Raw genomic sequence first — 72,089 nt, 5'->3', positions numbered from 1 at the left:
TATATATTTAAATTTACCTTTTATTAAATTTTGTATCATAATTATTAATTCGTTCAAATTAGGTGGGCGGAAATGTTGGCACCTAGCATCGTGCTACCTACCTTCTATCCCTTGTAAAATTATTGTGGCCTATCTACCCAACTCCTCTCCTCTCCTATGCCGACTTTAGTTGAGTTAAAATATTCGTCCTGTCAACATCGTTTGATTACGGAGCCCCCTTTATCGACCGTGTCGAAAATCAAAGCCATCGTGAGCTCGCGCATCGCGAAATTTGTGATTTGTTGTGAACCAGCGCAAAGAAGGATTGAAAACCGTGGAAGAATAGAAAAAGGTAAGTCAGCATTCCGAACCTTTCCATTCCTATTATTCCGCGTTGCGACGGTTCTATATCCGTCCCCAACATTGGTCATTCGAGCCTGATAATTTATATTAATTGAAAAAATTGTGGTTAATTTAATTATTTCATGGTTAAATTGTTCATAAAAGTTGATCTATGTGTAAAATTCGCGTCAGCCGTGCTGTTAGCGAAAATTGCCTGTAGGTAGTAAAAAATACTTCACTGGTGACAAATTTGTTAATATTTAAAATAAATTGTTGTATTCACTCGGCATTTTTGTACAGATTAATTTCTCAATACAATGGCTGAGAAAAAAGTACTTTTGTTGCAATCCCGACATGAGCGAATAGTATCTCGTATTCGTATCACGCAAGAGCTCATAGCGAGCATTTATGATGTTAGTTAGAAAAAAGATACAGTTTTTGCTAGATATGAAAAGTTAAAAGATTGGTTACAAGAATTTGAATCAGTTCAGAACGAGATTGAGGAACAATTACTGTCATTAGACAAGATTACAGAAATGTCGGAACTAGGAAACATTGCGAATAATGTTGATTCAATGTATTTCGAGATCATGCAAATGAAAAGCGTTATCACTAGTAATAATGAAAATTCAATTCCTAAAACGGCAAGTAATTCGGTGATTCGTGCACCGCATTTGTGATTTGTTGTGAACCAGCGCAAAGAAGGATTGAAAACCGTGGAAGAATAGAAAAAGGTAAGTCGGCATTCCGAACCTTTCCATTCCTATTATTCCGCGTTGCGACGGTGCTATATCCGTCCCCAACAAACTTCAATGCTTAAAGTAAGAGGTTAATTCAAATCCCTTCTGGAAAAATCATTCTCCTCCCCCTCTCTATGATTACTACAATTCTCTTCTGGATTTATCTTCACACACCTCAATGAATCTCTTTCCTTATACTTATGTCCCTATGAAAGCCTTACTTTCTATCCCAAGTTTAATCAGTTTATAGGAATAAATAAATAAATAAACATTCAAAACTCACCGCATTCAAATAATGCAGAATTTAAAAATATTTTGAAAAACTTGCCAAAAAAGCCAAATTGTATAATTTTTTTCACAGATGGTTCCAAACTCTGTCAGGACTCCCATTGCAGGGCCTATGTATCTATGTCTATGTTTATGTGTTTGTAAGTGTAATATTCCTCCTATGTTTGTGACTAAAGTATCCGTACTTCATGGAAACGGCTGCATTGTGGTGACCTCGATGTCGAGTAAAGTAAATATAAATCACGTTCATCGAGATCTCCTGGTCACTGGTACAATTTGTGATATTCTCTTCTCTAACTAACCTATTTGAATAATCCGTGGTCTCCGGCCTGTGTCCGTTGATTTTTTCCTAAGCTAGTTGTACCTACCGTCAGGTGGCATACCTACATACCCTAACTAGCTAGTGGTACCTACCGTTGGGTGGCATACCTACATATCCTAACTAGCTAGTGGTACCTACCTTCGGGTGGCATACCTACATACCCTAACTAGCTAGTGGTACCTACAGTCGGGTGGCATACCTACATACCCTAACTAGCTAGTGGTACCTACCTTCGGGTGGCATACCTACATACCCTAACTAGCTAGTGGTACCTATAGTCGGGTGGCATACCTACATACCCTAACTAGCTAGTGGTACCTACCGTTGGGTGGCATACCTACATACCCTAACTAGCTAGTGGTACCTACCTTCGGGTGGCATACCTACATACCCTAACTAGCTAGTGGTACCTACAGTCGGGTGGCATACCTACATACCCTAACTAGCTAGTGGTACCTACCGTTGGGTGGCATACCTACATACCCTAACTAGCTAGTGGTACCTACCGTCGGGTGGCATACCTACATACCCTAACTAGCTAGTGGTACCTACCGTTGGGTGGCATACCTACATATCCTAACTAGCTAGTGGTACCTACCTTCGGGTGGCATACCAACATACCCTAACTAGCTAGTGGTACCTACAGTCGGGTGGCATACCTACATACCCTAACTAGCTAGTGGTACCTACCGTTGGGTGGCATACCTACATACCCTAACTAGCTAGTGGTACCTACCTTCGGGTGGCATACCTACATACCCTAACTAGCTAGTGGTACCTACAGTCGGGTGGCATACCTACATACCAAACTTAGTTAGTGGTACCTACCGTCGGGTGGCATACCTATTTAGAGTATACAGTGTCTTGAGAATTATTTCGCAATAATGCTCATATTTCAGCGTTGCGTATTTTTTTATTTATTTTGAAATTCATATGGAGAGGACTTCCCCTATATGAACGATCTATTAATGCATATGTTTTGTGGTACCGATTAAATAGAGTCGGTGACCTCTTTACTAATGAATTTTTTTAAACTTTTCTCATAAAACCGTGCGTCATATTTTTCCCTACAAAACACCTAACCCTAATCTTGTAGTCTGTACTCGTATGTTTTGATTTTTTTTTTAATTTTTCCGCAATATATTCTGGGAACATGAAATAGTTTTGTTTTTGCATAAATTGGTAAAGTATTGAATCGATAAGCATAGGGTATCGGGTTTCGATGATTTCTTGCCACCTCTCTTTGGGGTCGTCATCGCCTCCGTTTTTATCCATGTATCCATGATACCGTATCGCGCACGTACCCCGGCCGAGCGGTACGATGTTTTTGTATGCAAATTTTACCTACTAACAAATTATAATTTACAAAATGTTAATAATACCTGTTTTAACTTGTACATCTCCTCAGCGGTAGTTAAATAAAAACTATTTGCGATATGCTACCACTGAGGAGATATTTAAAATGCCATTTTTTAATGATTTAATGTAAGAATTTTTTTAAATTATTTTACATATTTGTCTCTTCACAAATCAGGAACCTCTGACCATAATGAATCTTTCCTCTTTTCGATTGCTATGTTACGGGGGACCTGCGAAAAATACTTCCATAACCCTTTTACAAATTTGATCGCTTCAAGATCATTTTTACAATTTTATTTTACAAACATTTCTTGTTTTTTGTCGTATCTTGACAAACTAAAAATCTTGTTGTCAAGATACACATTGTTATAACTACCGTGTAATAAAACTTAAAGTCATCGTAAACCTTTTTCTCAAATTAAAATTTTGTTTCAACGCTTTCTTGTGACGTACGTACCAACGCTTGAGATTCAAAAGATTGTGAATCCCTGAAAATGTCAAGTTAATCAACCTTGATTTTTTAATGGCTCTAGGAAGTACTTCACCCGAAAATTCCACGGGAATATTCTCAAGGTTAACGTCGTATAAATAACTACGTATCTCCACCCCTTTTCTGGCATCTTATTTGTACTGTCACCGTTGACCACGCCTTCTCCCGTTCCCGTTTAGCTATTGGTCAAACGCACCCTCTGGCCAGGGGGGTATAACTCCGCTTCAAAACGTCAACACAAACTGTAGCCATTTTGAAAATCTATGTTTTTGACGTAGGCGATGCTTATTTTTTTTGTTTCTCGCTCACTTTACCATAAGACTCGTGCGCCAGAAAGAGAGAGTTTGCAAACGGTGTAATGCGTGTTATCGCCGCTAGGTGGCCGACTCATGCTTCCCGCCATTTCACTTCCTCTAAAAAACTGTAAGAAAAGTTTGACAGACGCCGTTGTTTGTCATCATAACATTGTCAAACATTTTTAAATATCTGGTTGTGTGAAATTTGATTTATGTGTGAAAATGCCTACCGATAAAGTCCTTAAAACGTGTTGTGTGAAAGGATGTACGGATAGAGACTATTCGACACAAGTTTCCAACCATAACCTCTGAGAGTCCATTTCGAGAATGGTGTTCAGCACGTATCATGACTACATCCTAAAAGGTATTCTATAATGCATCAGCCTATAATAATAATAATATGTTTTGTTAATTCGGTTAATGTAATAATTATATTTATTTCAGAGCGTAACATCTCAACCAGCAGCGTACCCGTTGCTGCACAGGGGATGCTAGTAGAAAATGAAGGTACATATCTGTTTTATATTACTTAAAAGGGAATAGTTTTGTTCCTCTAATATGTCAATCTTTACTTCAATTTCTCAAGAACTATGATATATTTTTTCCCAAAATAAGTGCAGGACCCAGTCATGTCTTCTTTGCAACCAGCAGTGTTGCTCTTGCTGCACAGAGGATGGCAGTAGGACATGGAGGTACATATCTGTTTGATATTACTAAAAAGGGAATAGTATTGTTAGTTTTGTTCCTCTAATATGTCAATCTTTACTTCAATTTCTTCAAGAACTATGATAAATATATATATATATATATTTTTTTAACATTTACTCCACACAGGAGGCCCTGAAGAAAATAATTTCCCCCAGGGCCTATGTCATCTTTGGGGATGCTGTGTGGAGGGTCTTTTTGTGGAGAGGAAGGAGTGAACATGGGTCTTGAAGAGTCACATGTTGTAGGAGGGAGGAAACACAGAGGCCGGCAGTTCGTTCCACAGCCGAGCTGTTGAACTTAAGAACGAATCGTAGAAGCGACCCGTTCTCATGTGACAAATGTCAACCGTGTACAAATGTTGGGCGCGCGTTTGGCGTGTATCCCGACTACGCACCGGTGCCGAAGGGATCAATGACGCTAGTTCCTCAGAGCATCTTCCATTGTAATACCGATAGAACAAGGACAAATACATACCTACCTGACGCCTGTGCTCTAAAGATTGCAGTCCGCTTGTTAAGATTGGGGAATCTATCAAACGGACCGCCCGTTTTTGCACAGATATATTTTTTCCCAGAAATGAGTGCAGGACCCAGTCATGTCTTCTCTGCAACCAGCAGCGTTGCTCTTGCTGCACAGGGGATGGCAGAACATAGATGTAAAATATCTTGCATAGGTGACCCATATGATCCCATAAATTTTTCAATTCTAGCAAGCGAGTACCGTCCCACAGAGAGGTTTTGCTTAAATTATCCCACTGAGAAATTTGCTATCAACGCTCTTGAAATTCATTATGTCGTCGAGTATGTACTGAATTATAATTGCAAAAATTTATATCTTGTGCCCGTTATTGAAGAAACCATTGCCAAATATATATCTTTTGATTGGCTTAATTGAAACGAACATAAAAAAAATATTCAATTCATTATCAAAATTACTGTACCATTTATAATCAATGCATGGTGTACCGATGTCAATAGAAAATTAATTGGCAAGGATACACTACCATACAATATACCTGACTCCATGAAGAAAATGGCAGTACTGCGACATTTAAAATATGCTAAATATAGGAAGAAATGGTTGTCATAACTAATTTATTTTAATAATTTAAAACCAATTAGGACCACAATTTGTTCCTATAAGCGTCTTTTAAATATCGTAGTACTGCCATGCTCCTCATTAAATCAGGTCCATTGTATGGTTGTGGTGTATCCTTGCCAATTCATTTTCTATTGACATCTCTATATGAGTAGTAGAATAATAACGAAAAAATAAATATACAAGTCAAATATTGTTATCGTTTGTAATGTTAAGCCAAATATTCTCTGATGCGGCGTTTACATTATTCAGTTTGGCTGTATTAGTCTGTAGCCCATTTTCAGTCACCGACTAGTGTTAATAAAAAAAATAGTCGAATTAGTTTATTTTATATGTCTAGTTTATATATAGTTCTACTTTTTTATTACATACTTGACATCATAATGAATATTCTCTCAACACCTTCTTTAAATTTTACTGTTGTATTTGGTGTTTTTATTTGTTATTATTATACCCTATTTATTTATCAGGTGCCAATATGTATTGTTAAAACAATAACCTATTGTTAAATTTACTTTTCCGTTTACACTGTTAAATTCTTTATGTTGTGTACTATTCCTAAGTTAAAAATATCTAAAAGGCACATAAAGTTATTAAAACTAAAAAGTATTATATACTTACTATTTATATATGAAAGGTATAAATATTTAAGTAATAAGTAAGTAGGAGGGAAACAAAAATAATGTAATTAGACGCCAATACAGCTAAAACAGTAGGTTGAATCGTTGACTGCCTTATTGACAATATTTTTTCAATAGCCGTTGGATGTTGAAAGAAAATTACTATCATTTCCAACAGCTAGTTTTATATTGATACAGTAATTTCACCTTCTAAATGTGTTTTGTGCTTATATTATTGTATTTCATGTTTATATTTAAAAAATAAAATTATTGTACATGTTATTATGAGTTTGTTTTTCAGCTTCCTTCTGATAAAACGCTGTCCTGAGAAAATAGTAAAGGAAGATACTTTAAAGGTCATTTCTTTCTTAGGACAGGGCAGGGGCATTTCTCTCAGTTTTGGCCTTGAAACTCATTTGAAACCGCCACGCCCACCTCAAAATTCTTATAGAAAACGAATAATATGGCTAAAAGCTCAGATCTCATTGGTGAGAGCAGAATGATTGGTTTGATCTCTCGCTCTCTATCATAATGACTCGTGTAACAGAAAGAGATGACGAAATTTTGCCGTTCGACAGTTTCAAATCATTCAAACAAAATGAGAATGGTTTATTTGTACACGCGGGTTGTCATTTGCTGCCGAAATACTATCATTTCCGTCGAAAATATTTCGTATTAAAGTTGTTCGTGATAAAAATACAATATAAGCCAGTATAGTGTTAGCGAGTTACAAACATATATTCAACCTACCTACGTAAGTTCAAGTTTAAAGTGAATTGACAGTTTTTAGGTTATTCGTTCGGTTTTTTAAACAATGCTAAGAACGTATAAATGTTATTTATTATATCGATAAACTTATTCATGTTATTGATTAGTGTTATCCTGTATTATCTTATCGTTTTGGTGAAATTAAAGATTTTTAAACATATGTAACCATGAGTTCATGAGGCTGAAAAATGTCGGAATTCTTCGTCGTACTGTCGGACAATCATGTTTTGGAAATTTTCTTCAGTGTTTTTGCAAATTTCTTGTCATTTTGGGTTTCTTCTTCTCAGATTAACAAGTTTCATCTTAAGGAAATGCACTGTAAAAGTTTATTTTCTTAGTCAGATGAACCTTGCCCTTGGAAAACATTTCGACATTTTTCTGCTTCAAGGACATTTTTATTTTTATAATAGTTTTTTTGGGCTAGTGAATGAATAGAGTAGGCTGAGAGCAATTATGTTGTCTATGGTCGCATCTTTTTTTAAATGGCCGTGAGTTTCCTCTACCTTGTCTACTGCTCTGCTCCGCACGCTAGGTACTGATTGTATTTCTGTGGTTAAGTACTGTATAATTCCGTTACATACAAAAAGCCCGAAGATATCGATCTAGAGAGAGGTATATTTATGGGACAGGGCTTTGTCAGATGGGACCTTGTGGTCTTGGGTGACATTTTACTTATGTTTTAGGCTAATGAATTGGGTTTTAGGTAGGTTCCGAAGCAGAATTAAATTGTCTATGGTTGCGCTTTTTTTTAAAATTTCCTCTATCCTTTGTCGATGGTGTGGTGTGACGTCGGAGATGCGTGGTGTATTCAAATTTGCCAGATCTATGGTTAAAACTTGACCAAAGCAAACGTATGGAAAGAGGGCGGAGTTATCAATCTATAGATAGTTGATTTATGCCTCTGGCTCCTTCTGCTTCCGTCATCTACCTTCCGAGTAGGAAATCCTTTACCTAAAACTTATAGTTCCCTGCAATTTGAAGATTTTTCCGACAGATGTCTCTGCCATGCTGGTATCGCGCTATCTTCTATCTGATGTGACCTCAGTCCATCACAGAACGGCTATGGCTTTACTCATTATTCAAGAATGGTTTCCTTAAATAATTTAACTTCATGATACGGATTCAGTATTCTTATCACTAGGGCACGAGCGCAGCCATTTAGCATTATGTAACGAATCAAATTTTTTACCTTGGTCATCGTTCGCTCTGTTTTATAAATTTAACAACGCTTGATGCGTAGTTTGGCGCCCTTCACACGATAATTCAGGTCAGATAATTTATGTCACCACACTATTGTCACACTTCAATGAAATTATAAATTCCACCTGTGCGCTCAGTTCTTCGGACTGGCCGCTCACCCCTGAGATATATTTTCATAATGTTTAATAGAGTTCTCTTGTTCTACAAGTTGTAGGAATAAATGTTATTTTGGAAACCTTTTATCCTTTTTATTCTTACAAACTTAGCAAATCCCCGATGTTGGTTCCTCTAGCCTTGTCAATGGCGGCCCACACGCGGCTGGTTTAGAGATATTATTTGAGAATTAACTCATTACTTGTAAGTATTTCTACAGTGGTTTAATTCCTTTCGTTTCAATGGCGCTCCGACGTGGCTGTCCCGGATGGTCTTTAATATTTTTCGATTATGTTAGCATTGAGGATTGACCTTTTATTTTTCGTGTGTGTGACATTGTTATCTGGCGTGGTTAACGTTTTATTATTATGTTGACTGGGTGTGTCTTCCTCGATTGCGACGTCCCTGGCTGTGTTTCTTTTTAAAAATTGTTTTCAATTTTAAAATTGCTTTTAATTTTTTTAAATATATTTAATGTCCGTTGGTACACTGCGAGATTGGTGGGTATCTCGTATATTTTTTTTGTATTGTTGCAATGTTGGTCCAGATTCCCACATCTGATTTATAGTAGTGGTGCATGTCCTTTATTAACTTTTGTCCAATAGATGTTTAGGTACGAATAACTTTTACACCTGTTTTTCCTGCTTTGGGAATTTTTCTATTTTTATTTTACAGTTGGAACCAGGTACCTACATGTACACCACCTACCTAACCTTTAAATTTTTATTACTTTAAAAGTTTTATTACTTTTATGGAGCTCGGCTTGACCAATTATTTTGAACAGTGTTTTCGAAAAATTGTTTAGTTTGATTATTTTAGTTTATGGTTGGTAATGTTTAATAAACTGTTTGTTCTGTGTTATATTTGGTTTAATTCCATTCTATAGATCCTAGTAAAGACTACCCGACAAGTATTTTGTACTAGAATTAATATGGTGGAAGATGGGGGCTAAAAACATATGGGTGGCCTCTCAGGCCGGGTGCGCCTAATTTCGGTTCGCCCATAGGTGCGCCTGACGGAGGGTTAAATATGTATGTGTTGGTATGTATATATATATATATGTTATCGTTTAAGTTTTCACGGGTGTAAGATGTGGAATAATGTTCTCGGTTTACCCGTATTCAAGATACAAGTGGGTGCTTATCAATTCTTATGTCTTGGACGAAGTATGCGTGTTGATAGTGATTTGACGGTAGAAGGGTGGGGGGTGGGGTTAGCAATATCAAGCAGTATGCGTGTAGCGACCTGATTGGGTTGCTTTGAACTTGTTGGAAGTGCTTTTGAGAATTTTGGAAATGCCGGTTTTGGGTTATTTTGGTCAATTATAAGTTTCCAGGTGTTGGGAATTCTAATTGAGTCATTTCTGGTATTCATATTATTTTCATGTTTATGAATTTCAATTGCTTCGCGGTAAATTCTTTTTGGCTCATTGTAGGTATATGCTAGCTATTGTTGTGGTATTATTAAAGTCCATCTTATGACCTTCATTAAGGACATGTTGCACTATGGATGAAGTTAAGCGTTTATTGGTGACATCCACCTTGTGTTCTGCAATTCTACATGATATTTTTCTATTACACCTTCCAATATACACCTTTTATTTATTTATTTATTTATTTATTTATATATAATTTGTACATTTATTTATAACAATTACAGGTAATAAAGCCTAAGACGTTATAATTGTACCATTTATGCAGTGTATATGCAATGCCAAAAATCTCGCAAATGCGCTATAGGACACAAAAAAAAAATCTAATTTTTTATCTACCGCATTCAAAAAGTACGTAGCTCTCCCTACAGGTGAGTTCATTAATAAATTAGTGCGGCTTGCTCTACTATATAGAAGATTGTGATGACGTCCTCGAGAGTGAGACTCTGGTACAAAAAAATTTAATTGGGCCAGTATCTCATTATTAGATAAGTGACCGTTTATTAGTTGGAAAAAATATTTAAGCAAAGCAATACCTCTACGTGTCTCTAGGGAGTGGTAATTGGTCATGCCTAATATATAAATCGATGGGTAAAGCCAAGGGTAACGTCCATAGAGCCGCGAGAATAAAAACCTTAAAAATTTTTTATGGACTCTTTCAATGCGTAAAGTGTATGTTAATTCATGTGGAGCCCAGATGATCGAGTTTGATTCAAGTACACTTAGGACTAGTGTGTTATATAATAACGTCAGTGTTTTTGTGTTACGAAACGGATATGAGTTTCTAATTACGAAGCCGAGAAGCCTGTATGCTCTGCTTATTAAATCATCGATGTGTTGGTGAAAAGTTAGTTTGCTGTCGTAAATAACTCCTAGGTCTTTGATTTGGTTTAGGTGTTGGAGAATAATTTCATTGATTGTATATTCAAATACATGCGGTTTCTTTGATCTTGTATACGAGACGATATTGCACTTGGGTGTACTGAAGTTCAAGCCATTTATTTTGGCCCAGTTTGAGACGCAGTCAATATCACATTGAAGGAGAATACAGTCAAGATGATTTTTTATTGAGCGATATAGTTTCAAGTCATCTGCAAATAGTAAATACAGCGAATGTGTGATGACTGAACCAATATCGTTAATAAAAATCAGAAACAGAAGTGGTCCAAGGATGGACCCCTGAGGAACTCCAGAAAAAACTATGAATTCCAAAGAACTGGAACCATTATAATAAACAAACTGTCTACGATTTCGAAAATATGAAGCAAAAAAACAGAGTAGTCTTTTGGAAAAACCAAATGAAGCTAGCTTATTTAGAAGAATGTCGATGTCAACCTTGTCGAATGCTTTTTCCAGGTCGAAATAAGCAACATCCACCTGTCCCCGATTGTCGAGAGTTTGTGATAAGAAATCTGAGATGCATAAGAGGTTTGATGTTACTGACATCTGGGGTCTAAAACCATATTGACGGTCATCAAGAATTGGATTAACGTGATTAAGTATATATTTATGTAGGATTTTCTCGAATATTTTCATGATGGAACATAGAACGGCAACTGGTCGATAATTCCGGATATCGCGTTTGTCTCCCTTCTTGTAGATAGGGGTTATTTTAGTTAATCTCCAGATGTCTGGGAGAATCCCGTTTTTTAGGCATACATTGAAGAGATGACATAATGGTGGTATTAAAAGGTCGGAACAACCCTTTAGTATAAATGTTGGAATATTGTCAGGACCGATGGAGTGAGGTTTCTTTAAATTTGAGAGTGCCTCCTTAACATCTTTTTCTGAAATACTGACCAGGTCGAATGAGGGCCCAATCTGTACAGTGTGAAGGGTAGAGTCAATATTGAGAGTTGGTTTTCACATGCCCCACAAGGTATTTTATAAATACCATGAGACTCAAGTGGAATGTGGTCTTTCGGACTTCTTAATAGACATGAGATTTTATTTTCCGATTTATAAATTGTTTTGATTTTATTGCTTTTGAGGATACGACTAATTTTATCTGTTGAGCCTTTGATGTATGGGAGAATCGCTATAGAAAGGGTGGGTTCTTCTTCCGTTTCAGGATCTGTTTTTTTGCTTCTATTTATGGATTTGTCTATAAAATATTTGGAGAAGCCATTTGCCTGAAGAGCGCTACTAAGAAGATCTAGTTCTTCGTGAATATGATCTTTGTCCGCTAGTCGTTGTGATCGGGTAATTAAGGTAAATATTTACCTGTTGGTTTGAAAAACTTGTATTACTACGACAAGTATCGATTTAAAAGGTTACAGGGTTTCTTGTGGATTTCGGTCTTATATTAAGGTTAATTTGATTAATTAAAGATAAATCATACACATTGTTAATGATTTTAAACAGAGAGATTATATCTGACATGTTTATTCTTTTGGCGAGTAAGACTTATTTAAAGTGAGTAAGTCTTTCAGCATAGTTACCGAGATTCCGATTTACTCCAGATTTGTAAGCTAGTATTCTTTAGTATTTTTTTGAACGGATTCCACTTTCCTGCAATAAATTGCATAATGTCGTGACCAAATCACATAGCCGCACTCTAAGATGCTTCTTACATATGAGTAGTACAAGATTCTGAAGCTACTGATGTCCTTAAATAATTAAGTGATTCTAGTGATGAAACCGAGCATTCTATTGGCCTGATTGACAATGTTTTGGTAATGGTTTCTGAAGGTTAGCTTCGACTCAAGTAAGATTCTCAGATCTTTAATGGAATCTACTCGGTTTAGGATTTCATCACAGATCGTGTAAGGGAAATCAATTTTACATACATTTCTCGTGAACGAGATGATATTACATTTGCTATTATTTAATTCCATTGCATAATCTATACACCATTGAGACAATGTGAGGAGGTCTTTTTGCAAAGTTTCGCAGTCTTCTTGTGAATTCACGGGATGAACATTTTTTAAGTCATCCGCATATAATAAACGTTTACAAAAAAGTTTTGCCGTTAGATCGTTTATGAATATAATAAATAGTAGTGGTCCTAAATGGGATCCTTGAGGGACACCAGACATGACAAGTTTGGGAGAGGACTCATAACGATTAACTTGTATATATTGACTCCTGTGAGTGATATAAGATATAATCCATCTCAGGGGGTTGCCGTGGAAACGTGTTCTTTTTAGGTTTTGGATCAGAAGAGGATGACTGACTTTATCTAATGCCTTCCGTAAATCAGTACAGACTTCACCTAATTGTGTTCTAATGTCAAAATTGGAACTTAAAAAATCTACATATTCCATAAAATTTGTGGTAGTGGATCTTTTGAATAAGAATCTATTCTGAACAAAACCTAAAATATGTTTAAAATGAGAAAAAATGCTTTCAAAATTTTTCCCAAAACATGAAAGTATACTTCCTGGGAGATCATTTAATAGATGTCGCCTTTAATCCCAGATTTGAAGAGAAGATTGATTCGTGATATTTTCCAAACATCATGAAAAACACCTTCTTTAAGAGATTTACGAAATATAACATGAAGAGGATAAACAAGAGATTGCACAGTTTGATAACAATAATGGTGGAATGGAATCTGTACCTGGACCTTTGTTTAAGTTTAGTGATTTCATAGTTTTGAATATTTCAGTCCTTGAAATTTAGACATGACTGAGCGAGTAGGTACTTTCTTGAGAATCGCTATTTACATGTTGATTTGACACATCATTTGTATAAAAAACAGAGCAGAGTAAATTGAGAAAAGTTCACTAATTTCATGACCATTGTTTGCTACAGTTTCATTTATTTAACGCCTATTGAGGCTTTTACATATACATATATAAAATTATAAAGGAAATTATGCACGTAAAAAGTACAGGAATTAACTATTCAAAACACTAGCAAAAAAAAAATAAAGTTAAAATGTTATTGAATTTGATCCCCACAGCATGTAGATACAAAATATACAAATTTTAAAAAATATAAGAAATCCAAAATATTTTGTTTTTTTTCATCCGACAAATGTCAAAGTGTTAGTCAAATTAAATACCTTTCATAAAATACTCCCTTACCTGATGAAAAACAATTCAATAAGGTATGCTTACGCATTGAAAATGATGTGTTAAATATATCAATAACATCGTAGTATTTGTTTCCTAGCTGTTGAATCCGTTCGTATGAGTGTATTATTGGGACATTGATGTAGAATTACTACAATAATATGGTAGGTACTGTCTTGTAAATGACCTGCTTGGAGTATAAAAAGAGATTACATACAAGCAATCAGGGGTTCAAAATAATGAATTAATGATTTTATACAAACAGGTTAAATCGGAAAGAAAATTATAATATAGAGAAGTAGAATATACGATCGGATAATTTTATTAAATTTAATGAACAAAGTACGTTATCTTTATATAGGCATTCTCTAGGAATGCGTAACTAAGGAATTCTCTAGGATGGAACAATAATATTGTCAGTTAAAAAATTAAAAAGGTTTATCTCCACTGTGAGTCAGCATGTGTCTCGTCAAAACTCCCTTTTGAGAAGATGAATAAGTGCAAACGGAACATGAAAAAGGTCTCTCTCCATTGTGATTCAGTATGTGTCTCGTCAAAGATCCCTTTCGAGAACATGAATATTTGCAGTCAGAACAAGAAAAAGGTTTTTCTCCACTGTGAGTCAGCACGTGTCTCTTCAACTGATCCCTTCGAGAACAAGAATAGTTGCAAGAGAAACAAGAAAAAGGTTTTTCTCCACTGTGAGTTAGCATGTGATTCGTCAAATCTCCCTTTCGAGAACATGAATAAGTGCAAGCAGTACACGAAAAAAGTTTTTCTCTACTGTGAGTTAGCATGTGTATCGTCAAATCTCTTTTTCGTGAACTTGAATAAGCACAAACGGAACATGAAAAAGGTTTTTCTCCACTGTGAGTCAGCATGTGTGTCGTCAAATTTCCCTTTTGTGAACAAGAATAGTTGCAGTTAGAACAAGAAAAAGGTTTTTCTCCACTGTGAGTCAGCATGTGTCTAGTCAAATCTCCCATTTGAGAACATGAATATTTGCAGTCAAGACAAGAAAAAGGTTTTTCTCCACTATGAGTCCGCAAGTGACAATCTAACTTTGACATTGACTTGCAGGAGTACTTACAATGGGAACAAGAGAATGGTTTTTCTAAAGAACGTGTATTTTGATCGGTCAATGAGTCTGAAAAACATTACGAATAAGTATAAGTATAAGCATCATTAATTCTATAAATGTAAAAAAAAACACGAATCTTTATTTACCTGTTGTCTGTGTTTTACTTTGAAGGCGTTTAAGGCATTCGTTTTTAACATCCGGAAGGTCTATGTCAATTTCCATAAAAGGGATTCCCCCTCCATCTTCTTCTTGAGGTCCTGGTTCTACCTTGAAGCTAACAGTCTCCACTTTAATGCCACCTAAAAACCAATCAATAATACTCAATTGATAAGTCCAGACGAAGTGCATTATAAAATAGTACAATTAAAGTCGTCCATCTCCTGGAGAGTACTACAAAAAAACTGTTATTTTTTTTAAAAAATTTTATTTTAAAAATGTATGAAAACTGGTACGATCGATGGTTCATTTAGGAAATAAGAAGGACCGCAGATGTTCGTTTCCGGGAGGATATACTATTTACTCTTGAGCACATTCTATACACAGGTTTGTATTGTTAGAGAAATGATGATCGAATCAATATTACATGTGTTTTAATGCGCTCTAATGTAACTTGTGGCAGTTTCCCGTAAATATAATATTTAATGTAAATACCAAAGTACGGCAAGAACAACAAGAACAAGTACTTCTTAGCAAAAATTATGGCCTGTCTGGGCAACTCAAAACTGACATGGATTACTAGCATCGAAATTTAACGCAAAACAGTTTTTGACATAAGCTTAGCAAACTTACGGGTTTTCCGAGTGCTCTCCGCATGGTGTAAGGATTCCTTCTTTACATCTGAAAAGTCAAAATCCATATCCCCATACAGCATTTCACAACCGCCTTCTTCCTGTGGCCCTGGTTCCTTCTTGATGGAGAGACGCTCTGGATTTAGTAGATCTATTGTAAGACTGTGGTAGGATTATGGGTTGGTTCTAGCCCAAAAATAAAACTGAAACCTACAGAAATAGAACGTTACATTAAGAACGAAAATCTTATTTGGAAGAGATTTGAATATTTTATTTAAGTTGGAATATTTTGTAAGAACAATGAGGTGTATGCAAACATATGGACGCGCTGTAGAAATCTCAAAGTGGCAAGATAAAAACGAAACTGTATTTCTTTCAATTTTGTAGCTTTAGTACTAAACTGCTACGGGTCACGTAAGGTCGTGTGCAAGCTCTGAGTAAATAGAGTAACAAAGTGCCAAAATGCCCTCGTGCGTGATGAGAACATATTTTTATTACCCGACAAACACTAAAAAGCCTTCGTGCGTGATGAGAAGGTGTTTTTACTACCCGACAAGCACTATAGTAAGCCAAAAGAAAAAAATTCTTTCGAAAAACACAAAAATTATTTTATTATTTTGAAAAAATATATGTAACGATGATTTTCAGATATAAACATCTTGTGAGATAGTGAAAGAAGCAACACATAATTGTAATAAGGACAAAAGCCTTATAGCAGTAGATTTCATACAGTATTGCGTGTTCATCTTATGGTGTAAGCGAGTAAGCGTATATTAGACACGCCCGTGACGTAGAATGTAGTGTCCGATGCAAAATCGATTTAAATTGTACATATTCTTTAAATGTCCATCTTAACCCCACATGAACAGCATTAGAACTGAAAAAATTACTTAAGAAATAAGAGTGTTTTTACTTGCCACATTTTATCTTGAGTTTGTCAGACAATAATGAGTCTAGATGTATTGTGACGTTATTGGGTGGATTCAGAGTAAATATTTGGAAAAGATTAAATAATTTTGATTGAATAGAACATAAAGTTTAGATAATTGATAACGGTTTGCAGAATCTAATGCTGTCATCCTCTGTATATCTATTTAAATTAGCCTGATCGCATATTCTATCTACTCTCTGACAAAATATCGGTAAACCCAGATATAAGTAAGGTTAGGTCGCGGTAAACAGCGACTCAGCGCAGTTATACATTTAACCATTCAAAATACTCGGGAGGGAAATATCGGCATTAGAACTTACCAATAACTTATTATAATGAAGTAACATCTCAATCTGAACGATCTTGCAAATTACAGTGACAGAGGCGGTCATGATAGTGATCTATTGTTATGTTCAAGGTGTTGCCATTTTTTACGATTTAGTACCGTCCCAAAATATTATTTCGATTATAATGAAAACTCTGTGAATGAAATCGTTAAGGCGATCCAATACCAAGTAATGCTAAATCAGGTGTTATTGGTTTGAACATTTGATTGCTTAGAAATACTACAGATGCTTTAATTAAATACTGCAAGTAGAACACATCTTGACCTTGTCAGCGGAAGATCATTTTTTGAAAACTTTTTATAAGCCTAGAAAAAAATAAGTATCAGCGTAAAAAAAAACTGTCTTGTGCAAAATATCCTATTTACAAATCTATTTTCGGCCTATGTTTTTATTGTATAGCTTGGCAAATTCAATTTTTTATTCGATTATCGGAGGAATTTTTTATATATGTACCAGAACTTCACAAAATATGCATTTTCACGTTTTTTTACACGAATATTGATCGATTGTCGGGGAGGTGAACATTGAAGTTGCAATTACATATTGGAAAACAATATAAAAAAGCTGGAAGAAGCAATAAAATGTGAACAATTAAAACTACAAAATAAAATAATTCAATTGCAAGACAAATTAATTGAACGTAACGACCTACTGGTAGAAAAAATCGAAAAAATTATAGATAAAAATACTAAAGCACCATCCTATGCCCAGATGACCAAAGAAAAAAAACATTGGACAAACGAACCTAATTATGCCATTCTTATATCGGCAGAAGACAAAAAAACTTCGGAAGAAATTGAAAAATGCATTTCTGAATCCATATCAGCCTCAAAATTAGGGATTGGAATAAACAGCTTAAAAAAAACAACAAAAAACCGGATTTTGATTACTTGTCCGAAGAAAACGGACGCCGAAACATTGAGAGACGAAATTAATAAAACTGAATTTGGCATAATCGCCAAAAATATTGAAAAAAAGAAACCATGCATGATAATTAAAGGCGTAAGTGCTGAATACAACGAAGAATGCGAAGAAAATTTCATGAATGACATTATTAGTCAAAATCAAGATATCAAAAATTTGAATCAAATTAAGCTGATGAAATTTAAAAAAAACAAGAAGAGTGACAAACTGTGTAATGTTATTATCGAAACAAGTGCCCAAATTCGTAAAGAACTAATTGAGAAACAGCGAATAAATATAGGCTTCATAAGAGCCCATATCGAGGACTGCAACCCACTGATGCATTGTTACCATTGTCTTGGTTTTGGACACACCTCTATCCCTGTGCCTAAATGCCTTAACAAAATAAATAAACCAAGATGCATGTATTGCAGCGAAGAACATACATTCAAGGATTGCGTGAAGAAGGACAAAACCCCAAAGTGTTTCAACTGTACCAAAACAAATACGATATACAAAACAAATGTAACTACGGACCATAAAGCAAATGATGTTAAATGTACCTACCGAAAAAGAATGATGAATATGGAAATTCAAAAAATTGAATACCAGTAATAAGAAGAAAAAAAAATAACATTAATTAATACATTCGACAAAATGGATGACTTTATTAACATACAACTGGAAAACAACTTCAAAATCAGTGAATTCAAGAGTCATAGTGCAAAAGAGTGTAACGATATCATCACAGACAAATTCCTTGGTATAGAAATAATCCACCTTAATATACGTAGCCTTCAAAAAAACATTGAAGAATTTATTCTCAATATAAATAATCTTCAAGTAAAGCCGGGAGTAATTGTGTTAACGGAAACGTTCACAAATAGTGATTCACCACATTACAATCTACACGAATATACTTACATACAAACAAACACAAATATTAATAAAAAATAGTGGAATAGTGGTATGGGTACATAATAAATTTAACATTGTAACATTTTTGGAACACAATATGGACTCAACAAACTGCATAGAAATTCAACTTAGCAACAACAAAACGAATTATTCTTTAATAGCAATATACAGAACCCATGAATCTAATGCTAACGTATTTATTGAACAAATACGGCATATAATATCAAAATTCAAAAGTAAGAAATGCATAATAACGGGAGATTTCAATATCAACATTAACAAAAATAATGATAGTAAAATTAAACATGAATACTTAAATTGTATGACTGAAAATAATTTTAAATCGTGTACTAATGAAAACACGCGTGAAATTCAAGGTCAAAAACCATCCTGTCTAGATCATTTCTGGACAAATATTAACTTAAAGGATCTTCATAAAATTAAAACCATTGTATGGAAAAATAACATTACAGACCATCATACATGTATATTTTTGTACGAAGATGGAAAAGTAATTCACACAAAAAACATGTCAATAAAAAAATCATATACCAAATTAAACATAGAGAAATTAATTGAAAATTTGAAAACGGAAAATTGGAAACAAGTAATCGAATGTCAAGAGGTTGAATCATGCTCAAATAACTTTGAAAACATTTTAGCGACACATATAGAAAATTCTAAAACGGAAATTCCAAATCGAAATTTAGCTAAAAATAAATTCTTGAAACCGTGGATCACACAGGGATTATTAAATTCAATTAGAGAAAAAAGTAAACTTTACAAAAAAACAGTTAATTTCCCAAATGACAAAGAACTGGATTGCAAATACAAAAAATACAAAAATAAGCTGACACGCATAATTAAAATCAGTAAAGATGAGTATTATAAACATAAAATAATAAACTCCGAAAATAACCCAAAAATAATCTGGAAAACAATTAATTGTGCAATAGAAAATGATAAAAAAAATAAACCAACCAATGAAATTGAAGATGAAAATAAAGTAAAAATAAACGCCAGTGTAAATCCAAAAAGATGGGCAAATGTATTCAACTCCTTCTTCGCAAAAGTTGGGCAAAACCTCGCCAAAAAAATTAACGTGACAAAAGGATCAACTACAAAACCAATTATTGAAGATAAACAAAATATAAACTCATTGTCCCGATTTAAAATGATTAGTGAAGTAGATATTTTAAAAATAATTGAAAATATGAACGGAGGTTCGTCGCCAGGATATGATAATATAACGATTCAAATTCTAAAATCTATTAAAAACTATGTGATAAAACCATTAACTCACCTGATAAATCTGAGCCTTAAAAAAGGAATATTTCCATCAAATTATAAGAAAACAATTATCTCGCCTATATTTAAAAGTGGAAACACCCTTAATGTTACCAACTATCGACCAATTTCTCTTATCTCTAATATTGGAAAAATATTCGAAAAAATCGTTTAAATCTCAACTCATGGAATTTATTGAAAACAACAAAATACTTCACAATAACCAATATGGATTCCGAAAAGCGCGCAGCACGCAAGATGCAATTGCAAACGTTACTTCACGCATATACGAAAACCTAGATAAGAGTAAAAAATGTTTAGGCATTTTCATAGACCTAAGAAAAGCATTTGACAGCATATCTCACTTAAAACTTATGAAAAAATTAGATAATCTGAACATTAATGAGAATGTTGCAAATTGGATAAAAAGCTACTTAAAGAATCGACCACAGTACGTCAAAATAAACAATATATACAGCGATGAAGAGACGTCTGAATATGGAATCCCACAAGGAACGGTACTGGGTCCATTACTATTTATCTTATATGTAAACGGGATATTCTCACAGTCAATTCTAGGTAGTATAACCTCATACGCGGACGATACAGTACTTATTGAAAGTGATAATACATGGGAAGGAGTAAAACAAAAAGCAACAGAAGACATAAATCTACTCAAATACTGGTTTGACATAAACCTACTATCCCTAAATAGCGAAAAAACCCATGTATTGCCATTCGCAATAAAATCAAACGATATTCCACAAAATTTTGACATAATTATACACGACAACTTTGAAGAACATAATACAAATCACTGTACAATAAATTGTGCCACACTACAAATTACAAATAAAATTAAATACTTAGGAATAATAATGGACAAAAACCTTAACTGGAAAGATCAAATTAACCTTACCATTAACAAAATAAGGAAATTAATTTATATTTTTCTGAAACTGCGTAACTTTCTATCATTGGAAAATTTAACTTCAGTCTACTACGCATTAGTACAATCGAATCTCCAATATAGTGTAACCAGTTGGGGATCCGCATACAAAACTAATCTCCTACCTATTGAAATTATACAACGTCTGATTGTTAAAATAATTTTGAAAAAACCGAGAGATTATCCAACTCAACTTATATTTGAAGAATTTAAAGTACCAAAATTTAACGATCTTATCCGAAAAAACATAATAATTCAAATAATAAAAGAAAAACAAAATCACAATTTTTCAACTGAAAGACGTACTCGTCAAAAACATATATTTCCAATACATAAATGTAACACCTCATTTGCACAACATCATTACACATTTCTAGGCAAAAAATACTTTAATAACCTACCTGATAATATCAGAAAAATCGAAGACGACAAAACCCTACTCAAAGCGATCAAAGATAATTTCAATGTAAAAAATCAAAATAACGAAATTCGTCAATTAAATAATGTAACATCATAAATCGTTAAATTGTATATTGTTGATTTACACTTATATTTTTAATATTCTTAACTCCTTAAATTATTAATAAGGATACTTATATAAATAATGTTCATCTCGATACTCAGCATCTCTTTTAAACACAAGCGTCTGCTTCCATAAAGGAGAAACATCAAAAAATTTTAAAAAAATTGTGAAAACTAATTTTTATATATCATTATTGTTAGCAAATATTATTATACATTGTAAACTGTTTAATTATTACATAGTAAAAAAAAAAAAAAAAATAAAATAAAATAAAATAAAAATTGTGAAATAACCCTTATGCCGTCTACGTAAGGGTTTCACGGATTGTATTCAGTTACCGCCCACTGCTGGCGGTATAAAGACGTTTTTTACCTTAGTGCCGCTCTGTTCTGTGAAATTTTTTCAACTAAAATCAGTTTACGTGTAATCGTTATTTTAATTCCTAGTCATATACAATGGGGAGGAAAGATAATAAAAAAAACTGGGTACGCTCAGTGGCCTAAAAAAATAAAATACACGCTGGAATGTTTGGGTAAGTTCAAATAATTATTTTCATAATAAATCACTGGAGCGACTACGCGAAATAAACAATTTTGTCTCGATTGCTCGAGATATCCAGACGATCATTTTTTTTATTTTTTACAACATTAAAAAAAACATAAAATAAGAATTTTTACATGGAGTCATACAAACTTGTTATGGTGCTATATAGCCAATGAGTTAACCTGTATTTTACCGTTTGTTTTATTTTTTTAGGATTTATAGAAAAAATATTAAAAAATTGTATAATTTATAATCGCGCGAATCCTGCGTGTTTGTTACTTTGAAACTGCCGTGACAGCTATTTTTTCGAGTCAACATTGAATATTTTATATTTCTGTATGTTGTCTGTGGTTTACTTGATAATGAAAGATACATATCTATGGAAATACTTTTAATATTAAATTTAATTTTTTATACTTTTTAATGGTAGATTATAGATTTTAATGTTAAATACAGTAATATAAAGCCTTGGCATTTAGTATAAAGATGAAAGTGTTGTTTACCAAGCCAAACTAAATGGTATGGTACTAAATGGTATGTAAGCACAAAGCGTGAAGACGCACATAACCTCAATTAATTTGAACACAAAATATGGAAAACGATCGATGGCATAACTCTCGGAATAATCCAGTAATGCTTAACGTTAAAGAGTACTCACAGGTAGCTTTTCAATAATCACGAAGAAAAGCACATTTGATATTTACAACACATCAAGCTGTAAAGGGTCTTGTTCATTTGACAGATAGGTCATAGATATGTTTGTTAAATAAGATGCTCAATTTACTACATTTGCGTTACTGTAGGTAGTAGGTACTGGAGTAGTTGTTTTATTATTATTTATATTGGCTTTTCCCACTAATGGTGATCTTGGCCATACATAGTTGACATTTATTTATAAATAAATACAGCAAATGACCAATGTAACATACTTTGTCTATGTGCCCCCTCCCTCTCCCCAAACCGATAAAAATCTGCCTCTTTCCGCAGCTACTGCTCCCGCTAAACTACGAGCTATTCAATCGATTTATCACTCAATTCTTTTTATGTTTCGAACAAAATATTTCAATCGTGTAAATGTTTCGATCCTGCCCATAGCTACTTTAAATAATATGAAATTAATTAGGTTTGCAATAAAACAACGTGCTTGGCTAGGCTGACAAAAATGGAAGAAGTTTATTTTATTCCATAGCCACTCTTCGCCTTGTCTTAGGAGCCATGAAATTTCCCCAATCAACGCAATGCAAGTAGAATGCTGCGAACCTCATTTAAATGACATGTAAGAAGTCAATAACATCCCATCCCTCGATTCATAAACTGCAATGCTTTAAGTAAGAGGTTAATTCAAATCCCTTCTGGAAAAATCATTCTCCTCCCCCTCTCTATGATTACTACAATTCTCTCCTGGAGGGCGATTCTCGATGTACTTAACGACACTTAAATCGTCCTTTCCTTCAAATTAATAATTTTTTTCGGAGTATTCGTATGAAGCGATTCCGGTTCTCTCGATGACAGTTGAAATCCTTAAATTTTCGATTGCGTGCCAAAAACCGTAGCATTCCGCGAAGGGGTCAGTTCTGAAAATTATTAAAAACTCGTGGTTTTTAAAAGAAAAAGTATTTGTTTTATTTTATTCACATCTTTATGATTTTTATACCCAAAAGTTTTGTTTTGAATTAAATAGTTGGGAGGGAAATAAATTATAGAGCAAGCAATTTATTTATTTATTTCTTGAAATAAAAATAATTTTAAAAAATTATTGGTTTCATCGTCTACGTCGCTCGCTTCGTCGTCAACCTCGCTTGCGCGGCTATCCACCATGTCCGTTTCTGAAACAACAGAAATCACAAATTAATTTAATGGGTCTGTATTTCAATTACGGACCGCCTCTGGTACGACGTTTAAAAAATAAACTCACCGTTTCAAAACGCAGACACTTCTTGGTAGAGTGGGACGTCGAGCCACAGCTCGCTATCATCACCCCACCGCGGTTCATCCCGTGATGTTCCAGGTAAGGGAGTGAAGGTAGCGGGAGATGTCAACCATGTTGGGGGAACTGGCGAACATACAAAGTTTTAAACATACAAAGCGCCGTCCTGGGAAAGTGTGCCGTGAGGGAATATTCCTTATAGCACATTTTCGCAGGACTGAGAGAATCTGTTAACATTTCCAACAGTTATTTTTAAAATAACATTTTAGGCTGAAATGGCACGATATGATATTTCCTAGGTGCATTCCTAGGGAAGATCATATTGTCTATGGTCGCGCTTTATTTTTTAATGTTTCCTCTACTTTGCTTAATGGTGTGTTTATGACTCAAATCTTGTAATGACGTCATCGGTTTGACAAAATTTCTCCTTTCAAAAGGCCGAAGTTATCAATCTAGTGAGTAGTTTTTTTTTTGCGTGAAATCACCTGTCACTGTAATTTGCAAGATCGTTCAGATTGAAATGTTACGTCTTTATCATAAGTTATCGGTAAGTTCTAATGCCGATATTTTCCTCCCGAGTATTTTGTATGGTCAAATGTAGAACAGCGCTCCGTCTGACGGTCTAACGCAACCTAACTTAACTTTTACCTGATATTCTGTCAAAAGGAATGGCGGATCGACTATAATATTATGTCACTTTAAATAGAGATACGGAGGATGACAGCATCAGATTCTGCCAACCTTTATCAATTATCTTTACTTTCAGTTCTATTCCGTCAAAATTATTTATTTTTTTCCAAATATTTACTAAACAAACTCTTATGTTTAAAGTAAACTCTTAACTCTAACGCTGTTCGTGTGTGGCTAAGATGGACATTAAAAGAATATGTACGAATTAAACGATAGCGGGCGGCAATTTGAAATTTGCATCGGATACTACATTCAACGTCACGGGCGTGACTTATATACGCTTAAACTACATGATAAACACGGGATACTGTATGAGATCTACTGCTATTAGGTTGTCCTGATTATACCTATGTGTTACTACTTTTACTATATCACTTTCTATATAATGACGCTGAAAATGTTAATATCTGAAAACAATCGTAATATAGATTTTTTCATAATTATAAAATAATTTTAGTGTTTTACGAATGAAATTTTATCTGTTAGCTTTTTATAGTGTTTGTCGGGTAATAAAAACATTTTCTCAACATGCACGAGTGCATTTTGGCACTTTGATACTCAATTTACTTAAAGGTTGCACACGACCTAACGTGACGCGTAGCAGTTCAGAACTAAAGCTACAAAATTGTAAGCAAAACAGTTACGCTTTTATTTTACCACTTTGAGATTTCTACAGCGCGACTATGTGTTTGCATACGCCTCATTGTTCTTACAGAATATATCAACCGAAATAAAATATCCAAATCTCTTCCAAAGAAGACTTTCGTTCTTAATATATAACGTTTTGTATCTGGCAGTTTCAGTTATATTTTTGGGTTAGAACCAATTCCACAATCCTATCAAAGTCTTGTAATGGATCCACTGAATCCAGAGAGTTTTTCCATCAAGAAGGAACCAGGGACACAGGAAGAAGGCGGTTCTGAAATTCCGTATGTGGATATGGATTTTGACTTTTTACATGTAAAGAAGGAATGCTTACAGCATGCGGAGAGAACTCGGAAAACCTGTAAGTTGCAATGCTTATGTCATAAACTGTTGTGTGTAAAATTTCGATCTAGTAATCCATGTCAGTATTGAGTTGCCCAGGCAGGCCATAATTTCTGGTAACAACATCTTCTTTTGCCGTTCTTTGGTATTTACATTAAACACGATATTTACAGGAAACTGCCAAACTACAGAAAACTTCTCACGTACCTTTTTTTAAACTTCAAAATAACACATCTGCCCTGATGATGGACACTGCAATGCTGTCCGAAACGTTGGCTAAAGAAGGAGTTAGCGCAACACGGCATAACACCCCAAAAACAAATAACAAAAATACTTTTGGCCGTGAAAATCTTAAATCATATCTCACGTACCTTATTTGGGATGTTGTATAAGTTACATTATGGTGCGTTAACACGTAATATTGATTCAAACATTTTTTCTTCAACAATAAAAAAACTCTGTATAGAATGTGCGCAAGAGTAATTAGTATTCCCTTCTTGAAGCGGACATCTGCGGTCCTCTTATTTTCTAAATTAACCTTGAAAGCCTGTTATCCGTATTATTGTTTTAAAATGTTAACAATAAAATGGTAAGATTTATAGTACATTTTTAAAATAAAAGTTTTTATGGTAAAAATAAGTTTTGTTTTAGTACTTTCTAGGAGATGGATGACTTTAATTGTATATGATATTAACAATGCACTTCTTCTGGACTTATCAATTGAGTATTGTTGATTGGTTTTTAGGTGGCATTAAAGTGGAGGCTGTTAGCTTCAAGGTAGAATCAGGACATCGAGAAGAAGATGGAGGGGGAATTGCTTGTATGGAAATTAACATAGACCTACCGGATGTTAAAAAGGAATTTCTAAAACGATTTCAAAGAAAAAAACAGACAACAGGTAAATAATTATTCGTGCTTTTTATTTTTTCACATTTTATGAATTAATGATGCTTTTACTTATGGCTTGTTCATAAAATTTTTCAGACTCATTGACTGATCAAAAGAAACTTCCTGTGGAAAAATCATTCTCTTTTTCCCATTGTAAGTACTCCTGCAAGTCAAAGTCAAAGTCAAAGTTAGAACTTCACTTGCGGACTCACACTGGAAAAAAACCTTTTTCATGTTCAGACTGCAAATCTTCATTTTCTCAAAAAGGAGATTTGACGAGACACATGCTGACTCACAGTGGAGAAAAACCTTTTTCGTGTACTGTTTGCACTTATTCATTTTCTCGAAAGGGACATTTGACGAGACACATGCTGACTCACACTGGAAAAAAACCTTTTTCATGTTCAGACTGCAAATCTTCATTTTCTCAAAATGGAGATTTGACGAGACACATGCTGACTCACAGTGGAGAAAAACCTTTTTCGTGTACTGTTTGCACTTATTCGTGTTCTCGAAAGGGAGATTTGACGAATCACATGCTCACTCACAGTGGAGAAAAACCTTTTTCATGTTCCGCTTGCACTTATTCATGTTCTCTAAAGAAATATTTGACGAGTCACATGCTTATTCATAGTGGAGAAAAACCTTTTTCATGTTCTATTTGCACATATTCTTCTTCTCGAAAAGGATATTTGACGACACACATGCTGACTCACAGTTGAGAAAAACGTTTTTCGTGTTCTGCAAATTTTTATGTTCCCGAATGGAAGTTTGACGAGACACATGCTGACTCACAGTGGAGAAAAACCCTTTTCATAATCCGATTGAAGATATTTATGTCCTCAAAGGAGGGTTTTGTAGAAACACATGGTGACCCACAGTGGAGGAAAACCTTTTTCTTGTTCCGTTTTTAAAGAATTCATCTGCAAATAAGTATACCTTAATATGACACACGGACTTCTTTACAAAATAGGCTTGCTCGGAACTTGCGATAATGTAACTGGGATTTAGCGCACAAAAGAGATTCTCCAGTATTCATAATTTATATTATTAATAAGTGGTTAGAGTAGTCTTTGTTCCCTAGAATTATTCCTATTTTGTATCGCGTGGAAATATATTTAAATTGTTTTTTTTTAAAACTAAAATTAACTATTATTTTCAAAGTTCGTTAGTCATAATTCTATCACAATTGACAACGTTTTCATTTTGAATTGACTCTTCAAGTGTATTCTTCTTGTTTATACTATAACACCTAGTTTGACGGTGTGTATTTAAGTGTGAAATGCTCTCAGAGTAGGTACATTGACTCTTCAAGTGTATTCTTCTTGTTTATACTATAAGACCTAGTTTGACGGTGTGTATTTAAGTGTGAAATGCTCTCAGAGTAGGTACATTGACTCTTCAAGTGTATTCTTCTTGTTTATACTATAAGACCTAGTTTGACGGTGTGTATTTAAGTGTGAAATGCTCTCAGAGTAGGTACATTTTTTTAAATGAATCATAAAACTTTAAAAAATTTTGAATGAAACAAATGTAATTTAATAAATTCATAAATTCAGTTATTTAGGAGAAAAAAAGTTACAATTGTCAGTACAAAACATGTTAAAACAGAAGTACGATTGTGTCTGTCGTGTGCACTGAATTTTAAAAATAAGAAACTTTTCTGTTGTAAGTATTCCTAAATGTATGGACACATAGAATGACAATTATAGCAAGTTAGACAAATTTTTATGAAAATGATTTTCAGACGAAATGTATAAGGCGGATAAGTAAGTTTTTTAACTTTATTCTTCAAATGTTATTAAAATAAGTCTTAGATTATGAGTGTCAACTGTTTATATTAATAATAAGTTACAGAACCTGTGTATTTTTTTGTATTTGGTTAAAACTATTTATTGTATATAAATAAAACAAATGATTTATTCATATATAACCAACAACTAGCCTTATTAGAATCCGCATGAAATTGCAAAGCGTTGAAAAGCATTTCAACGAATTTCTTTGGAAATTTTATTTTGAAATTTCAAAAACTGTTTAGTACAGGTTATGTTAACAGGTTATGTTAGCCCAGCAAATCTGCCATATGGCTGGTTGTCTGCCTGTTCTACCTATATTTTTTATCTTAATTAATAAGTATACGGAGTCTAATTGTAATTTAATTTTTAGATAGACTTTATTATGCAATTTTATTTCTTATTCAACGAGTAAAATTTTAAAAAAATATCCTATTTCGTACGAATAATAATAATATCTGGACTGAGTCATTTAGATACTCGCTGAAGACTCCTAAAAGACAAAAATGGTCTTATGCATTTAGATTAATCCAATCCACAACTAAAACGTTTTCGGAGTTCTGTATCCTATCCCTTTATCCTGCCAACTGGCTTCTTATGAGGGCTGAAAAACCAGGAACTCCGCCACCTCCAAACCAACCGAAAGAGAGGAAATCCGAACATCATGCGGTAGGCGTTGTATTTCACGAGAAGCATTTCCATACTGCTCTTCTTAATGTTGGCCCAAAGCTCGCAAGTATTAATGTATGTACAGAGTGTAAGAAAATATTATGTTTACACGTGGGCTGCGTAACCGTGATCTTTTACTGAGCATGTTCGACTGTATGCAGAGCGCTCGTCTTACCGGTCGATTTCATCGTAATCCATCAGCTTACTGTTGGTGCTTTGTCCTAGATCAGGGTTGGGGAACCGGGGTAAATTACCCCAAATGGGGTAAAAATGTTTTTTTGGGGTAATAAGGAAATTTTTCTGGTTTGCTATTTCATAAAAGTTTTAGTATTTTTGCAAACTTAATCAATTGAGGTGTCTGCGTGAGAAGTAAGAGACGCGCTTTGTGTGTTTGCGTAAAGTTGTTTCTTGCATCGGCTACTAGAGGCGCTGCGTAAGTTGTAATGTTTAAACTTAACACTCAACGGTCATTCACGCTCGGATTGGTTTATTTATGAGCTCGGGCTTCCGACGCGCCGTTTGACTGTGCGCAAATTACTGACGAGGAACATCATTTCATCGCCGATTTCATTTTATTTGATTTCATTTGATTTGGAGACAGAACGCAGAACAGAACAAGATAGCTTATTTTTCAAAGGTAGCTTTGTTTTTGGAAGACTGTGAAAATATTATTTTTGATGACATCAATGATACAATTATATAACATCTTACCAAACTCAGACAGCGGTTCTCTGACTACTTTCCAGATCTTTATATCCATACTTTCAATTGGGTTGTAGATCCTTTTAATTGTGAAATTGCTAACATACCAGAAGAACCTCTGGGTTTGGCAGAAACAATACTTGAACTTCGATCTAATACTGAAACACGTATTCAATTTGAGAGCAAAGCCAATCTGTCGTCTTTTTGGATGTCAAAAGCTACGAAGGCTTTCAAAATTGCACATGAGGAGGCGGTTAAAAAGTTGCTGCCATTTGCAACAACCTATCTTTGTGAAAAATAATAGTGGGATGTGCGTACCTACCTCCAAATTCTGACGTTCAATGCTACAGCAATCACTGTGAAGAGGTTGAATCAATTTGCGCCCAATACCCTCATACAAAATTACTTCTAGTTGGTGATTACAACCTGCCACATTACGACTGGTGTAATATAAGTACTGACAATTATTGTTCCAATATTAAAATTCGTGAAGTTAGAGATATGGCCCTGTTCTTGGGACTAACTCAGTGTAATTGTTTTCATAATATAGGTGGCCGTACATTGGACTTGGTCTTGTCTAATGTGTCTGATATATGTGTTGTGAGAAGTACAGAAATACTATTGCCTGTCGATGTTTACCATCCGCCACTAGAAATATGTATGTCTAATCTTAAACTAATTCCCACTGTAAAAAAGATAGAAGAAACTCGCAATTTCAAAAAAGCAGACTATGTTCAAATTTATAACTTTCTTAAACAGAGTGACTGGTCATTTTTAGACACTGATGCTGATATTAATGTACAGCTTGTAAAATTTTACTCCATTGTTAATTCTGCAATCAAAAATTTTGTACCTTTGACAGTTTATAGGGAAACTGAATTTCCGAAATGGTTCTCAAAAGAACTGATTGACTTAATTTACTTCAAAAAAATATCGCACAAGAGGTTCAAACAAAGTCGCCTGGCTATCGATTATACTGCCTTTCAAAAAATGAGGGCAGAATGTAATAAGCTCTCTACTAAATGTTATAACAGTTACATGAGTGTTGTCGAAAGCTCTCTCATAGAGGACTCAAATTTCTTTTGGAAATATGTTAAATCCCAAAAAGAAAATGGAACTTATATACCTAGTACTATGTCATTCCATTGTAAACAATCACAAAATTTACAGGAAACTGTTAATCTGTTTGCTGAGTTTTTTGGTGGTGTATATGTTAGTAATAGTGTAGAAAGTAAGTACTCTTGTTCTAATTTGGTTGAAAACCTTGATATATCTGACTGTACAGTAACTATAGAGGACGTTATGTCTAAGCTGAAGAGTCTCGATTCCCGAAAATCCTCAGGACCCGATAAAGTTCCACCTAGATTCCTAGTTAATTGTATGCATTCATTGTCACATCCCATACATAAGTTATTTATGAAGTTACTCTCATCAGGTGTGTTTCCTGACCTTTGGAAGATTAGCCATTTGACGCCTATTTTCAAAAAAGGAAATAAGAGCGAAGTAACAAATTATAGGCCAATATGCATAATGTCTTCTAAACCCAAATTTTTCGAAAGCCTAGTACTAGACAAGTTGATATCTCAATTTAAACGAGTAATCTCACCAATTCAACATGGATTTATTAAAGGAAGATCAATGCTTTCCAATTTAATATTATACACTAATGAAATCGTTAATGGCTTTATCACATCATATCAAACTGACTCCATATACGACGGCCGGCATAGTCCAGTGGTAACGCATTGGACTGCCATTCCGAAGGTCGCGGGTTCGAACCCGGCGTGCGCAAATAAATTTTATTTGATAAATTTGTGTTATTTCACAATTAATTAATTAAAATAATATACAGTATATTTGCGGCACGTTCCAGAGTGGAAGATACTACCAGTATCGCCCTGGTGTAAGATCACCATTCAGAATTGAAACGTTGCTCCAAATGGCTCTAGCCGTGTTTAGTGACTACATCTGAATAGCCAGGTACTTCCCCACCTTCCTCTTTCTCTTCCCCACTTACCTTCAGCCTCACAACATCCCCCAATTGTGGATGCCATAGTCTCACTGGCTCCAGACGGGAGCAGTTGGGACTCTTGTGAGGTATTCACTATAAAAAAATATATACTGACTTCAGTAAAGCATTTGATAAAGTAAACCACAGAATCTTAATACGTAAATTAAAATTGTTGGGAGTGAGAGGGAGCATGTTTGAATGGTTTAAGAGTTATCTGTTGGGAAGGTACTTAGCGGTAAAGGTTGATTCATTCACTTCTTACAAATTTGCGGCATCAAGTGGAGTACCGCAGGGATCTCATCTGGGCCCAATATTATTTTGTTTGTTCATCAATGACATAGTAAATATTTTTAGCAAAGTCAAAGTTCTGTTATTTGCCGATGATTTGAAGATCTACAGAATAATTAAAGATGATAATGATCGCGCTATTGTGCAGTCGAATCTGAATAAATTATTTGCTTGGTGTTCAGAAAATGATTTGCAACTAAATATTAGCAAATGCCAGATTATAAGTTTTTACAAAGAAAAAAATCCTCTTCATTTTTCTTATTTTATTAATGGCGCTAATCTTTTTCGAGTTTCACAGATTCTAGATCTCGGTATCTTATTCCACGAAAGTCTACAGTTTAACTTACACATCGATGAAACTACTAGCGATGCAATGAGAATGCTCGGTTTTATTTTGAGAGTGGGGGCAAAGTTTAAAAATGTGTTAACTTTAAAACATTTATATTGCTCATTAGTACGAAGTAAAATAGAATATAATTCAACAGAATAGTCACCGTTCTACAAAGTCCATTCTCAAGCCTTAGATAAGGTACAAAATAAATTTTTTCGGTACATCAATTTTAAAATGAATATTCCCATCGAATTTATAAATTATAATAACTTACGTACCGAAACCAGACTTCCCAAACTATCGGATAGAAGAGTTCTAGCTGATATATTATTTTTATTCAAACTTATCAAATCTCTCATTGACAGCCCTGAATTGTTGGAATTAATTTATATGAATGTACCTGCCAGACAAACTCGAAGCATAGACACTTTTAAATGTAACAATAACCTCAATACTAACTACTCTTTGTACTCACCAATTCCAAGAATTCATCACCTTGCAAACAAATATTGTAAACTTATCGACACATTTGGTGTTAATAACTTTGAGAGTTTCAAAAGGCAACTAATTTTAGACCTATTTGCTAGTTATTAACTTGTAATATTTATTAGCTTTAAAAAAAGGTCTTGCCTCATACTTTGATTTACTTTACCATATTATTTTCTAATTACCTTATGAGTAAATTATATTTAGCTATTTTATCCATGTACATGTTACACTTATATGCATATACTGTCAACTTACTATGTAAAAGCCCGATAGGGCAACGTTAATAAATAATAAATAAATAAATGGACTGGTGTTAAGCCTTCTCGCTCAAGAATGCCTCGCCGCAATATTTTGTTGTACCCACCTGGTAACGTTTTAACAGAAACCTGACATGTGACAGTTGGTTCACATCTTTACACACAGCCAAGAAGTTACAGGAAAAATTTACTTATTACATTAGTTGGAACTGTTAATAAGAATAAACGAGAAATTCCTCCTGTTTTCTTGGACACTAAAAATCGAGAGAGATGCACATCAATATTTGCTTAGGACGGACCTCTCACACTTTTGTCGTATTGTCCTCTGAATTCAGATAGGTAAGAAGAAAGTTGTAATCATGCTGTCCACCATGCATGACAGCCCAGACAAGGATAATGAAGTGTACCTTCCGGAAATAATACATTTCTATAATAAAACCAAATGCGGGGTGGATGTGTTCGACCAACTTTCTAAGAAGTACTCAACGTCCAGGAAGATCAAAAGGTGGCGCATGTGTCTCTTCTACGGGTTGCTAAATGCCGTTGGTGTCAACTCTTGGGTCCTATTCGAGCTGTCAACTAACATCGATAAAGAGAAAATAACCAAGCTGCGTGAATTTCTTAAGAGTTTGTGAATGGCATCCATAAAGCCTCATATGAGAGCAAAATTATAATGGCCAAGTTTACCCCGGGATATCAGAGAAACTATACGTGCAGTCTTCGCTGCTGCTTTTGTCCGCGCACAAAGGACAGAAAATCTCGATCTGTAACACTTGTCGCCGCCATATTAGTGTTGACCATCAATACAAAATCTGTCCTTCATGTGACGACAAAAATGTCTATTAGTTTTTATTAATAAATTTTATTGTCTTTTCTTATTACTTTGCCATAATAAAAATAATATTTAAAAAATATCAAATACTTTAATTTTATTATTTTTTTTCTGCGCGGGGTACTTCAGTACCCCGTGGTAGGAATAATTACATTCCCAGAGTGGTAGGGTTTAAGAGTTAACCTAAATATTCGATCCTTATCAAAACATTGGGATACGTTCTTCCTTATTGTTTCTAGTTCGTTGCGAAATATAAGGATGCTTTCTTCCTTATTGTTTTTAGTTCCGTACAAAATATTGGGATACTTTCCTCCTTATTGTTTCTAGTTCCTCGCGAAATATTGGGATAGTTTCCTCCTTATTGTTTGTAGTTCCTTGCGAAATATTGGGATACTTTCCCCCTTATTGTTTCTAGTTCCTTGTGAAATATTAACATAATCACGCTATGTAAAACGTCGATAAATTAAAACAATGTAAATCTCTACAAAATATCGTGTTTTAACTCTCCTATTTTTGTCGTACGAAAAGATCGGGAGGCGGAATTATTGTGTACGTAAAGAATCATCTTACGTTCGAAAAATAAATATAGTAACAACTAAATTTGAATGCGTTTACGGAACTAATTGGCAATGTATTGACCACCAAACACAAATAAAAAATTATTTCTACATGAGCTGAAAACTATATTGGGCAATATTGACATTAAAGAATCCATTTTATTACTTGGTGATATGAACATTAAATGTACTCGAACCGATAGTAATCCAATATGAAAAGCTAATGGCTCACTTCGGAAGGGTTAAAACTATAAACGATGTGACACGAGAAGCAGTATTGTCAAACTTTATAACGGCTATATCATATTTATATAAGAGAGAGAGAGAGAGACCTTTGAAATCTGTCAAATTATCAGAACCAAACGTATTGTATGAAGAAATTAAACCAAATTTTAAAAAAATTATGAAATAAGTAGCTTCACAAAATTAAAAACTAAAAACCATCGGAATTACCAAAAAAAATGGATGAATGGCAGTGTTGGCACCTAGCATCGTGCTACCTACCTTTATATCCTTTCTAAAATTATTGTGGCCTATCTACCCAACTCCCCTCTCCTCTCTTCTCCTATGCCGATTTAGTTGAGTTAAAATATTCGTCCTGTCAACATCGTTTGATTACGGAGCCCCCTTTATCGACCGTGTCGAAAATTCAAAGCCATCGTGAGCTCGCGCGTGGTGAAATTTGTGAATTGTTGTGAACCAGCGCAAAGAAGGATTGAAAACCGTGGAAGAATAGAAAGGGGTAAGTCGGCATTCCGAACCTTTTCCATTTCCTATGATTCCGCGTTGCGACGGTGCGTTTCCGTCCCCAACATTGGTCATTCGAGCCTGATAATTTATATTAATTGAAAAAATTGTGGTTAATTTAATTATTTCAAGGTTAAATTGTTCATAAAAGTTGATCTATGTGTAAAATTCGCGTCAGCCGTGCTGTTCGCGAAAATTGCCTGTAGGTAGTAAAAAATACTTAACTGGTGACAAATTTGTTAATATTTAAAATAAATTGTTGTATTCACTCGGCATTTTTGTGCAGATTAATTTCTCAAAACAATGGCTGAGAAAAAAGTACTTTTGTTGCAATCCCGACGTGAGCGAATAGTATCTCGTATTCGTATTACGCAAGAGCTCATAACGAGCACTTATGATGATAGTAAGAAAAAAGATACGTTTCTTGCTAGATGTGAAAAGTTAAAAGATTGGTTAGAAGAATTTGAATCAGTTCAAAACGAGATTGAGGAACAATTACTGTCATTAGACAAGATTACAGAAATGTCGGAACTAGGAAAAATTGCGAATAATGTTGATTCAATGTATTTCGAGATCATGCAAATGAAAAGCGTTATCACTAGTAATGATGAAAATTCAATTCCTAAAACGGCAAGTAATTCGGTGATTCGTGCACCAGTGATAAAGTTGCCTACTTTTGATAGTAACATTAAAAGTTGGTGCTCATTTCATTCATTATTTAAAAGTCTTATACATGACAGCAATGCATATACGAATGTAGAAAAATACCATTATCTTTTATCGGTAATTACAGGGCCGGCACTGGCACTTATACAATCATTGCCTCTTATCGAAGAGAATTATGACATTGCCTGGAATATTCTGGTAAATCAATACCAAAATTCTAGAATTCTTTTCACGCATTATGTTGATGAAATTCTTAATTTCAAAATATTACAAAACGAGTCTGCGTCAGGTATAGCGCGGTTACTCAGTACGTTTCAAGAGAATTGCGCCGCTATAAAAGCGATGAATATAGAAAATATCTTTGATAAATTTGTTGGTCATATTATGATACGATCGATGGATCTGACTACTAAACGTCAATTTGAATCCAAATTGCCCGGTGAAGAGATTCCAGAATTGGATTCAATTTTCGAGTTTCTGAGAAATCAAACGCGTATTTTAGAAATGTTATCTCCACATACTACAAAAGAGAAAAAAGGTTCGTTTAAAACGTTGTTATCTGCCAATAAGAATTATAATAACCTTAATTGTCCATTATGTAAAGGTGCACATTTTCTTTACAAATGTGCATCTTTTACATCTTTAAGTCCCCATCAAAGGAGGGACAAAATTAAAACTTTAAACCGTTGTTTCAATTGTTTGAAACAACACCATGTAAAAGATTGTGTATCAAAATTTACATGCCAGGTTTGTAATAAAAACCACCATTCAATGTTGCACATTGCCGCCGAACCATCGGGCGAAAATGAACTTAATAATTCAAGTGCAGCCCTGGCCGCAACAACGATTCCGAGCGTTTCTACAGTTTTGTTAGGAACTGTACAACTTGAGGTCCGAAATCAGTATAATGATTATATACCTATCCGCGCCGTCGTGGATTGTGGGAGCCAAGTCTCTCTGATTACGGAAAGATGTACTAAGCTCTTGGGTTTGTCAATTAAAAAACATCGTATTTCACTGAACGGTTTAGGAAATTCTAGTATAAATTCTTTTCATGGAAAAACAAAATGTTTTATAAAACCTCGAAATAAAAAAGGGCCTATTCTTCAATGTCAAACTGTCGTGATTACAGAAATCACTTCTAATCATCCGTCATATGATTTACCATCGAGTGGAACGTCACAATTTAAAAATTTAAAATTAGCTGATGAATCATATTACAAGTCGGGCAAAATAGACCTTTTGTTAGGAGCTGACGTATACTTGGATATATTTAATAGTGGCCATGAAATAATTCACGGCTCTCCATGTACTGTAAACAGTGTATTCGGTTACATTATAATGGGGAAGATGGAAAATTCGTCATTTCAAACGCCTTCGTCTTTATTTGTTGAAACAAATTCGTTAAGCAATACTCTTAGAAAATTTTGGGAAATTGAAGAAACACCTTCAATTGTGACGAGTAATCCGGACGACGAATTAGCCGAAACAATCTACGCTTCGAATCACTATCGAGAATGTGATGGTAGATATGTTGTACCATTATTAACAAAATCTGAAATTATGCCTTCTCAAAATTCCTTAAAACTTGCGGAATCGCGATTGAACAAACTAGAAATTCGTTTTAAAAGGGATCCCATGTTAGCAATTAATTACGGAAATTTTATACAAGAATATGAGGGTCTGGGACACATGACACGGGTACCTCGGAATTTAGATGCATTCTATTTACCTCATCATTGTGTTTTGAATCCTGACAGTAAAACTACAAAACTACGTGTGGTTTTTGATGGGTCGGCAAAAACCCAACCAAATAACTTATCTCTAAATGACTTATTATTGAACGGTCCAAAATTGCAAACTGAAATTCCACGTATGATTTTAAATTTTCGTTTTCATAAGTATGTATTTACAGCTGATATTTGTAAGATGTATAGGCAAATATTAATTATTCCATCTCAGCGTAAATTCCAAAATATTTTGTGGAGAGAATCTCAGAATGAACCGGTTATTGATTTCGAGTTACAAACTGTAACGTACGGGTTGTCTAGTTCACCATTCTTGGCCATTCGTACCCTTCGTCAGCTAGCACAAGATGAAGGATCAAAGTATCCTGATGCTGCCAAGGTTCTATGCGATGATTTTTATGTAGATGATTTGGTAACAGGGACAGAAACGATTAGCACAGCCCTCAGACTAAAACAAGATATCATTGGATTGTTAAATCTTGGGAAATTAGAACTTAGTAAATGGCAATCTAATACACCGTCACTTTTGGATCACGTTTCGCAGGAGCACCAGCAAGATGGTCATTCTTTTGATAACGCCGGAACTGATCAAATTGTTAAAATATTAGGCATTCAGTGGAGTCCAACGACTGATAATTTTACCTACAAGGTCGATCTACCTTCTAATAAGATATGCACAAAAAGAACAATTTTATCAACGGTAGCTCGTTTATTCGACCCACTGGGGATCATCACCCCAGTGACATTTTTCGCAAAATGTCTATTACAGGAACTATGGAAGTTAGGTGTCGATTGGGACGATCGTGATGTTCCACCACATATTCATAATACGTGGAGTAAATTTGTAAGTCAACTTTCATTACTTCGAACATTGAATATTCCTAGATATTACAACACGGTGATGACAAGTCGTCTTTTCCTCGTAGGGTTCTGTGACGCTTCACAATTGGGTTATTCTGCAGTGGTATATTTATTAGAGCGTAATAGCAATACCACTCACATCTTAATGGGAAAATCGAAGGTTGCTCCTTTGAAAACCCTGTCAATTCCACGACTAGAATTATGTGGGGCCGTTCTTCTCACGAAACTTGTAAAGTATATTATGTCATCTGTAAAGTTTGCCGAACAAATAGAAAACGTTTTTCTATTTACAGATTCGACTATTGTACTAGCGTGGCTAAAAACGCCGCCATATTTATTGAAAACATTTGTCGCTAATAGGGTTGTACAAATACTGGAAAATACACCAAATGCTGTTTGGAAGCATGTTGTCTCGGAGGAAAATTGTGCCGATTCTGGTTCAAAAGGGCTTTTCCCAGCAGACATTATATCACACCCTTTGTGGTTTACGGGACCAAAATGGCTTCACCAACCAATAGCACTCTGGCCTTGTTCAGCTGTGTACAATCAATCTGACGGAGAAATACCAGAACTCAAAAGCAACCTTAAAACGTTTGTATCATCTCAAATAGTACCTAATTCGATTATTAGTAAATATTCTTCATTTTATAAATTGCAACGCGTCGTCGCTTGGATAATGCGTTTCGTAAATAATTGTCAGAAACGTCCTGGTATTGGAAATTCAAACTCGACTTATCTAAGTTCTCGCGAATTAAATGATTCGCTTATGAAAATCGTACGCATTGAACAGGAAACGTATTTTTCTGTTGATATACGTAATATGCGAAATGGCAGTCCATGTTCAACGCAAATTCAAAACTTGAAACCGTTTCTTGATAGCCACGGTATTATCAGGGTGGGCGGTCGACTCAAGTATTCAAATTTGTCATATGAAAGTAAATTTCCGATCTTACTTCCGAAAATCTGTCATTTAGCTTATTTAATTATAGATTATTATCATAAACTATATCTTCATGTTGGGCCACGAAGCCTTCAATTTACTATTCAGCGTAAATTTTGGATAGTGGCTGCACGGAATAAAATTCGCTCACAACTGTCGAAATGCATTGTCTGCTATAAAATGAAATCTTCGGTGCTACCTCCCCTAATGGGTGATTTACCTCCCTCTCGAGTGCAACAAAGCCGTGCTTTTTCTCGAGTTGGTGTAGATTTCGGAGGACCTTTCACTTTGAAAGATCACAAACGTAGAGGAGCAAAAACGTCAAAGGGTTATTTATGTCTATTTGTATGTATGGCGACGAAAGCAGTTCATTTAGAGATCGTGTCTGATTTATCTTCTGAAGCATTTATTGCAGCCCTTAGCCGGTTTACAGATCGTCGAGGGTTATGTTCTGAAATCATAAGCGATAACGGAACCAATTTCGTCGGTGCAAATCGGTACCTACTCGGTATAAATAAATTCTTGGCATCACAGCGTGATGTTATATCTAATCATCTAATTCAGAGCGGCATTATTTGGTCTTTTAACCCTCCAGCGAGTCCTCATTTCGGAGGCTTATTTGAGGCAGGGATAAAATCTGTAAAATACCATTTAAAACGGGTGATAGGTGAGACCGTTCTAACTTATGAAGAATTTGCGACAGTTCTCACTAGAATTGAGGCCATCCTCAACTCCCGCCCTTTGTGTTCAATGAGCTCAGACCCCGAGGATGTGAATGGACTCACCCCGGGCCACTTTTTAATCGGTGGATTCCTACTAGGTTTGCCTGAATATGACTTTCTTGACACCACGTCTAATCGTTTAAGTAGGTGGCAACATCTCCAAAAGATGTCGCAACATTTCTGGAAACGTTGGCATTTAGAATATTTAAATACGCTTCAACAACGATCAAAGTGGTGCAAAATAAATCCAAACATTAAATTAGGTCAATTAGTGTTAATAAAGGACGATCGTCTTCCACCGATGAAGTGGGTATTAGGACGAATTATCCACGTTCATCCCGGTAAGGATGGAATAGTTAGGGTAGCTACTGTTAAAACTCAATCTGGTTCCTTGGTTCGACCAGTGATAAAGCTTTGCCCGTTACCGGAAGAATAAAATTATTATTAGTGATAATTCTTGAGATATACATCTAAAATAGAATACGTTTTCATTTTCCAGTTTTGTTATGTTTTATTTTTATTTTATTTACCATTGGGATCTATATATTTTTTTTGTTGTTGTTTAGATGTCTATACTCTAATTCTCGTTTTGTTTCTTACTCAGATTCTAGACCAAAGGAGTTATTAGCAATTTTAAATATTTTTCAAAACCAAAATTTTTGTTGTGGTCCAGGAACCATTCTTCGAAAAGTTATACTTAATTTAGTAAAAGTTTTTTTTTTTTTATTGTTTTCTGCGAGGCATTACGGATACAACTTGAATGAACAATTTACCTATGTATATATTTAAATTTACCTTTTATTAAATTTTGTATCATAATTGTTAATTCGTTCAAATTAGGTGGGCGGAAATGTTGGCACCTAGCATCGTGCTACCTACCTTTATATCCTTTCTAAAATTATTATGGCCTATCTACCCAACTCCCCTCTCCTCTCTTCTCCTATGCCGATTTAGTTGAGTTAAAATATTCGTCCTGTCAACATCGTTTGATTACGGAGCCCCCTTTATCGACCGTGTCGAAAATTCAAAGCCATCGTGAGCTCGCGCGTGGTGAAATTTGTGAATTGTTGTGAACCAGCGCAAAGAAGGATTGAAAACCGTGGAAGAATAGAAAGGGGTAAGTCGGCATTCCGAACCTTTTCCATTTCCTATGATTCCGCGTTGCGACGGTGCGTTTCCGTCCCCAACAGGCAGCCTCATTGAAAATATACAAACACGAGATAAGATTTGGAGGAAATGGAAAACTCACCTAACAACAAAAAATATGAAACCGATTACAAGAAATACAGAAATAAATAAAATAAACTATTTATTTTTTTATTTTTATATTAACTCCACATAGGAGGCCCTGAAGAAAATAATTTCCCTCAAGGCCTATGTCATCTTTGGGGATGCTGTGTGGAGGGTCTTTTTGTGGAGAGGAAGGAGTGAACATGGGTCTTGAAGAGTCCCATGTTGTAGGAGGGAGGAAACACAGAGGCCGGCAGTTCGTTCCACAGCCGAGCTGTTGAACTTAAGAACGAATCGTAGAAGCGACCCGTTCTCATGTGACAAATGTCAACCGTGTACAAATGTTGGGCGCGCGTTTGGCGTGTATCCCGAATCCCGACTACGCACCGGTGCCGAAGGGATCAATGACGCTAGTTCCTCAGAGCATCTTCCATTGTAATACCGATAGAACAAGGACAGCATACCTACCTGACGCCTGTGCTCTAAAGATTGCAGCCCTTTTGTTAAGATTGGGGAATCTATCAAACGGACCGCCCGTTTTTGCACAGAGTCAAGGGTTTTTTTCAGGTATTTAGGGGCTCCGGACCAGAGATGGCTGCCAAATTCGACAGTAGGGCGCACTTGCGATTTGTACAGGGTCAGCAGTTGTGTATTATTAAAGTATCTGCGGGTCCTGTACAGTACGCCCAGCTTCTGGGAGGCCAACTTTACTCTGGCTTCGATGGAGCCCCCGTACCTGAGCTGGTCACTTAAAGTTATACCAAGCATATCAATGGAAGGTCTATTCGGAAGATTGCTTCCGTTGAAGGAGACTAGATTATCTTTTGGATCCCTTTTAGATGTAACAGACAGGATTTGGTCTTTGAAACATTAAATTCGACGAGATTATTTTTACCCCAGGAGGAAATACTCTCGAGATAACCGTCCATTCTCTGCTTCAAAGCCCTCCAAGCGGTTGGAGTTTGTGTGCCCTTTGGGGGCTTGTCAAACAAAAAGCTATCATGAACTGTACTGTCATCAGCGTAACAATGAATCGGTGCACTTGTCAAAAGATCATTGATGTGCAACAAAAACAAAGTCGGAGACAGAACCGATCCCTGTGGGACGCCAGCATTTATGGAGTGCGAGGAAGAGGTGAAACCGTCAGCAACCGCCTGAATCGACCTATCCCTTAAAAAGTCAGCAATCCACGTACACAGGGATGCGGGAAGTCCGTAAGAATGCAATTTGTTGACAAGTCCTCGGTGCCAGACCCGGTCAAAGGCCTTTGATATGTCTAGTGCGACCGTTTGGGTCTCACCGTGACGTTCCAGGCCCCGCCCCCAAACATGCGTCACATACGCGAGAAGATCACCGCACGAGTGGTTCCGCCGGAATCCGTATTGACGGTCGTTGATAATTTTGTTCTTCTCGAGGTATGTGAGCAGTTTGTCGTTGATCACACGTTCCATCACTTTGGACAGAACTGATGTGATCGCGATGGGGCGGTAGTTGGCCGGGTTGGAGCGGTCACCTTTCTTGGGAATAGGGTGAATGACAGCTTTTTTCCAACCAGAGGGCACAGTGCCACACTTCAGGGACATTTTGAAGAGCTTTGTCAAAACTGGAACTATTTCCGCAGCACACCTCTGCAATACCAGGGCAGGTATTCCATCAGGTCCACTAGCTTTGTTAACATCGAGCCCCCGTATGACGTGGAGTACATCCCGATGCCGGATCCTCAGCTTTTTCATATAGAAGCCGCAGTGAGGAACCGACGGCGGAACAGCACCCCCGTCGTCGAGGGTCGAGTTTTCCGCAAACATTTTCCCTAAAAGGTTTGCCTTTTCGGTGGCGGTGTTTGCTAGTGAGCCGTCAGGTCTGGTAAGAGGTGGCAAACTGGGTTTGCAAAAATTTCGACCTATTGAGCCAGCAAGCGACCAGAATGCTCTGCTGCCATGCGGGCAGGCAGCCAGCTTTTTGCTGATCTGCAGGTCGTGTTCGAATTTTGACCTATTGATGATTCTCTTGCATTCCTTTGCCGATTTGTTGTATGCTGATCTGCTTTCGGGCGTTCGAGATGTGTTGTAGGCTCGGTAAGCCGCGTTTTTTCGTCGAACTGCTTCGGAGCATTGTCGACTGAACCACGGCTTTGAGCCCACACCAGTTTCTTTAGTAGTCGATTGTATGAAGCCATCCATCGCCGAATTGATGACTTCACCAATCTCCTGGGCACATCTTGAAGGGTCCGAAGTCCGAAAACAAACAGCTGACCACGGAAAAGCATTGAAATGGGCCCGCATACCGAACCAATCTGCTGACCTATAGTGCCACACTTTTCTCCTCAGCCTCTCATTGGTTGGTCTGAGGCTAACGGGGATTGATGTCGTCACTAGGCAGTGGTCAGATGATCCCAGAGGCGCTGTGACGTCAATCTTATAACCGTGTGGCACAGTAGTTAAGAATAGGTCTAACAGATTGGAGCGGTGAGTCTGGACATCAGGAACCCTTGTAGGCTCCTGAACCAATTGCTCTAATCCGTAGCAAATGGCAAAGGATTCCGCCTGTCGGCCAGCCGAGTCCGTTGGGCCTGAGAACTTCAACCATGGTTCGTTATGAACGTTGAAGTCCCCCAGAACAACAAACTCGGCCGAAGGGTAGCGGGGCAAGAGATCATCAATAGTATCGCTCAAATGTTTGAAGAGCTCGGAAGTGTCTGATTCGCTATGGTTCGGTGAGCGGTATAGACATGCGTAGAATCTTGCCGTACTGGCAAGATTGACGCACACCCACATTACGTCGAATCTGGAGTTTTCCAGACTCAATAGTCGCACACAGTTGACGTCAGCTCGACTATAGAGGCAGACTCCTCCTTTCAGTCGGAATTTTCTTGCGAGGGTAAAGCCCGGGCAGTCCAGATAAGAGGAGTCTGGCGGCTCGGCTATCTGAGTTTCGGATAGGAAAAGAAGGTTGGGACGTTGGGACAAAAGATGGTGATGGACGGAATTTAAATTTGTGTGCAGGCCGCGAATGTTGGCAAAATTTACCAACAGTTTTGGCCCGCACCGGGGACGCCTGCTACTCGCCGCTGTAAAGATGTTAAGTTTGTGGCCATCAAAATATACCGTTACGTGGCCATCGCGACGATGGTAAAGTGTTGAGCCATGACAGCGTGGTAGCTGATGAAGGGAATTTTAGAGCCCTTTTAAAATTTCGTATAGATTCTGGCGATACTGCTTTGCAGCAGCATTTAGAATCTTCAAAATCCAACGCCACGTACATCAGCAAGACTGTACAAAATGAGTTGATAGATATTTGTGCAGAAATCATTCAGGAGAACATTTTACAGAATGTGCGGGAAGCAATTTTTTTTTCAATTTTGTTCGATGAAACAACAGATATATCACATATCTCACAGCTGAGCCTATCATTTCGATATTTTCATAATGGTATTATAAAGGAACATTTTGTGACTTTCTGTGATACTTACGATGCTCTTAGACGTGAAGAAAACAATTCAGGTGATATAGAGCCTCGATTGACAGGTGTAGCATTGGCGAAAATTGTTGAAAATCTGTGTACTAAATTTAATTTAGATTTAACTAGGTGTGTGGGTATTGGAACTGACAGCTGCTCGGTTATGGCATCAGATACGAAAGGTGCAGTGCAAGAATTGAAGAAAATAGCCATTCACGCCAAACGTTGCCCATGCAACAACCATGTACTTAATAACTCGTTGGCTAGATCATCCCAAGTAGTTTCTTGTCGCAATACTTCTGGCACAATGAGAAAAGTTGTAGCTTTTGCCAATGCATCCGCTAAGAGGCATGAAATTTTTAAAAAAGGATTCGGAGTTGCCTTGCAAGGTATCTGTGAGACACGTTGGGTAGAGAGGCATGATGGGCATCTTCAATTTCAAGGAGACAACTTGGTCAAAATTTGTAGCGCTTTGGAGAAGATTTCTACTTGGCAAGACAGTAAAACCGCTACTGATGCGCATTGCTTGCTGCAAGCATTGCGCAGTTCTGACTTTATTATATCCTCCATCTGTTTAAGTGATATATTAGGTGGGTACTTGCCTATATTATTTTGTTTCTTATTGTTTGGATAATGAACATACGTACTATACCTACTTGAATATTATATTGTTATTTTGTTAATTTGTTTGTGTTTCAACAAAATCAATTTTAACTACCATTTATATTAAGTCATAGATCCTTAATTTATTCACCCATAACTCACAAACAGTCACATACTAACTTTTTATTTTTCAGGTACTACTGTATCTTTAAGCAGAATACTGCAATCGAACTCCATTGATTTAAAAAAAGCTGCGGACGCTATTAACGATACTTTAAGTGTTCTACAAAATAAAAGTGAAAATGTGGACATAATTTACCGACAGCTTTTTGAAGAGGCTAAAGAAGTAGCTGAGCAGCTAGATGTAGAAATTAAATGTCCCAGAATAGTGTCAAGACAAATACATAGGGCCAATAATCAACCTGCTCAATCTGCTGAAGAGTATTTCCGCAGATCCATATACATCCCTCTTCTGGATTCAATAATAAGTGACCTACAGGACCGTCTGTCTCCTGAAACCCTTATTTTTTTCAGCTAAGCGTTTTCATGCCAAAAATCGAATACAGTAATCAAGACATTGAAACTGTGAAACAACTAGCATCCGATTATACATTGTTATTAGATAATACTCCAGTTTCTATCATTGTAAATGAATATCGGCTGTGGATGATGAAGTGGCAGCGTAGTCAGGACATACCGCAGTCGATTTCTGACATTATTTTAAATAGCGATATTGAGATGTATCCTAATGTAAGAAAATTTTTATGTATTATGGCTACACTACCTGTTAGTGTAGCGACAGCGGAAAGATCTTTCTCTACGTTACGAAGAATCAAATCGTGGCTAAGAGCTTCAATGGTTGAAGAACGCCTAACCGGACTGGCACTTCTCCACGTTCATAAAATCGTACCAATTGAAGTAGATGAGGTGATAACGCGTTTCGGGAGAAGAAGTAAACGAAAAATTGATTTTGTTATTTAAGATGAAGCTATACGTTTTTTTTATTTTATTTTTATTTTTTATTTAGTAACTATATTACATTTTTTAAAACATTTTTATAAGAATTATATATATTTATATGATTAATTAATATAGATTTTTATAGTCCTCCTCACTAGGAGATCCTGTGCTGAGGGGGACTAGGTTTTGAATAATTTTTCAGCGACTTCTATGGTTCGACTTCATGTTTTGGGTAAGGTTTTCCAGAAACTTCTACGACGATGTTTTGAATAGGCTAGTGAGTTCTTTTTCCGGTAGTTCCTTAAGCCAAGATTTAATGTCCTTAATGTAGCGATTTTTGGTTTTAATTTGTTTGATACTAAGTGGGAGTTTGTTATATACCTTTATTGCTAAAAAATTAGAACTTTTTTGTCCAAAGGTAGAGTTACACTTTGGTATATTTTGTATCTCTGTTTCTTTGGCTCTGGTTTTATAAGTATGTGAGGTGTTTACTTCTGAATTATTTTTGAGGTGGTGTACCTGAATGTTTTTGGCATAGATTTTCTGTATACTTGGAACGTCAAAATGCTTAAAAATTTATGTTGTTGACGTCCTTATGGGGACCTCTAGTATGGTGTATGTAAATATGATAAAAATACATATACCTAGTTTTTTAAAAGTATGTATTAGTTACATTTTGTTAATATATATATATATATATATATATATATATATCCCCTCTCGCACTATGTTGATCTTGCGCGACGGTACGCCAGGTATATGTTGATCCGTTTGCATTTGTTGATCCACCTCGGATATGTTGATCCATTACCCAAGCTGGCATACATATGTAAATCCCTATAGATCAACTTGTGTCATCGAGATTTAGCTGTAAGCCACGCCCATTTTTCGGTCGCATATACATTTTACACGATTTATTTTGTTGATCTATATATTTCTGACAAACTTGACGGCTTGCATGCGTTGTAAATAGAAAACCGCAGATTTCGCGCGCGTTGTGGTACTTTTTAGATTGTGTTAGAACATCCATATTCTATGAAAATGACTTTGTACTTAAAGAGGATAGACTGCCTCACGAGTATTTATATTGAAAAACTTTCGCAAACATCAAATCCATGCTAAAAAAATCTTTTGAACGTGATTAAACAAAAATTGTAAATTTAATACATCATTTACTACGTTTCGTGACTTAGCAGGGGTGCCCGGGTTCATGGGGTGAGGTTTGTCTGGGTTATTTTATAAGAGAAATTTTGAACTTTGATTGAATAAAATTTTATTTTAATGTATCTTTTACCATCTCTCCCGACTTAAGTTTCTTGTAATGATTAAGTTGAAACAAAGCGTAATATCCATAATATGTGCCTATTAAAATTGCGGCGATTAGATTGGTGAGAATTTAATAATTTCAAATTTTAAATTAAAATTGCTATAAATTTATTTAAATTTGTTGTTTATTAAACATGGCTAAAGTCATTTCAAGCACCGATTCCAACCAACGATGTTTTAGTATATGTTCGTCAATCAACAGGAGCCATAATGTCTGTACATCAGAGCCCTCGAGAACTATTACAATTATGTGTACCGCCGCCCCGGGAACCATTTATTAGATAACCAACACCCCTACCATAGGTCACGGCCAACCTTTAGCGAGATTGTTGTTTATTTCTTATATTTTTTACATCATTTCCACACAGGAGGCCCTGAGGAAAATCGTAACCCTCAGGGCCTATGTCATCTTTGTGAATGCTGTGTTGGGGGAATTTTGAAGGAAAGGAAGGAGAGTGAGTTCTGGGAAGTAAATAGGTTTGATGGGTGGGTAGTAATCTGGGGTTCAGTGTGTTTGAGTGATATACATAAGAATCTAACTCTCCTACTGCGTTGCAAGGCGATGCGTTGAAAGAGGACTAATCGATCCGGCCCACCACGCAGTTATTAGGCAGGCGCATCCGCCGCCAAGCCCCTCACATACCTCATCCCATAAAATCGGGCACTCCTGATAAGTCACCAAACATATCAAACAACTAGGGGAGACCTATGGCAGAAGTGTGGGTTATCCAATAAATGGTTCCCGGGGCCGTGGTACACATACCCTCCTTCCAAATTGTGATAAACGTCTACTTTCAAATGTAAAACATAATTTAAAACGTACCTAAATGACGGCCTCTGTTATCGAGGGGTAAGGCTATCGACTAGCAATCCGAAGGTCGCGGGCTGAAATAAATTTTACTAAAATTAATTTGTACTATTTTACAATTAGTGTTTGGCAACCAGATCTGAATAGCCAGGTACTATCCCAACTTCCTCCTCGTCATCTCCTTCGAGGTTCACAATATCTTCAGTCTCACGACAACCCCGATTTGGGATGCCAAAGTCTCACTGGCTCCAGGGACTCTGGTGTGATATTCATATTTTTTTTTTAAAATGAAAACAGAAATAGTGTCAGTGAATAACATTCATTTAACATGACCACCCAACGAGAGGCTGATTTGTTTCACAGTTTATGGATGACACTTGCAGTGCTATACTAATACCAGCTAGAGGAGAGCGTAAAACACTTCAATATTTTTTTATTTAAATTTTGATAATTCCTCGATGATTCATATTAATTTTTCATAAAAAAATACAAATGAAATCACACCACATCCAGACAAAGAAGCCGATATGTTTTTATATACTAAAAACGTTTTTTTGGATATTCTCTGTATGAAAACTAATTTCGTTAATAAAATAATACTGTATTGTGAATTTGATCAGACCTACTCTTTGTTGTTAAGATAATGCACCTGCGGACTCAGGCCTTAAAGTAATAATACTCTAAGTCTCTAGCCGCCGGCCGGGATATAACGACACCCTGATTAGAATACATTTAATTGTTTTGTCTTTGATATCATAAATATTTTTAATAAATTAAAAACGGCTATGGAATTCCACGTTTTGCCACCGCGATACTTTTGATTACTTAACACGGCTAAATATTTCATAACGACTTATTAACGATTCCAGAATGTATTTTATTTATTACTGTTTTAAAAATTTTTCTGTTTCTTTAGACGATTTTTTTTTATAAAGTGCCTATAAACTACATTTTATTATTTATCCACTGGAGCGATTTCTGCCATATTTTAGACCGGTCGGTGGCCGAGTTGACATCGCGTTTGGGTCCCACCCAGGCATAGTGTGTTCAATTCCTGGGCTGGCTAAGTCCCCCATCACAACACAAGCAACATTTTCAGCTGACTGTGGTGTTAGTAGGAGATTTTCAAATATTGCCAGGTTATTCTTAACCCGGGAATGTTTGTATTTCTTTTCAAAAATTAGTTTATATTGTTTATGTTTTTATGTTTTCGGGGGATACCAGTACAATTGACCCAGTACTACAACTAAACGTCAGTTTTTTTTTTAAAGTTTCTGTGAATACAGCTCCCAAGTCTTGCTCAAGTGCATGTCCGTCCGTAACACTTAGTCAATGTACTTATTTGTTCGTTGTCCTCTCGTTCCTAATGTGAAGTTGCTATTTTAATTTTAATTCATAAATGAGATCCCTGAGGCGTATGTGTGATTAAACCATGTTTGATCGTGTGAGGAATGTGGAGATCCGCAAAGAGTGCAAGGCTGATGTAAGCGTAATGAGTAAGATTAAGAAAGGGACGCTTAGATGGTTTGGGCATGTAGAGCGAATGAGCGAAGATAGGAGTGTGTAAAGAGGATATATGATGCAAATGTGAATGGTAGCAGAAGTCGGGGAAGCCCGAGGAAGACATGGCACGATCAAGTGAATCAGATACTCGAGTCGGGTCATGTCAAGAGTCAGAATAATAGAAGAGTATTATGAGACCATGTATGAATGTGAATGAGGCAAGAAGTGTGTGCCAAGACCGAGTTGTTTGGCGGTCCGTCCTCTCTGTCTACCCCTGCGGAGAAACGGCGTGATCGTTAATTAGTTAGTTAGTTAAATATACACGTTGTTTGGGGGAAAGTTTTATCTCATTCATAAAAAAAAAACTTTTTTCCTTCTTTTTTATTGAGATTAAAGCAAACTATGATATAAACATAATTTTATTTTTTTATTTTATTACACTAAATAGTTACGGTTCGTGACTAGACTGATTTTCTTGATGCCAGATAGTGTATTACGTTAAACATAATTGAAATTTTGAAAAATTATTATTCAACTAATTAAAAAACTTCTTTTCCTCGTCGAAGTTATTAAAATTGGACAACTTTGGTTGAATTGGTTCAATTGGCTACATATAGAATTCATTTGGCCCACTGTAAAAAAAACTTCATATAAAATATAATCGAACAAATTGATTAAATATAATTGCATTTGTAACCACCTTGTAGCTGTTTTTTAGTTTATGATTTATTTATTTCAAAGAAAGATGCCGACTTCCGGTCATATTGTTGTATAATATTAAATATGAGATGTTTCTTTTAAGAGCATTTCATTTTATTTAGAGAACTTTAAAATATAAACATTTCCGGTAAGGGTTCCATGATAACTCAACACAGTGACAATTCAACACACCTTTAAAAAGTGATGTAAAGTCATTAGAAACGATGAATAAAAAATTTAAACCTAACCAAACCTAACCTACTTAACCCAGTTAATAATGTTTTTGTTTCATCACTTTCCATGACTTTACATAACTTTTTAAAGATGTGATGAATTATCATTTTGATGATTTATCTGGTCATCTCCGGTAAGATGTAACAATCGTTTATACAGAATATTAATATTTGAAGTTGAGTTGAGTTCTGCGATTATTAAGCTTACGAGTTTTTTTAAATTCTAAAATAATGTGATAATTGCTTATAATATAGATCATTTTGTATGTCTCTATATTCAAATTCGGAGGTATGACTTTTTTATGTGACACCTCTCACAAGAGTGCCCTTGTCTTTATACGTTAAATACATAGAAACTATGTCTCCACCCAGTTGGGCAGCGTTATGGGGCGGATTAAGATAGGGTCTGTAGGAATGAATTTATTAATGCGGGTCTTAAAGAGGCCCGGATTATATTGAGGAAGAAAAACAGATGCCGATAGCTCGTTCCACATACGAGCCGACTTACGATAAAACGAGTCGGAGAAACGACCCGTTCATATATGTATCGATAACATCAATCCGCTCGTGTCCGTCGAGTTGTCGAGTATCAAGCAGTTGTCGAGTATCAAGCACGTGCACGGTGCACTGGGGATCAATGCTGCTAGCTCCTTTTAACAGGCTCTAATAAAATATCTGTAGAATAGACACAGCATACGCACATTTCGTCATACATGATTTTACCGTACATATGCCTCAGGGATCTCATTTCTACAGTATTCAGTCTACTTTCAGCCTTCTTCTGCCAGTTCCATGCCTCACTTCCATATATTAGGGTAGGTACCAGCACTCCATTGTGGACTGCTAGCTTCGCTTCTTTGGACAGTTTTTTCTTAGCTCCAACCTCGTCCAATCATCCATTAATTACCCATTATAACCAAGAACCCGGCCACCCCTACTAAGTCACGAAGCGTAATCAGGAGAGATGGTAATAGATGCAAGTTCAATATTTCCCATATAACATTATGCCTTTTGCCGCCATTTTGGATTTAAATGGTCAAAAGGTATCCCTCAACCAGTCTCTTTCGATCCGGCCCGCCACGGAGTAGGTATTTTTTTAATGGATTTGATTTTTGCGAAAGTTTCGTTTCAATCTAAATACGCATACATTTCTTATAAACAATTCAAGCAACAAACAGTCGAATGAACACGTCATTTTGATTTGAAACGGTACCATCTCACAGTCATTTCATGCGATATCCGACTCTAGAGACTAATACTTTGAGTTCAATATCACAAAAGATTACGGAATCAGATAAAACCTTGTGATGAACAGTCCACCGATTGCTCTTGATTGGTTCATTTAGTAAAACCATATATAGGGACACAGATCAACTTTGTCCAATAACTTCTTACCTGGATCAACATACTACGGGAATAGATCAATATATATGAGATCAACATAAGTATGCCAATTTAGGTAGATCAACATAAATTATGCATCCGATTTCCATACAAATTTAGAAAATTTTATGAACAGTATATCAAATGGTTTTTCTGGCAAACTGGCAACATTGATAATTATTGTACCACTGTTGTCAATTCATTCAGATGTATTCCACAATAGCCAAGTTATATGGTGTTAAAGGTGGATCAACATAGTCTAACAACTTCTTACTGGATCAACATACTACGGGAAGAGAATATATATACATATTATATTTCACTTAATCAAGTTTCTTTTATTAATATATGTAGCTGGGAGCAGTTCCTTGATAATGTCTAATACTGATATTTGTTTGCCGGGTTTGAACCCGCGATCTCCGGATCGCTAGCTGGCAGCCTTTCCCCTCTACCATGGAGGCCGTCGAAATTTTACTTTTTGTTTTAAAATAATATATATTGTATTCGTTTTAATTATGCTCTTTTTGGAATAAATTCAGCATAGGTAAATGCAAGTTATTTATTTTCACCGTTTTTTTTAAAGTCTATGTATCCATAAATTGATGTATCTAATGTAGAATATTTTCATTTGAGAAATTTTAGGTTGACGAATATAATGCTTAAATTCAGTATTGGTAGATCAGAGTTAATATTTTATAAGAATAATTTTTAAATATATGTAGCTGTGAGCTGTTCCTTGAAAATGTCTAATACTGAGATTTGTTTGCCGGGGTTCGAACCCGCGATATCTATTGTATTTGTTTTAATTATGCTCTTTTAGGATAAATTCAGAATAGCTAGATGCAAGTTATTTATTTTAACCTTTTTTTTTAAGTGTATGTATCCATAAATTGATGCATCTATTGTAGAATATATTTAAACCTAGCTGTGAGTTGTTCCATCATCATTTCTAATATTGAGATTGGTTTGTTGATTTGTTTCCAAAAAATTTATTTGTAAATAAATTTTACAAAAATTTTAGATGTGGAAATTTGATAAAGTGTATGTAAATTTGATAAAAGTACATATACCTAGTTTTGTAAAAGAACGTATTAGTTACATTTTGTTAATATATATACATATTATATTTAACTTAATCAAGTTTCTTTTTATTAATATTTATATGTACCTATTAATAATTCACTTTCAGAATATTTTTGTTTGGATTGTAAATAAATAAAATCAATTCAAATTTTATAAATATTTACTTTTATTAGGCGTTCCCCATAGTTTGAGGATTGTCGATAATATTGACTACGCTGCCGGCTCGGCCGCTGCTGGCAAAATAGAATGGACGGTATTCATCCACCAGGTAACAAGGTATTAACAAGCGTATGGAAGCATCGGCGAACGGAGATCTCGCTGGGCGCTTCTTACGTATTGCAAGCACCGCGTCATGGCAACAATATTTATTTCAAATTACTTGCCTCGTGCAAATCAGGCCAAAATATGACGGTGCAAGGCGCTCGGTTTTAAAATTTATAAAGCACAAGAATCGAAATATTTCCAGCGTTTATATTCCTCTTAAATATGGAAGTACAGTACTTACATTTATTAATAACATTTGCTGCACACGATTGGTCCTAAAGGAGTTCAAATTTTTAATTCATTCGGCCTCACTATTGAGAAGAGCACGCTGGAAGGCATTATTCTACTCTCCGATAGACTGGATAGACACTTCATACCTACAGTGAATATTACAGTGGAACGATTCAAATTCTTTACCAGGAAGCAAAGAAATAACGGTCAACAAGCTGTTATTATTTGTCTATTTTGTCGTGACAAGCAAAGTGTTACAATAATAATGTCGAGTCAAATTCTGCAAATGCAGAATGCTACGGATATGGTTGGCGAGTGGAAACGTTTTAAGCAATCATTTCTTTTATATATGATGGCGAATAACTACAACGAGGAAAAGGAAATTCAAAAAGTTGCAAGATTCCTACACACAATACTATGTTGAAGACACACCTGACACCATGTTATATTGTGGTGAAATAAGAACACGATTAATAATTGTAATCTGTACTGTATTGGTTGACAATTGACATTACACGAGCCTACGCCGCGCGGGCTTGCGGAGCAAAAGACAATCTTAATGATATACCTAGTGTTACCATATCCAACAATACCTACTTTTTACTTGTATATATGATTATCAAAATTAAATTATAACTTCTTGTAACTGTAACTGACCGGACCTAAGTCCTCCATCACAACACAAGCAAGCATTTTCGGCTTTCTGTGGTGGTGGTAGGAGTTATTGTTGGGTTATTCGTAACCCGGGAATGTTTGTCTTTCTTTAAAAAAAAAAAAAAAAAAACTTGACCACGACTACGTGACCCCCCCCTGGCGCCAAAGCTGGATCCGCCCTTGAACCGAAAGTGTCTGATGATAGTATCTATAAAGCCATATTTTAAAATTTTGAAATAAAATCACAAACCAGTTTGTTCGTCCAGATTTTCCACATATTCTTTTGATGTTCCATCAAGGTACTGAACGTCATCATATGTAAGTGATTCATCACAAAAATCTGGAGAATCATTTTCAGTGTCATTGTTTGATAACTCGACGTTACCAAATGTTTTCCGTCGTTTTACAGATTCGTGTAAAAATGATAAATTTTTCATTAATGGCCATTCTTTGTGACCTGATGCTCCTGATCCAGATCGTTCAAATTTGCATCGTTATTTTGCAAATCGACTTCGCAAGGCAATCCAACGCAATCTACATTCAGAACTTAGAAACAATAATTATAACTGTTTGTACAACTGTATTCCATCCAGATTATTTTATATAAAATTGTATGTGACGTGTATTCAGCGCACTTAAACTATTTTTTTAAATTTTTTTTTTATTAAATATAAAAATAATATACAAAAATCAAAAAGTCCCAATAAACTACTTTAAAGTAGTTTGTCATTGGGTGCTTTTAACTTAAACAGATTATATCAAATGTATACATTCATATCATGAGAGGTGTAATACAATAAAAATAAAAACAAAAAACAATTAAAGCGTATGCAGTTAGAAATAGTTTGTATTAGAGTCTAGTACAAACTATTTCTTTCAGCTAGCCAATTTTTCAACAACAAATTTCTTTTTATATTTGTACATTTTTTCATTTCTGCAGGTAACATATTTAAACAATTTTGTATCATGTAGTCTAGCGTTCTTTTTCCATATTTGTTTACATGCTTTGGTACGATTAGTCCTTCATTTAATGTAAATCGAGTATTGTAAGTGTGTTCCAGTCTATTTATGTACATAGGGCTATTTATGTGCTGAAAAATTATTTTATACCACATAATTGCTCTTACCGAGAGGATTTTCAGATTTTGATAAAGGTGTGGAACATTATGCCTTTGTTCATATAAACTTTTATGAGCTAATAATTTCACAAGAGAATTTTGAACTGCTTGAACATGATTTATATTTGTTTTAGAGGAAAATCCCCAAGCTGTAATTCCATACCTTATGATAGATTCAGCTAGTGATAAATAAATTATTCGAAGTGTGCATATTGGAACATAAAATTTTAATTTTTATTAATCTACTAATAATAGATCTCAGTCGTTCACAGACTTTATTTATCTGTAAATCCCATTTGAAAAAACAATCAATAATAACACCTAAATAAACATATTTTTTAACCAGTTCAATATTTTCACATGTACACAACGCAGGGATACCAACATGTAGGCAATCTGAATTGTGTGTTTTAATTTCGGGTATAATAGTATTTACCTTGGCATTGGGTGATCTAATGTGTATCAATTTAGTTTTTTTGCATTTATGATTAGGCCAGAGTCGTGAGACCATTTTAAAAGTTCAATGTAATCTTTTTGTAAAAGTTCAATACATAATTGCAAATCACTGCAAGAAAACACCAATGCAGTATCATCCGCGTACACAAAGTGTTTTACATGTTTAAACATAAATTTAATAAAAGATACATAAATTATATATAAAATAGGACCTAATATGGAACCTTGAGGAACACCTGCTAAGATTTTTCTTTTTTTACTTAATGTGTTCAAAAGCTTTATTTGCATGCACCTGTTGTTCAAATAATTTTCAAATAGTTTTAGAAGTTTCCCTCTTATTCCTATGATTTCTAGTATTTTCAACAATTTTTTATGGTTAATAGTGTCAAATGCCTTGGAATAATCTATAAATAAGACTAATACATGATGTTTATTATTTAAATTATTATTTATCAAGCTGGCAAACTTTTGAAGTAGCACTTCAGTGCCCTTTTTTTTTGGAATCCATATTGGTTAGTATCAATAATAGAAAAATCTTCCAAATATTTTATTAATTTAATTTGAATGTATTTTTCAAGAATTTTTTCGAGTGATGGCAAAATACTGATTGGTCTATAATTACCCAAAATGGTGTGATCACCTACTTTATAAATTGAAAATTATACAAACATAAGTAAAAAAAAGTATCAATTGATTCACATTTAAAAAGATAAGGAGCTAGAGAGCTTTCGATAGTTAGATTATTACTACAAAACGCAAATTGTTTTAAATGTATAAAGATTGTATTCTCTGTTAAATTGTGACGAAGTCACTTTGAACATTTTTTTTTGTGTCAAATTAATTGATCAAACAGAATTCAAACATAATATATGTACTTACGTATCATCTTCCCTAACAAAATAACCTAAATTTTTATGTGCGCATACAAAACGATAAAAAATGTGTAAATCTCTGATGTTAGTAATAATATATAGAAGTATTAATATTTATCAAACATATTGTATTACACTCACTTGATGCTTTCAATTTGTTACCAATAAATAACCAGGAGTTTTCTACGACATTTCGGTCTTTATAATCTTTTTCTTTCTTGTCATATAAATGACGAAATTGCTCGACCCAAGAAATCAATTCTGCGTCATTTATATCAATTATTTTTATCACGTTTTTATCGTCTTCAGCAAATTTATATATAAAATTCGGTAAAATATCTAACTCTGCGTAAATATTTGTTCACAAAATTATTGTTCGATTGTCAAATACATAAATAAACCACTTTTGTCAAATAGTAGATACCATAGAGTATCGATCGAAAATACATAAATCTCGGTATATATCTCAGCTTTCTGTAATCCGTAAGCGCAAAAGATAAAGTTGGACCATCTTTACGGTTATGGAAAAAAATAAAAGATTATTGCCATCTATTATAAATGGATACACAGGTTTCCTATCTTCCAACTTCTACGGCCTAGGGCTTTACGGCTTATTCTTACCACTTATTCCTATTATAAACGGGCCTTTACTCTTATTTCAGCCTTGCATTATTTTCTGATCTCTACATTTCTCACACGACCATACATTTTTTTAGCACACATACTTTTTTTCTTGCAGATAGTTTCCATTATAATAGAAATAATTTATTGGGACGGTACTAAATCGTCATCAAATGGCAACACCTTAAACATAACCATAGATCGCATTCATGAAAGCATCTGTCACTGTAATTTGCAAGATTGATCACATTGAAATGTTACGTCTTTCATAAGTTATCGGTAAGTTCTAATGCCGATCTATTCCTCCCTCCCGAGTATTTTGTATGGTCAATTGAAGAACTTCACTATGTCTTACGCCACCTAATTTAACTTCGTCCACAACAATATTTTGTCAGAGGCCTTTATGTCACTTTAAATACAGATACGGAGGATGACAGCGTCAGATTCTGCCAACCTTTATTAATTATCTGAACTTTAAGTTCTAGTCAGTCAAAATTATTTAATTATTTCCAAATATTTACTATGCCTACACCAGATGACGTTACAATAAATTTAGACTCGTTATTGTCTGACAAAATCAAAATAAAATATGGCAAGTAAAAACACTCTTCATGTTTCAAGTAAATTCTTAATTCCAATGCTGTCCACGTGTGGCTAAGATGGAAATTCAAAGAATATGTACGAATTTAACGATAACGGGCCGCGTTTCTTGAATTTGATCGCATACTACATTCTGCGTCACGGGCGTGGCTGAGATAACAACATACGCTTACTCGCTTACACTATTTTCTATATGCGATACTGTATGGGATCTACTGCTATAAGGTCGTCCTTATTATACCAATGTGTTACTAATTTCACTATCTCACTTTCTCTAATATCGCTGAAAATGGTTTTTTTAAAACAATCGAAAAATATATATTTTTCCATAATAATAAAATTATGTAAGTGTTCTACGAATTAAATTTTATCTCTTTGTATGATGTTTGTCGGGTAGTAAAAACATCTTCTCATCACACACAAGGGCTTTAAACAGTGTTTTTCGAGTAGTAAAAACATCTTTTAATCACACACGAGTGCTTTTTAAAGTGTTTGTCGGGGAATAATAAAAACATGTTCTCGTTACGTAGGAGGGCATTTTGACGCTTTGTAACGCAATTTACTTAGAGGTTCCACATGATTTCTCCAGCGCGTCTATATGTTTATAATGAAACGTCTTTTTTTATTTTATTTATTTTTTATAATATTGATTACATTTTATGCTTTTGACTGTCCAACTAGGAAGGATTCTCGTTTTAGGACAGTCAAATTAACAGGTTTCAAGTTATCCTAGACGAATACAGGATTTAAGACTAGATAAAATAAGTATGTTAAAACGAAGATACATAAAAGATACATAAAAAAGATACATAGAGGCTTTCGAGATAAATAATTATCAAAATACATCTTTTAGTAACATTTCGGAATCAGTCCTGCCTAGATCCAACAACCATTTTGTCACTCTTGGACCGAAGGATGACAATTCACACAGTTTCAGCTGAGAGGGGATTTTATTATATATTTTAGGACCGAGATTGAGAATATTTTTTGATAAGCCGCTCTGTTGCTTGTTGGAACGGAAAGGTAATTTCTTCCCTTACTTCTGGTTTGATGTTAGTGTTCGGCTGTTTTCATTTTGTTTTTATTTTTATGAACATGGATTACATTTTTTTTATATAGTACTGTCGGACATCTAGTACATTAAATTCCTTGAAGAGAGCTTGGCTCCAATATCTGAAAGGTTTCTTCATAAAAACACGTACAATAGATTCCTGTGCCTTCAATAACGGGTTTAATGTTGTTCTTCCTATACCTCCCCACCCAATGCAACCGTAGGTTATGATTGAGTTACACAGCCCGTAGTATATGTTTTTAAAGTCTTTTTTTTTTAATTTCCCGTAATGAAATAAAAATGTGAATCAGGGTGCGCACTCTTTTAGCTACATTTTCAATCTGGTTCTTCCATTTGAGGTTATTATCAATTATAACGCCTAAATATTTAATAAATTTAACACACTCGAGGGCTTCACACTTACATGGAGCGTTATTATTTTCAAAGTTACAGTTAATTTTATGTATTGTGGTGGTGAGGTGTTTGGAGTTGCCCTGAAATAGTAGAACTGAATGTTAGGTATTTGGTTTTTGATACGTTTAATGTATGCAAATTGCTGTCCAGCCATTGTTTTACTCTGTTTATACCGGTGTTAGCAAGGTGGTGTGTTTCCTTCCAATCGTCTCCTTCAAACAATATAACAGTATCACCTGCGAACGTAATAATTTTCCCACCTATATGTTGATTACATAGTTTGTTAATATATATAATGAAGAGAAGAGGACCTATCGTACTTCCTTGTGGAACACCAACATTATTTTCTAATGAATTGCTAATATCCACATTAATTCTAGTTTGTTGGAATCGATTAGAAATATAACTCTGTATCCATTGAAATGCTTTTCCGGTTATTCCTATATTTCTCAGTCTTTGTAGGAGTATTTAATGAGATATTGTGTCGAAAGCCTTGGCCAGGTCCAGGAATAGGGCAATGGTTTTCTTGCCCCGGTCCACATTTTCTGCTATAGTTTCCGTGAGAAATGCGATGGCATCATCCGTTCCTTTACCCGATCGAAAGCCGTACTGGTTTGGGCTAAGCAATTTATGGTTCTCCACATATTCGCTTAGCCTTGTTTTAAAGATCTTTTCAATGACTTTGGATATTGCGCTTAACAGTGATATTGGCCTATAGTTTTCAACGAGAAATTTTGGTCCACTTTTGTGAATTGAGACAGTTATTGATTTTTCGAAGTGATCGAGAAATATTCCCGAAGCAAAGCTTAAGTTATAGATAAATGACAGCGGAGCGGCAATTTGAAATTGTATTTTTTATCATTTGTGTATTTAGACTATCTGGGCCCTTTGCATGTGTAGTTTTAAGAATGTTGATTATTTTTATGATCTCTTCTACAGTGGTTGGTTTAATTTCAAATGAAAAGGTTGGATTGTTTGTTTTGATTTCGACGCTAAAGAGTCTTCAGTTTTCTGAGTATCTTTTAAAATATTTTTTGCTAGTTTAGAGCCAACGGATGCAAAATATTGATTTGTATGACATGCAATAGTTTGAGGGTCTTTATAGTCAAATTTCCAATATTTAATTCATTCATGGATGTGCCATTATTACGTTGAGTTTTTGTTATGTCTCTGACAACATTTCACATATTTTTGCTGGAATTATCCTTATCAAGTAAGTATTTATAAAAACGCTCTTTACATTTACGAAAAACGTTTTTGCATATATTTCTGTATCGGTGATAGTTTTGCATTTTAGTTTCGTTCAGTGGGTCACTTTTAGTTTCGTTCAATGGGTCACTTTTAGTTTCGTTCAATGGGTCACTTTTCGCTATTTTATGACGATGGTTCCTTTTGTGTATAGATTTAACAAGGCCGTTACTAATCCATGGAGTGAGTTTTACTTTATTGTTTGAAATATGTTTTATTATTGTGTGTTTTGTTATGTATGTTTTGATTTCATCAATAAAATAGTTTAGCGCATAGTTAACTTCAGTTTGTTTATAAATATATTCCCAATTTTTTTTATTAAGTTCTTTTAATAATTCATCGTAATCGATTATTAATTTGTGTTTTATTTTCTGTTTTTTGGGTGCTGAATTTGGGATACTGATTGCAACGGTGTAGTGGTCAGTCATTTTAGTCTGCATTTGAACTTTTTATGTTTCTGGTATATATATAATCCAGACACGAGCTTGAATTACTTTGTACCCTAGTTGGAGAATTAATATTAAAAAATATTGAAAAAAAAAGTTATTGAATATTGTATTGAAAATAAATATTTTGACTGTCCTAAAACGGGAATTCCTCCTAGTTGGGCATTCATAGTATTTTTTATGTATATGTACATGTGTCATTGTATCATCACCTGTACTTAATAAATAAATAAATAAATAAAATAAATAAATAAAAGTTACTTTCCGCCATAGCACATAAATAGTCGTCACACTGTCTGTGCATTACTTCTCCGATTGTATTTATATTCATGTCCCCGATTAGCACGTAATGTGGATCATCCTTAGATTTTTTTGTCTCTACAATGAGGTTTTCTAGGAAAACTTGGATGTCACTAAACGATGGCGATCTATAGATAGCTAGGATACCTAAATAATCATTTATGTTAATTTTTAAACAATTTTATTGATTTATGTGTATTTCTTGAACTTCGGAATTGAATGTGTTGTCGATATAAACCACCACGCCGCTATTTTGGTTAATATGTGATGTAGTGTAGTATTCACTATAGCCTGAAATTTGTTTGGTGATATTGGATTCACTTAATCTGCATTCAGTGAATATTAGTACCTACATAAAACTTTACAACAGATTTTATTTCATCTAAAAATATAAGGAAATCATCCAAATTTTCCATAATTCTAATGTTCTGATGAACAATATTAATTTTATTTGATCCCCAATCGAATTGCTTAATTTTATCATTATTTTCAAAGATGATTTCAGAACTCGGCTTTATGATATTATCGATTTCATCATGTTTGCTTATTACCATTAGAACTAGACTTTAAGAGTATGTAGTTGTTTACTGGATGAAGTTTTAGCTGAGTAGAAGACAATAATAAAAAGGTTAGAATTTGGAACAAGTAAGGTAGATATTTAAAGGTGAGATTATCGGTTTTTACAATAATTCCGCTCATAGAAGAGAAAACTAATAAGATTACTTTATTTTTAGTTAATAAGTTGTTAATAGTATGGCTCATGCAAAAACATGCAAGGAAAGTAATGATTACATAATAACCTCCCTTTATCTTAAAGAATATTAAAAAAGCTTGATTTAGGATAATTCCAGGGAAAGTATGACAATAATGTTTAGTTAGTTTTTTTAATTAATACACTAGTATTGCTGTTATAAGAGAAAGCTACTAAATAGGGCAAGGATACATTATTTTTATAAAAATTATTTTGTATATTTTGAGTATGTAGATTGCAAACAGCAAATAAGTTAAAATAAATTAGATTATTGAATAAATGAATAGAATAAACAGCAAATAAGACACAATACATTAGATAATAGAATAAATGAATTATGTTATAATAAAAATGAATTTCTAATAAATTATAGCTTAAAATTAGTTGATGTTTACTGGGTGAAGTTTTAAGAGATAAGTATATGTAGGTTATAAGAATACATGAGTTATAATTCAGTATGTTCAGAGTAATTAAATTGTATGTATATGTTCGAAATCAATGTAATAGAATATAAGATCTTTTACTAATACCTCTTTTAAAATCCATAATAACAGAATGAAGTTGTAGTCAGATAAACAGGCGTTTTAATCGGTCAAGGTCCTTAGCATCGTTTACTATTATGATTCTGGAGTTTTCAGTCTTCTTTAGTAAGATTCGTCGTGAAACTGCCCACGCGTATTTGAAGTTATTTTTTTTCTGACAAATTGTTTCGTTTAACCTAATATGTATTTTCTTCTTTGTGTTAGATGGCCAGAAATATATATTCGTTCGGCATCTTGCGATAATCCTAAATCATATGTGTTTAATTTATTACTGCTGGGAGTTGTGGCTTTTATGTATGTTTTCATTTTGTTTAAAAAATTATCGCAATAATGGATCTGGGATTTTTTTCAGAGATTTTCGGCCCCATCCTGTAGATTTTTTTTGATTACCGACTGCATGTTTTCTGTGGCGTCCTCGAAATTGATGATTTTTGATATTTTATTGAGCACTTCCATATTGTTATTAGGGTTGGATTCAGGAATGCCCCTCAACTCGATACTGCTTATTTGATTCATGTATTCCAGTCTATCAATTCTGACGTCTTGTTGAGCGATTGTGTTTGATAAACTGTTATTCTGATTTTTTAAATCAATTAGCTCCGCGTTATATTTTTCTTGTAATGTCTAAATAACATTAACTCGATTTTTAAGCTCTTCCTGTTGGTCCGAGATAAATTGAAGCGACTTTATAAGTTCATTATTTCGCATTAATATTGATTCGTATTTTTGACCATAATTGTCAAGTTTCTTATCTACAAATGCTATCATTGAAGATTTAAAATTTTCCAGTTCCTTCATAAACAATTCCACCGTTAACACTGTGCTCTAGCTCCATCTGTGTTTAATCTTGTTTAGTTTTCACTGGTGACTGTCTGTGCGATAGAAGTTTTCGGTGTGTGTGCATATTGTTTTGATTGTTTGTCAATAGGTGGCAGTTCATTGTTGATTTCATCCAAATTATTTACAGCACTTTTTTTTGTTATTTTAAGAAGTTTTAAACATTTTTAACATTTACAATTTTGTAGATTTTGTTGGCTTTTACCACCTCTACGAGAGTTTTCCCCAATACCAGCACACTTTAAGTGGTATTCTTCATCGCAGACCGAACAAGATATGAGATCTGATGGAACCTCAATATTAATTTCACATGCAATGCATTTTGTATACATTTAGAGTTCAATTGAGCGCGAATTCACACAAAAGAACACTTTTCCTTGTTTAATCCAACACCTTTGTAGCACTTATATGAAGGATTCTTTGTATATTATTATATTTAGGTTACTTTGTCACAATTTATGATACAAGTCCTAGGCAAAAAACCTATTTTCAAGATCAACAATACACTTTTTGGGAAAAGAAGTACGTTCGACTTTGCGCAATCTGCGGTTTATAGTGATTGTTTTTAATTGTTTCACTACTGATTGGTTTATTAATTCTTTGATAATTTGAAGCAGGCACCGAAATACGTCAACACTAGACTAATGTGGGTGGTATATTCTTGCATACCTCATTGTTCTTACAGTATATTCCTACTGAAATAAAATATTCAAATCTCCTCAACTTAACGTTCTGTTTCTGGCAGTTTCAGTTATATTTTTGGGCTTGAACTAAATCCATAATCCTACCATAGTCTTACCATGGATCTACTGACCATCAAGAAGGAACCAGGGCCACAGGAAGAAGGCGGTCATGAAATGCAGTATGGGGATATGGATTTTGACTATTCATATGTAAAGAAGGAATGCTTACAGCATGCGGAGAGTACTCGGAAAACCTGTAAGTTGTAATTATAATGTCATAAACTGTTTTGTGTAAAATTTCGATGCTAGTGATCCAAGTCAGTTTTGAGTTTCCCATGTAGGCCATAATTTTTGTTCATAAAATCATATATTGCCGTACTGTGGTATTTACATTAAATAGTACATTTGCGGGAAACTGCCAAACTACTGAAAACTTCTAACGTACTTTTTTCTGGATGTTGTATTAGTCACATAAGGGTGCATTAAAACACATGTAAAATTGGTACAAACATTATTTCTAAAATTATATTTTAAAAACAAATGTTGTTGTAGTTATCTCTAGGAGATGGACGACTTTAATTGCACAATTTTAATAATTCACTTCGTCTGGACATTTTAGGTAGAATTAAAGTGGAGACTGTTAGCTTCAAGGTAGAACCAGCACCCCGAGAAGAAGATGGAAGGGATATTCCTTTTATGGAAATCGACATAGACCTGCCGGATGTTAAAAAGGAATGCCTAAAACGCTTTCAAAGAAAAAAACAGACAACAGGTAAATAATGATTCGTGATTTTTATTTTTTACATTTTTTGAATTAATGATGCTTTAATTTTATTACTATTTGCTATGGCTTTATTTGTATTATTTTTCAGACTCATTGACTGATCAAAAGACAAATCTTGTGGAAAAACAATTCTCTTGTTCCCATTGTAAGTACTCCTGCAAGTCAAAGTCAAAGTTAGTACTTCACTTGCGGATTCACAATGGAAAAAAACGTTGTTCATGTTCCGCCTGCATAAATTTAAATCCTCGGAATGGAATTTTGACGAAAAATGAAGAAAAACCTTTTTCATGTTCCGTTTGCACTTACTCATTTTCTCAAAAGGAAAATTTATCGACACACATGCTGACTCACAGTAAAGAAAAATCTTTTTCTTGTTCCGACTGCAAATATTCATGTTCTCGAAAGGGACATTTGACGATACATATGCTGACTCACAGTGGAGAAAAACCTTTTTATTGTTCCAACTGCATCTATTCTTGTTCTCAAAAGAGTAATTTGACGAGACACATGCTGACTCACAGTGGAGAAAAACCTTTTTCATGTTCCGTTTGCAATTATTCTTGTTCTCAAAAGCGTTATTTGACGATACACATGCTGACTCACAGTATAGGGAAACCTTTTTCATGTTCCAACTGCAACTATTCTTGTTCTCAAAAAAGTAGTTTGACGAAACACATGCTGACTCACAGTGGAGAAAAACCTTATTCTTGTTCTAACTGCAACTATTCTTTTTCTCAAAAGGGAAATTTGACGAGACACATGCTGACTCACAGTGGAGAAAAATCTTTTTCTTGTTCCGTTTGTGCTTATTCAAGTTCTCGAAAAGGAGATTTGACGAGACACATACTGATTCACAGTGGAGAGACACCTTTCTCTTGTTCTAATTGCAACTATTCTTGTTCTCAAAAGGGAGTTTTGACGAAACACATGCTGACTCACAGTGGAGATAAACCTTTTTCTTGTTCTAACTGACAATATTCTTGTTCCATCCTGGAGAATTCATTAATTACGCATTCCTAGAGAATGCCTAAATAACTATAACGTACTTTGTTAATTAAAATTGATAAAATTATCCGATCGTAGAATAATTTACGATTTAACCTGTTTGTATAAAATCATAAATTCATTGTTTGATACCCCTGATTGATTGTATGTTATTTCTTTTAATACTCCAAGCAGGTCATTTACAAGATAGCACCTAGCATATTATTGTTTCAATTCTACACCAATGTCCCAATAATACACTCATATGCAACGTATTCAACAGCTAGGATACAAATACTACGATGTTGATGATATACTTAACACATCAATTTCAATGCTTAAGCATACCTTATTGAAGTGTTTTTCATCAAGTGGGGGAGCATTTAAATAAAGGTATTGAATTTGACTAACACATTGACATTTGTCGGATGAAAGAAAAAAAAATATTTTTTAAAAAATGATTTTTTATATTTTGTATCTACATGCTGTGGGGATCAAATTCAATAACATTTTAACTTTATTTGTATTTTCTTGCTAGTGTTTTGAATAGTTGTTTCCTGTACTATTTACGTGCATAATTTCCTTTATATTTTTATGTAAAAGCCTCAATAGGCGTTAAATAAATAAATAAATGAAACTAGCAAACAATGGTCATGAATTTAGTGAACTTTTCTCAATTTACTCTGCTCTGTTTTCAATACAAATGATGTGTCAAATCAACATGTAAATAGTGATTCTCAAGAAAGTACCTACTCGCTCAGTCATGTCTTAAATTCAAGGACTGAAATATTCAAAACTATGAAATCACTTAACTCAAACAAAGGTCCAGGAAGAGATGCCATTCCACCATTATTTATATCAAACTCTGCTAAATCTCTTGTTTTTCCTCTTCATGTTATGTTTAGTAAATCTCTTAAAGAATGTGTTTTTCCTGATCTTTGGAAAATAGCACGAATCAATCCTCTCTTCAAATCTGGGAATAAAAGCGACATCTATTAAATTATCGCCCAGGAAGTATTCTCTCATGTTTTGGGAAAATTTTCGAAAGCATTTTTACACATTTTTAACATATTTTAGGTTTTGTTCAGAATGGATTCGTATTCAAAAGATCCACTACCATAAATTTAATCGAATATGTAGATTTTTTGAAGTTCCAATTTTGACATTAGAACACAATTAGGTGAAGTCTGTACTGATTTACGGAAGGCATTCGATAAAGTCAGTCATCCTCTTCTGATCCAAAACCTAAAAATAACAGGTTTCCACGGCAACCCCCTGAAATGGATTATATCTTTTATCTGTCACAGAAGTCAATATATTTATTTATTTATTGTTTGAAACATTTACAGAGTGTTAACAATTATTACATTTATATTATTTGGGTGAAATGTGCACAGATATTAACCCCCCAATTAAAAATGTTCACAACAAGGTTTAGTTGATATTAGGCGGAGATGCTAGTAGTGAAAGAAAAAAATACAAATATAATAATAATTAAAAATAAATATAAAACATGAATATTAAGTTTGAAATATAAAATATAGTAAATGTACAGAGAAAGGATAAGGAAGAAAAGTAAAGAAAATAATAAAGCAATTATATCTCTTAACTGTTCTCCATAACATATCATAGTAGAAGATGGTTGATTTGTTATTTAAAATATGCGAGACTGTTTGCGAATATATATATATATATAAGGTCGCATTCAACTGTATTGTACAGACGACACATTCTAGATAGATGGATTGAGATATGCAATATTGTTATTAAATATATCAATATGGAATATATTTTGGCTCCTTAAATTATGTCTATTAGGGACTTCAATATGAATATTGCTCAGACAATTAGTGGTAAGAAGTTTATCATGAATAATTTTATATAAACATATTAAGTCCGCAAATTGTTTTCTTTTTTCCAATGTCGTAAATTTGAAGTTTAGTAGGCGTTTTTAATAAGATTTGAGTGAGGCATTTAATCCAAGTTTATATGATAACAGTCTTAGGAATTTTTTTTGCACAGATTCAATACTTTTAGAATATTTTATATAATGTGGGTTCCAGATAACACTCCCATATTCCAATTTGCTTCTGACCAACGAGTTGTATAATGTTATAATGGATTGGGGGTATTTAAATGGTTTCGATATTCTATGAATGAATCCAATCATTTTCATTGATTTACTTATAATATCATTTATGTGTGCATCAAACATAAACTTTGAATCAAGAGTGATTCCTAGATCTCTTATAGTGGTGACTGCATTTAATCGTACATTATTAATGGAATATGCAAAATCCTTTCGTTTTTTGTTACGAGTAAAAGTAATAATGTAACATTTTTCAATATTTAAAAACATATCGTTTTGAATGCACCAGCTATTTAGTGTGTAAAGGTCTTCTTGAAGCTTAACATGATCAGAATCAGTGGAAATTTTGCGGTAAATCTTGAGATCATCGGCAAATAGAACAAAATCACAGCGTAACATGGGGCCAAGGTCGTTAATAAAGATTAAGAAAAGCAGTGGGCCAAGATTGGACCCCTGGGGTACGCCTGATGTTACAATTATTGGAGGTGATTCGTACCCATTAATAATTACTAATTGTGTTCTATTTTCTAAGTAAGACAAGCCATCTAAAAAGATCACCGTGAATACCTATTCAATCAAGCTTCTGTAGTAGAATAGAATGGTTAACTTTATCAAATGCCTTTTGAAAATCTGTATAAATGGCATCTACTTGAGTTCTTTCATTGAAAGCATTACAAACATAATCACAAAAGTCAAGAAGATTTGAATTTGTAGATCTGTTGGGAACAAACCCATGTTAATTTATGCATAATTGAAGTGTGAAAATACAGAAATATATATTATAGATTCAAAGACTTTCGCAAAACAAGATAAAATGCTTATTGGTCGGTAATTTTTCACAAAAGATTTATCACCACATTTATGTATTGGAACAATATGTGCATTTTTCCACAAGTCTGGGAAAGTTCCTGAAGATTTTTTTTTTATTTTTTTTTTTTAAAAGACAAACATTCCCGGGTTACGAATAACCTGACATTATTTGAAAATCTCCTACTACCACAACAGAAAGCTGAAAATGTTGCTTGTGTTGTGATGGAGGACTTAGCCGGCCGAGGAATCGAGCATGCTACGCCTGAGTGGGACCCAAGCGCGATTTCAACTCGGCCACCGACCGGTCATAATGATTCATTATATAAAGAAGTGGGTTAATCAACGCGCTAGAACAACATCTTACAAACAAGGGAGGTATTTTATCAGGTCCTGGGCCTTTGGATGTATCGATTTTTTCTAAACAAGATTTAATGGTTTCCTTGCTAACATTGATTTTTCCAAGATTAAATTGGTTGTTTTGTGAAACTTTTGGCATGGCAGTATATAACAAGGGATTAGATTGAGTATAAACGGATGCGAAATAATTAGAGAAAAGATTGGCAATGTGTTGTCCATTATCTGCAGATATAGAATCCAGGTGCATTAATTTAGGAATGCAATTGGTAGTACGTAACGATTTTGAGTATGCCCAGAAAGCTTTTACATTTACTTATTAATATAACTATTAATTAGTAAATGTAAAAGCTTTAAATATTAAATCAAAACTATTATACAAGTTAATAGTTTTGAGTCCTCTCCCAAACTTGTCACATCTGGTGTCCCTCGAGGATCCCATTTAGGACCAGTAGTCTTTATTATATTCATAAATGATCTAACGGCAAATTTTTTTTTTTTGTAAATGTTTATTATATGCGGATGACTTAAAAAAATGTTCATCCCGTGAATTCCAAGAAGACTGCGAAACTTTGCAAAAAGACCTCCTCACATTGTCTCAATGGTGTATAGATAATGCAATGGAATTAAATAATAGCAAATTTAATCTCATCTCGTTCACGAGAAATGTACGTAAAATTGATTTCCCTCACACGATCTGTGATGAAATCCTAATAAAAGTAGATTCCATTAGATATCTGAGAATCTTTCTTGAGTCGAAGCTAACCTTCAGAAACCATTACCAAAACATTGTCAATCAGGCCAATAGAATGCTCGGTTTCATCACTAGAATCACTAAATCGTTTAAGGACATCAGTAGCTTCAGAATCTTGTACTATTCATATGTAAGAAGCATCTTAGAGTACGGCTCTGTGATTTAGTCACGACATTATGCAATTTATAGCAGGAAAGTGGATTCCGTTCAAAAAAATACTAAAGAATACTATCTTACAAATCTGGAGTACATCGGAATCTCGGTAACTATTCTGAAAGACTTACCCACTTTAAAGAAGTCAGTTAATTAAAACAGTTATTAAATTTATTATTACTGTTTTGGCGATCAAGGTGAGAGGCACGAAATAAAAGACGTGTCGTAAGGTCACAGTGTTTATTGAGTCAGTTTGCCGTGATGAGAGTTGACGCAGGACAGATGTTGAATACTCCGGTTGCTGGCTGTGATTGGCTGGCCAAGCGCGGGTCAGTAAGTCCACGCCGGGCGCTGGTGACCGGGACTCGATAACTGTCAGGCACTGGCGATTTTGGGAATCAGTACTCCAGTGCTGACGGGAAGGCCGAAGGTACGGTGGACCTTGTAGGCGGTTGAGCGGGAGCTGCGTATGTAGCAGTTCTATCTAGCCCGCTACAGAGCTATAACAGCAATCACTTCCCATCACTGATTTACGGCTGTTTGCCGTAGGGCAACTTCGGGACAACGGGAGACGAGCTGGCGGACAAGGCGGCCATCTTCACGCGTCAGTATTTCACAAGCTGGAAGCTGGGGACGTTGTGACTGGAGGAAGACTCGAGCCACCGCGCGGGTCGACATATTTTACGAGCTATGATGATGCCGTAGTTAGTTAATTTTACCTTGGTCATCCTACGCTCTACTTATTAAATTTTAGCAATGCTGATTGCACTGCTTGGCGCCCTTTTACGTTTATCAGGTCAGTTAACTTTTAAAGTCAACAACCTTATTGTCAACCTCTCAATGTAATTTTAAAATTTCCACCGTTGCATTTCTATCCTTCGGATGATGCACACCCCTGAGATATTAACTATTGATTTACAGAGTTTTCATGTTATCTAAAGTTGTAGGAATAAATATTGTTATCTTGGTATCGTTTTCCCCTTTCTTTTATTTCTACACTTTGTTGTCACAAAACATGTTGCAATGGCGGCAAAGTGCCTTGCAACCTTAATTCCCGTTATAAATGGCGCCCCAACGTGTCTGTCCCGGTTGGTAATTAATATAAATTTTCGATCTTGTTGACATTGAGGGTTGGTTTTAATTTTGTGGGTGACATTTTTAGCTGGCTTGATGAAGGTTTTATTTTATGTCGACTCGTGTGGTTTTTCTGCTTTGCAACGTCCCTGCCGTATTTCTATTTTAAAAATTGTTTTCGGTTTTTAAATTTTTTTTTAAATTGCTGTTAATTATACTATAATTATTTTTAAGATACTTTTAGTCGTGAATACTCTGCGAGATTGGTGGGTATCTCGTATATTTTTTTAATATTGTTGTTATGTTGATCCAGATTCCCACATCTGATTTATTGTACTTGTGTATGTCCTTTCTGAACTTTTGTCCATTAGATGTTTAGGTACGAATAATTTTTACACCTATTTTTTCCTGTTTTGGGAATTTTACTATTTTTGATTATTGCCGTCTTCGGACGTGATTAATGGTTGCCTTGTTGTTTTCTTTTTTCCAATTAATCCTTTAGGTACATCTAGTCACAATGCCTGGT

The 72,089-nt window shown here is 34.8% G+C and overlaps 1 protein-coding gene and 1 long non-coding RNA gene across 2 annotated transcripts; both read left to right on the top strand.

The window, feature by feature from the left end:
- Positions 1-25,553: 25,553 nt before the first annotated feature.
- On the top strand, positions 25,554-46,459 carry LOC149414004 (52 kDa repressor of the inhibitor of the protein kinase-like). The gene is given in 5 exon segments (XM_089643975.1): positions 25,554-25,707; positions 26,434-26,508; positions 44,503-45,465; positions 45,673-45,999; positions 46,002-46,459. Coding segments are annotated over 5 exon segments (1,977 nt in total).
- Positions 46,460-57,936: 11,477 nt separating this feature from the next.
- On the top strand, positions 57,937-65,754 carry LOC149414003 (uncharacterized). The gene is made up of 4 exons (XR_016303998.1): positions 57,937-57,968; positions 64,624-64,817; positions 65,181-65,333; positions 65,434-65,754. It is a non-coding gene; the product is annotated as an uncharacterized LOC149414003 (long non-coding RNA).
- The last annotated feature ends 6,335 nt before the right edge of the window (positions 65,755-72,089 follow it).

The sequence above is a fragment of the Hesperophylax consimilis genome, chromosome 20 (assembly GCF_061612785.1).
Source record: "Hesperophylax consimilis isolate HC1 chromosome 20, BYU_Hcon_1.0, whole genome shotgun sequence".
In the NCBI taxonomy this organism is placed as follows: domain Eukaryota; kingdom Metazoa; phylum Arthropoda; class Insecta; order Trichoptera; family Limnephilidae; genus Hesperophylax; species Hesperophylax consimilis.
This window is presented reverse-complemented; position numbering and strand designations above follow the sequence as displayed.